This window comes from Aegilops tauschii, chromosome 7 (genome assembly GCF_002575655.3).
Source record: "Aegilops tauschii subsp. strangulata cultivar AL8/78 chromosome 7, Aet v6.0, whole genome shotgun sequence".
NCBI classification, from domain to species: Eukaryota; Viridiplantae; Streptophyta; class Magnoliopsida; order Poales; family Poaceae; genus Aegilops; species Aegilops tauschii.
This window is the reverse complement of record NC_053041.3, coordinates 566,075,943-566,148,031: the sequence shown is the minus strand read 5'-3', so window position 1 is coordinate 566,148,031 and position 72,089 is coordinate 566,075,943. Positions and strand designations below refer to the sequence as shown.

Below are 72,089 nucleotides of genomic sequence, written 5' to 3'. Positions count from 1 at the left end.
ATAATGATCTATCTTAACCCTACAATTTACGTTGTTTTGATTGCAAGAAATAGGGACAACCTGACACGACACCTAACGTTGATCTGGGTAAAAAGAAGCACAACGTGACACGACCAGAAAAGTCACAACCTCCGAATCTGAGCGTAATTACCATCAGGAAAAGAAAAGAGGGTCCACATTAATCCTCATGTCTTAACTATAACAAATCGTTGGATCCTCGCAAAAAAAATCGCCTAATGTCCAAGCTAAGTACGAACCCGTATAATTCTACAACGAGACCACGGCCGCTCTTCTTCCTATCATCCCTGTCGCTGCTATCCTCTCTACCCACGTAAAATTTTGCTCGAAGCCTCCACATGCTGCTCCTCCTGATCCAGCCAGCGCCGGCAAACGGCAAACCACACACGAAGTTCATCATGCTTTGCATCGACTATCTCCCACGCCCTAACAAGATTTAGGTGGGCACCGCAGGCAAAATCCATCCACTAATAACTCCTACTCCTCTCAAATCCATCAATCGATCTAAAGCCAGCCAGCCATAACCACGTTTAGTACGGGAGTTTCCGGCCAACTGTACATACGGAATCAATCAAGTTATTTCTCCCATCCCACCTCCTTCTGTTAGCGCTGCCGCCGAGCGCCGACTCCGATCTACTCCAGCATCTCCCATGGCAGAGAATCATCAGATCACACACCTCTACACAGATACTAGCTGCTACCGGGGATGACTCAAATATTTATAGGACTACAAAGACGGCTACATGCACACATGCCTGCCGACGAAAGGAACGACTTACCCATGACTGCTGCTTGCATGGACGCCTTCTTGCTGCACAAAAGGTAGCAACTGCACCACCGTTTGTCCGTCAGTGACATCGCTCACGTCCACTGATGTGGTCGACACTCATCTGAATAAGGTAATGGCTCCTCCCGATATAGATGCACAAATATTTTCCTCTAGACTGTAGTTGTCTATGAATGAAGTTTGGGATCAAAACTACATGCAGATTCTTCTGACTATTTACATTTTTTCTCTACTGATGGTGCGTTTGATTATTGTTTTTAAAGTTAAACACGGTATATCATTATCCATCAAAACCTTCTCTTTTTCTCCATGAAACTTCATATATGATTGATTGCGTGACTAAAGGATTTAAATGCATGTTTAGATTAAATCTTGGTCCATCTTGCGTTCTGATTTCTCAATCCTATTTTAGGTTAATATTGTGTAGATGGACACATTCTATCTCTGCACATACACATAGTAAACTATACAGCTTAGCATGTTTTGTTCCAGTGAAAGGGATAAAAAAGAAAATTAGAAGCAAGAATATAAATCTGCGTACTTCTGTTTCGACGTATAAAAATGATATATGGCTGTTTTGCACGTCTGCTATGTAAGTGAAATTTATATTGATTTGTGTCCCTTAATATTATAGATAGTTTGCTTTCTACTTTACATTAGCTTGATCGCTCCGCACTTCTGTTAGATAGTTTGTTTGCTACTTTACATTAGCTTGATCACTCCGTACGTCCTAGAAGTAATCCCTTTTTCCATCATGCACGTGGACACGTGTGATTGCCAATTTACCATAGATTAGTAGATGTTTGAGAACATTTAAAATTATTTGATTTTGCCTTAATTTCTTCATGTCCATGTTACCTACCTCCAAAATCACACCTTTTTTCAGGAACGTCCTAAATATTAATTGTTTAATAGTAAGTACCTTTCTACAATGTAGCAACACAATATCAAGTCTAATACTATGCCTCCCATGAATTTCGTAATTTTTCATGCATTCTAGCAAGTTTCAAAAACTCTGGATATATAATAACGTGTATATGTAAATATCCACTACATATATGCAACATTTCATTAAAAAAAAGAAATCATGTACACCCCATAGAGGCTATGGCCATATTAGCCTGCAGATCAAACATACTGAGTTGATTGATTTTGATACAAAATACTATATTATCATTTTAGTCTGCATCGGAATCCATAAACTTTTATAGGGGGTGTACCAAAGAAAAGTAATTCTTTAAAACTTCTAAATACAATTTCGTACCTTATAAAAAAAACCACTCAGCTAGCCATTTTGGTTTCCACACAACATCATGCTATATTATTGTAACATGATGAGTTTTGCAAGCACACGATTATTTTGAATTACCTAATCTATGGTATATTGGTGAAAATAGATGCCAGATGAATAAAATGTACAATTAGTTGATTCATGATAATAAGAAATAAAAATACAACAATACGGTAAAATATTAGTTTAGGATAATCGTAAAGCATACATATATTCCAATCATATTACCAGGAATTATTGTAAAATATATGTTTGATTTTTTTCATAGAGAAAACATATGCATGTTATTAGTTGTTATCTTTCAATCTGAATTATTCCATTTTCACTACTTCTAATTGTATTACTTTCTTTATACAAGAAAGTCAATAAAAGATCAACCAATACATGTCAAACTACATCTATTGGCTAGCCCGTGCCGATGCACGGGTTGATGACTAGTTATATTTAATCTGACTAGAAATTTCGGATAAAAATATTTGGGATCCCATAAAAATTTGGGAATTTTTTTTGAATTCTGTTTTGAGCGGTTGGTTGAAATAATTAATCGTTGTCCTAGCTAGAAAATGGGTCGTACTTTTAACAAACTGTAAATGGGCTGTAGTAAATTCCATTAGAATTAAAAAATGGGCTGTACATTCTTACAAATCGCAAATGGGCTATATGTTCTCTGCTACACACTTGTGGGCCTTCTAAGTTGACGTGTCCCCTAAAAAAAACTAAGTTGATGCGTATGCAAGGCTTTGTCAACAACACACCGTTCTGGCAGCTGTGCCCGTTGGATGTCCATCCAACGGATGTCGTGCTTCTTCTTCAATCTCGGATATTCTTGCTTCAGCCGCCCAAACAATGATTCCTCCCCCTGACATCTGGGGTGCACCGTTTCGGAGGCTGACCTGTGGGCCTACTAAGTTGACGCGTACCAAGGGCTTTGTCAACTTAGTCAATATAAACGATTCTAGCTGCAGTGACCGTACGATCTCCATCCAACGGCCGTAGTGCTTCTTCAACCTCTGGTCTTCTTGCTCCAGCCGCCCAAAGCAGCGCCGGTTGTGCCGCGTGCTCCTGCCTCCCGTGGCCGGCTGTGATGCCGCGGAGGCCTCACCGCCCCCTACTACTCCCACCGCTGGCAAGGCCATCCCTCTACTCACCCACACCCCCTGTTATTCCGCGGCGACGACAGCCTCACACCGCAGCCGAACTAGTGAACCCTCGTACTCCTCTCCGCGCGGGCTTCCACTGCCGCGTCTTCCCCGGCTCCGTGTCGTCCCCTTCCTAGGCCTCGCCGTCGTCCACCGCCCTGGTGCTCTCGGCACGGCGTGGTCAACATGGTCAAGGAACGGCTTCCATCGGACATGGACTGTACGTGGAGAGGCTGACAGCTGGGTCCACGACGGCAGCAAGGAAGTGCCTCCTTATTATGCAGAAAATAATAATTCCTCCACCTGACAGCAGGGACCCACCGGACGGGCTACCGTATTTCGCAAAAAAAAATGTTTCCCCCCTGACTGCTGGGACCCACCGGACGGGCAACTGTATTGCGCGAAAAAAACGTTCCCCCCGCTGTCAGCTCGGACCTACCGGAAGTGCCTCCTTATTACGCACAAAAAATGAATACTCCCCCTGCTGGTTGGGACCCACCTTAGTGGGAGGCTGACTTGTGGGCCTACTAAGTTGACGGGGATAGAGTGCTTTGTCAACTTAGTCAATATGAACGATTCTAGCTCCAGTAACCGGACGATGTCCATCCAATGGCCGTAGTGCTTCATCAACCTCTGGTCTTGTTGCTCCAGCCGCCGAAAGCAGCGTCGGTCGTGCCGCATGCTCCTACCTCCCGTGGCCGGTTGTGCTGCCGCGGAGGCCTCACCGCCCCCTACAATTCCCACCGCTGGCCAGGCCACACCCTGTTATTCTGCGGCGACGGCAGCCTCACACCGCAGCGAACCAGTGAACCCTCGTACTCCTCTACGCGTGGGCATCCACTGCCACGTCTTCCCCGGCTCCGCGCCGTCCCCTTCCTAGGCCTCGTCGTCGTCCACCGCCCTAGTGCTCTCGGCGCGGCGTGGTCAACGTGGTCAAGGAACGGCTTCCATCGGACGTGGACTGTACGTGGAGAGGCTGACAACTGGGTCCATAGCCGCAGCAAGGAAGTGCCTCCTTATTACGCGCAAAATAATTATTCCTCCACCTGACAGCGGGGACCCACCGGACGGGCCACCGTATTTCACGAAAAAAACGTTTCCCCCTGACTGCTGGGACCCACCAGCTACATCTTCGCACGCAAGGAAGTGCGTCCGGGCAAAAAAAAACGATTCACCCCCCTGACTGCTCGGACCCACCAGCTACATCTTCGCAGGCAAGGAAGTGCCTGACAGTCGGGACCCACCTGGTCGAGGCGTACGTAGTGTTGTCATTCTGGTCGCGAACGTGTACGTACATACTGGTTGATGCAGAGGCGCGCATGTGTCGTAGTAGAGGCGCGCACGTAGCACGTACACGTACGTACAACGGCCAGTGTGCAAGAAAGAAAATACGGCCATGTACGTACATACGGGCAGGGTCTTGAACGCCTACTCGCGCATAGGTACGGCCAGGGCTCGTGTACATGGCTGGGTCGGAACGGACAAACAGCATCGTCGCCGTGTTCATGGGGAGCCAACCGGCTGGGTTGGAACGGAATGCATCGTCGTGTTCATCGGGAGGGCTTGGACGGAACAGCCGATGGAAACGAGGCCTGGCGTACCGCAGAACGGAGAAAACGGACTTGTGTTCGACCGGCCACGTTCGAAACGGGATCCTGTTCATCGGGAGGGGATTGGCGTACCGCAAAACGGAGGAAACGGACCTCCTACGGTCGAAACGGGGGTCCTGTTCATCGGGAGGGGTGTGGTGTACCGCAAAACGGGACTCCACGGGATACTGTTCATCTCCACCGTCGACCCCCTCCAGCCTCCACGGGCTACTGTACATCCACCGTCGACCTCCTCCAGCCTCCACCTATGACTGTTCATCCACGGGCTCCTGTTCATCCGCTACTCCACCGGCTACTGTTCAACCAGCCCTCTCCACGGGCTCCTATTCAACCACCCCTCCACGGGGCTACTGTTCATCCTGCCCCTCCACCGTCTACTGTTCATCCTGCCCTCCACGGGGTGGTCCTGTTCATCCTGCCCTCCACGGGGTCCTGTTCATCCAGACCCAACCGGCTCGAACGATCGGGGTACTGTTCATCCAGAGGCAACACCACGGGGTCCTGTTCATTCACCCCCACCGGGAACTGTTCATCCAAACCCCCAGGAACGCTCACTGTTCATCCAGAGGCAACGCCACGGGGTCCTGTTCATCCACCCCCACCGGGAACTATTCATCCAACCCCCGCCCCCCGCAACGCTCACTGTTCATCCAGAGGCAGCATCGATCGGCTTCAGTTAGCAGCAGTAGCGAAGGAATCGCTCGATCGGGTTCAGTTAACAGCCATCGATCGATCGCTCGGGTTCAGTAACGCGCAGCCTGTAGTGCAATCGCTCGGGTTCAGTTAGAGCCCAACGCCTCGCACCCACGCGCATGCGTGTACGAGAGAAACGCGCATCGCTCGGCCCCGACCACCCACCGTAACTGGGAACACCCCGATATTTTCCTCGCCCTCGCTTCTACCATGGTTTTTTCCGTCATGGACGGCCCAAAGAATGTCATGCAGCTGCGTCTCCGGCCCGCCCAGGACGAAAAGCCCATTTTCTGTCAAGATTTTTTGTCATAGTAGTAGGACCCCACCACATCTATGATGATACCGTGTTTTGTCACAATTATAGTCATAGAAGTGTCATAAGTATGACAGAAATTTTTTCGTTCGGCCCAAAATGTCACGGATGTGTCTTTTTTTTGTAGTGGGTGATGCAGCAAAGTAGAGTAAGTATTTCCCTTAGTCCAAGGTATCAATCTAGTAGGAGACAACGTGCAAGCCACTGAATACCTGCACAAACAGAGAAGAAGCCATCTAGCTACTAGCTATGGACTCGTAGGTCTATGGTAAACTACTCATGCTTCGTCGAAAATGCAATGGTGTTCATGTAGAAGCCCTCCGTGATCGAATCCCCCTCCGGAAGGATGCCGGGAAAGGCCCCTAGATGGGATCTCACGGGTACAGAAGGTTGCGGCGGTGGAAAATTGGTTTTGTGGCTCCCCTGGAAGTTATCGGGGTATTTGAGACTATATAGGAGGAAGATCTAGGTCAGGGGGTCACCGAGGGGCCCACAAGGTCGGGGGGCGCGCCCTCCACCCTTGTGGCCGCCTCGTGGCTCTTCTGACTTGCACTCCAAGTCTCCTTGGGGTCTTCTGCTCCAAGAAAACTCATCACGGAAGTTTTATTCTGTTTGGACTCCGTTTGGTATTCCTTTTTTGCAAAACTCTAAAACAAGAAAAAAAGAACTGGCACTAGGCTCTAGGTTAATAGGTTAGTCCCAAAAATCATATAAAATAGCATATTAATGCATATAAAACATCCAAAACAGATAATATAATAGCATGGAACAATAAAAAATTATAGATACGTTGGAGACGTATCACTACCCGTCGTGGTGCCTGGCACGTTGTTACTTGCTCAGCCCGTATGTGATTTTTGTGAAGGTTGTGAGTGCGTTGCTCATGCAACTATGTGTGGGTCGTGTGTTGTTTACTTCGTTTTCTTTTCTTTTTTCCATAGGGAAGGAGAGTTTGTTGGAAACAGAAGGAAAGTAACGGGGAGGGCATTACTACTTCTGTCAGGTAGTCCTTGTTTTTCATTCCTCTCCATTCACCTCAGTCTGTGATAACCCACAAGTATAGGGGATCGCAATAGTTTTCGATAAGTAAGAGTGTCGAACCCAACGAGGAGCTAAAGCTAGAACAAATATTCCCTCAAGTTCTATCGACCACCGATACAACTTTACGCACGCTTGACGTTCGCTTTACCTAGAACAAGGAATAAAACTAGAAGTACTTTGTAGGTGTTTTTGGATAGGTTTGCAAGAAAGTAAAGAGCACGAAAATAAAAAGTAGGGGTTGTTTGGCTAAAGACACAACTAAATTAGTTTTAGTAAAGAGCTTGTTGTCACGAGAAAGTTATTTGTCCCTAGGCAATCGATAACTAGACCGGTAATTATTATTGCAATTTTATTTGAGGGAGAGGCATAAGCTAACATACTTTCTCTACTTGGATCATATGCACTGATGATTGGAACTCTAGCAAGCGTCCGCAACTACTAAAGATCATTAAGGTAAAACCCAACCATAGCATTAAAGCATCAAGTCCTCTTTATCCCATACGCAAACAACCTACTTACTCGGGTCTGTGCTTCTGTCACTCACGCCACCCACCATAAGCAAATCATGAACATATTCCAAACCCTACAGCGGGGATCCCTCATGCTTGCGCGATATGGAGAGCACCATAGGACAGCACCAATAATAAAACATGCAACTCAAACCAATCTTGATCATCAAATAACCCATAGGACAAAACGGATCTACTCAAACATCATAGGATAGCCATACATCATTGGGAAATAATATATAGCGTTGAGCACCATGTTTAAGTAGAGATTACAGCGGGTAAGAGAGAGGTTACACCACTGCATAGAAGGGGGAAGAGTTGGTGATGATGGCGGTGAAGTAGTTGGTGAAGATCGCGGTGATGATGATGGCCACGGCGGCGTTCCGGCGCCACCGGAAGAAAAGGGGAGAGGGGGCCCCTTCGTCTTCTTCTTCCTTGACCTCCTCCCTAGATGGGAGAAGGGTTTCCCCTCTGGTCCTTGGCCTCCATGGCCTGGGAGGGGCGAGAGCCCCTCTGAGATTGGATCTGTCTCTCTGTTTCTGCGTTCTCCCTCACTGCCCTTTCACCGTTTCGTATATATATATATGGAGATCCGTAACTCCGATTGGACTGAAACCTTTGCCGTGATTTTTTTTACCAAAAATTAGCTTTCTTGCGGCCGAAGAAGGGCATCAACCGCCTTACGGGTGGCCCACGAGGGTCAGGGGCGCGCCCCCCTGCCTCGTGGCCACCTCAGGCACCGTCTCGCGTGGATTTTTCTTCCGGAATTTTCCAAATATTCCAAAAATAAGCTCCGTCTGTTTTTATCCCGTTTGGATTCCGTTTGATATGGATATTCTGCGAAACATAAAACATGCAACAGACAGGAACTGGCACTGGGCACTGGATCAATATGTTAGTCCCAAAAATAGTATAAAAAGTTGCCAAAAAGTATATGAAAGTTGTATAATATTGGCATGGAACAATCAAAAATTATAGATACGACGGAGACGTATTAGCATCCCCAAGCTTAATTAATGCTCGTCCTCGAGTAGGTAAATGATAAAAAAGATAATTTTTGATGTGGAATGCTACCTAGCATAATCTTGATCATGTATCTAATCATGGCATGAATATTAAGACACGAGTGATTCAAAGAAATAGTCTATCCTTTGACATAAAAACAATAATACTTCAAGCACACCAACCAAGCAATTATGTCTTATTGAAATAACATAGCCAAAGAAAGCTCATCCCTACAAAATCATATAGTCTGGCTATGCTCCATCTTCACCACACAAAATATTCACATCATTCACAACCCCGATGACAAGCCAAGCAATTGTTTCATACTTTTGACGTTTCTCAAACCTTTTCAACTTTCACGCAATACATGAGCGTGAGCCATGGACATAGCACGATAGGTGGAATAGAATATGATGATGGGGGTTATGTGGAGAAGACAAAAAAGGAGAAAGTCTCACATCGACGCGGCTAATCAGCGGGCTATGGAGATGCCCATCAATTGATGTCAATGTGAGGAGTAGGGATTGCCATGCAACGGATGCACTAGAGCTATAAGTGTATGAAAGCTCAAACTGAAACTAAGTGGGTGTGCATCCAACTTGCTTGCTCATGCAGACATAGGGCATTTGAGGAAGCCCATCGTTGGAATATACAAGCCAAGTTCTATAATGAAAATTCCCACTAGTATAAGAAAGTGATAACTCAAGAGACTCTCTATATGAAGAACATGTTGCTACTTTGAAGCACAAGTGTGGTAAAAGGATAGTAACATTGCCCCTTCTCTCTTTTTCTCTCATTTTTTTGTTTTCTTTTTTTTCTCCTTTTTTTGGGCCTTCTCTTTTTTGGCCTTTCTCTCTTTTATTGTTTTTAATTTTTTTATCCAGAGTCTCGTCCCGACTTATGGGGGAATCATAGTCTCCATCATCCTTTTCTCACTGGGGCAATGCTCTAATAATGATGATCATCACACTTTTATTTACTTACAACTCAATATTACAACTCGATATCTAGAACAAAGATATGACTTTATATGAGTGCCTCCGGCAGTGTATCGGGATGTGCAATGATCTAGCGTAGCAATGACATCAAAAAACGGACAAGCCATGAAAACATCATGCTAGCTATCTTACGATCATGCAAAGCAATATGACAATAAATGCTCAAGTCATGTATATGATGATGATGGAAGTTGCATGGCAATATATCTCAGAATGGCTATGGAAATGCCATAATAGGTAGGTATGGTGGCTGTTTTGAGGAAGATATAAGGAGGTTTATGTGTGATAGAGCGTATCGTATCACGGGGTTTGGATGCACCAGCGAAGTCTGCACCAACTCTCGAGGTGAGAAAGGGCAATGCACGGTACCGAAGAGGCTAGCAATGATGGAAGGGTGAGAGTGCGTATAATCCATGGACTCAACATTAGTCATAAAGAACTCACACACTTATTGCAAAAGTCTATTAGCTATCGAAACAAAGTACTACGCGCCTGCTCCTAGGGGGATAGATTGGTAGGAAAAGACCATCGCTCATCCCCGACCGCCACTCATAAGGAAGATAATCAATAAACACCTCATGCTCCAACTTCATTACATAACGGTTCACCATACGTGCATGCTACGGGACTTGCAAACCTCAACACAAGTATTTCTCAATTTCACAATTACTCAACTAGCACGACTCTAATATCCACCACCTTTATATCGCAAAACTATTGCAAGGAATCAAACATATCATATTCAGTGATCTACAAGTTTTATGTAGGGTTTTATGACTAACCATGTGAATGACCAGTTCCTGTCATCTCTCTAAATAGATATAAGTGGAGCCCGAGAGTTTAATTCTTTCTACAAAAGATATGCCCATGCTCTAACAAATATAAGTGAAGCAAAAGAGCATTCTACAAATGGCGGTTGTCTACGTAAAGAGAAACAGGCAATCCAAGCTTCAAATGATATAAGTGAAGCACATGAAGCATTCTATAAAGCCATACTCAAAATATATAAGTGAAGTGCAATGAGAATTCTATAAATCAACCAAGGACTATCTCATACCAGCATGGTGCATAAAAGAAAAGTGAAAACTAAATGCAAAAGACGCTCCAAGATTTGCACATATCACGTGAATGAAACGAATCCGAAAACATACCGATATTTGTTGAAGAAAGAGGGGATGCCTTCCGGGACATCCCAAGCTTAGACGCTTGAGTCTCCTTCAATATTTACTTGGGGTTCCTCGGGCATCCCCAAGCTTGAGCTCTTGCCTCTCTTCCTTCTTCTCACATCGAAACCTTCGATCATCGAGCACTTCATCCACACAAAACTTCAACAGAAAACTCGGTAAGATCCGTTAGTATAATAAAGTAAATCACTACTCTAAGTACTGTTGCAAACCAATTCATATTATTTTTTTTGCATTGTGTCTACTGTAATATAACTTTTTCATGGCTTAATCCACTGACATAAATTGATGGTTCCATCAAAACAAGCAAACTATGCATCAAAAACAGAATCTGTCTAAAACAGAACAGTCTGTAATAATCTGAACATTCACCATACTTCTGATACTTGAAAAATTATGCCAAAAATAGAAACAATAAAAAAATTGTATAGAAAGACAGTGCAAAAAGAATCAGAACCATTTGACGTCCCAGTAAAATATTAAAAATCGCGCACTACAGCCAAAGTTTCTGTCCTGCACCGTACAAACCAACAAGTATTGTAAACATCCTAAAGGCAAACCTTGGCACATTATTTTTATTTCTAAACTTTATAAAAGCACACAACAGAAATAAATGACTCTCTAAAACTTCCGGGTTGTCTCCCTGGCAGCGCTTTCTTTAAAGCCATTAAGCTAGGCATATAGTGCTCAAGTAATGGATCCACCCGGATCCCAAGGTATATCAAAGCCAATTTTAATTAGAAATGATTTGTAATTTAGTAGTGAGCACAAAGCAACATATATCATATAATGACGAAGTCTAACTCTCTTCCTATGCATCGGCATGTCATAAAAGAATAATTCATGCACACATAGTAAAGGCCAATGCATAGTATAAACAGTTTCTTGCAATTTTATCGTGTTGGAAACATAGAGAGGTGGAGATATAGTTCCTCTCTCATAATAATTGCAAGTAGGAGAAGCAAGCACATGCATATTATATCTATCAAAATCATCATGTGCAACGGTAAAAGGCAACCCATCAATGTAATCCTTAATAAGTGTAAACTTCTCTGATATAGTGTAGTTTGGAGAATCAAAAAGATAATAGGACTATCATGTGTGGGTGCAATAGCAACAATTTCATGTTTAACATAAGGAACTATAGCAAGTTCATCTCCATAAGCATAATTCATATTGGCATCTTGGCCACAAGCATAGCAAGCATAATCAAAAAGGGATATTTCAAAAGAGTCAACGGGATCATAGCAATCATCCTTCGGTAAGCACGAAGGGAAATTAAACAATGTATGAGTTGAAGAGTTACTCTCATTAGAAGGTGGGCACGGGTAGCTAATCCGCTCTTCATCCTTTTGTTCTTCGCTCTCCTCCTCATCTTTTTCATCCAATGAGCTCACAGTTTCATCAATTTCTTCTTCCATAGATTCCTGCAAAATATTAGTCTCTTCTTGGACAGCGGAGACTTTCTCAATGAGTGCATTAATATCAGAATTGTATTCATAATTCTCATAGAAATATTTGAGGATAGCTAAATTTTCAGGGCTATAAGCAGCATCATCAAAATCTTCAAACTCTTTAAACATAGATTCAATTTCATAAGCACCCATAAAAGCAACAAATTCTTCTATTTGCTCCACATCATAGTAATCATATATACCATTAGCATAAGAAGCTAAGGTTTTATTATCATTAAATTTGCATGAAAAGGGAAGGTGTGGAGCCTTCATCCTAGAGCAACAAGTATAATCATAACTCAAGCATAGCTGCCTAGCATACCACTTCAATATATGAATTTGATCCCATAATAGTTTCCCTTTTTGTGTCAAGCGGTAATCCCTAAAGTATTCACGTTGATCCAACGTTACTCCCATTACATAATTGAATGGGGTTTTCTCAAGATTATTAAAGTAGTACGTAATATCTTTCACATAACCAGCATCGAGGGTTTTAGGAGGTTCCCCATCTCCATGAGCAGAAAGTACACCTAATTTTTTTGGTATTTCGTGTTCCATATCCATAACTAAAGATAAAGAACAACTAAGAACAGAAAATAAAAATTACTTAGTGATAAAGCAAACAATCACACACGAGAATATTCACCCCACGCTATTGCTCCCCGGCAACGGCGCCAGAAAAAGGTCTTGATAACCCACAAGTATAGGGGATCGCAACAGTTTTCGATAAGTAAGAGTGTCGAACCCAACGAGGAGCTAAAGCTAGAACAAATATTCCATCAAGTTCTATCGACCACCGATACAACTTTACGCACGCTTGACGTTCGCTTTACCTAGAACAAGGAATAAAACTAGAAGTACTTTGTAGGTGTTTTTGGATAGGTTTGCAAGAAAGTAAAGAGCATGGAAATAAAAAGTAGGGGCTGTTTAGCTAAAGACACAACTAAATTAGTTTTAGTAAAGAGCTTGTTGTCACGAGAAAGTTATTTGTCCCTAGGCAATAGATAACTAGACCGGTAATCATTATTGCAATTTTATTTGAGGGAGAGGCATAAGCTAACATACTTTCTCTACATGGATCATATGCACTTATGATTGGAACTCTAGCAAGCGTCCGCAACTACTAAAGATCATTAAGGTAAAACCCAACCATAGCATTAAAGCATCAAGTCCTCTTTATCCCATACGCAAACAACCTACTTACTCGGGTTTGTGCTTCTGTCACTCACGCCACCCACCATAAGCAAATCATGAACATATTGCAAACCCTACAGCGGGGATCCCTCACGCTTGCGCGACACGGAGAGCACCATAGGACAGCACCAGTAATAAAACATGCAACTCAAACCAATCTTGATCATCAAATAACCCATAGGACAAAACGGATCTACTCAAACATCATAGGATAGCCATACATCATTGGGAAATAATATATAGCGTTGAGCACCATGTTTAAGTAGAGATTACAGCGGGTAAGAGAGAGGTTACACCGCTGCATAGAAGGGGGAAGAGTTGGTGATGATGGCGGTGAAGTAGTTGGTGAAGATCGCGGTGATGATGATGGCCACGGCGGCGTTCCGGCGCCACCAGAAGAGAAGGGGAGAGGGGGCCCCTTCGTCTTCTTCTTCCTTGACCTCCTCCCTAGATGGGAGAAGGGTTTCCCCTCTAGTCCTTGGCCTCCATGGTGTGGGAGGGGCGAGAGCCCCTCCGAGATTGGATCTGTCTCTCTGTCTCTCTCTGTTTCTGCGTTCTCCCTCGCTGCCCTGTCACCGTTTCGTATATATATGGAGATCCGTAACTCCAATTGGACTGAAACCTTCGCCGTGATTTTTTTACCAAAAATTAGCTTTTTTGCGGCCGAAGAAGGGCATCAACCGCCTTATGGGTGGCCCACAAGGGTCAGGGGCGCGCCCCCTGCCTCGTGGCCACCTCGGGCACCGTCTCGCGTGGATTTTTCTTCCGGAATTTTCCAAATATTCCAAAAATAAGCTCCGTCCGTTTTTATCCCGTTTGGATTCCGTTTGATATGGATATTCTGTGAAACATAAAACATGCAACAGACAGGAACTGGCACTGGGCACTAGATCAATATGTTAGTCCCAAAAATAGTATAAAAAGTTGCCAAAAAGTATATGAAAGTTGTATAATATTGGCATGGAACAATCAAAAATTATAGATACGACGGAGACGTATCAGTCTGCACTTCCAAACTAATTAGTTTCTCGCTCACTTAATTTGTTTTTTTATCACACAAAAACAATATGCTAGGCGGTTTTGCTAATCATATTTATAGATGAGATTTAATTATTGCACGTCTAGTGTATCACCACACAATTAATCGCTTCAAGATTCATGCGAATGTTTTTTTGTGGTGCGTTGGGTTATGTGTTGTACGACGAGACTGCATGCAATTCCATTCTTCACTTGCAACTATGGGGCTTTTTGTAGTTCTAGATGCTCAACTTCAAGTCCACAATCGAATTGCAACTAGGCTTGTAGTTTGTAGTTGCTCCAATTGCAAGTCTGCACCTCGACTGGCAACTAGGGCTATTCATGTAGTTGTAATTGCCCCATTTGCATGTCCACCCTCTACTCACAATTTGGAGCTTCCATAAGTGTAGTTATAGTAGTTGCAAGTCCACCCTCGGCTCACAACTGTTTTTTTTAGTTGTAGTTGCCCTAGTTGCAAGTCAACCCTCACAACTTCAACTATGGCCTTGTGTAATTGTAATTGTGTCGTGGTTTTGTCACGGCAGATGTCCTAGTGAAAGGACTTAGTCGTGGAGCCATCGCGACGGGTTAGCTTAAGGGGTTAAAGCGGTCAAAGGATGCATAGAGTTTTATACTGGTTCGTCCCCTTGTGGTGAAGGTAAAGGCCTAATCCAGTTGTTTTGGAATTGCTAGGGTTTCGATGACGAGGGAGCGAATCCGCTATGCCTGGCTCTCGAGTTGTTGTTTGTTGTCCCTAAACCGCCGCCGAGTCGTCCCTTTATATACACAGGTTGACGCCCGATGGTTTACAGAATCCCGAGGCCGGCTCATAAACGTGTCCGGCTCGGTTTCTACCTTTCTTATCTTACAACACAAGTTACATATGATATGGCGGTTCATGTCTACAGGCCATAACCCGCCTCTGGGCCCTGGGCCTTCGTAAAGCACCATACTCCTTGTCTTCATGGGCTTCAAATATAAATAACTCATTTTGGGGGTAACCCGGCCAATCCTGGCCGGTTTATACCCAGTAGTAATATCCCCAACATTAGGCCCTAGATTGATTTGAACTGGTTCATGTCAATCTTCAACACTTGAGAAAAATTCTTCCTTCATCACCTTCACATAAATCATGTAAACCGCCATGACGTCATCTTCTAGGATCATGATAAACTGCCATGATGTCACCTGTTATTAAAGATTGCATATAGCTCACCTTCATTAATGAGCCTCCGACAATCGAGGCGACAGCTCTGTCACATATCCAACTTTTGGGCTCCTCGATTTTCGCGCCTGTCACTTATCCCTTTGCCTTTATAAATAGGACCAGGGGGTCCTTTCCATTTTCCCCCCGTGCCTCTTTGCTTCTTCTTCCTCCTTGAGCCGACCTAACCCTCACGCGCGGCCGCCGTCGTCAAGCTCCGCCCTCGACCTCAACTCTGGCCGCTGCATCAACCTGAACGCACCAGAGAAACGCGGCGCTCCTCCGCTGCTCCGTCAGCATCAGTAAGTTTTCCTTTCCCTTCCTCTAGATCTATCATTAGAGTTTCGGTGTTGCTCGAGGCTTGAAACTGTTCTTCCCTGTTCTTCTTCATAGCGTAAACGATGACCTCAGATCTGCCACTTTCTTACACAGTTGTAGTTATAATCCCCTTTTTCATCCTTAGATCATCTGCTTTGTGTAGAAAAAACTCATCTGGATCTGTTAAACTGCTTAAGCACCTCCGCTTTAGGTCGAAATATATTTTGATTTACCAACACGCTGCAGATCTGAAATTACCATGTCAATCTGTGAAACTTGTTTTTCCCTCACTTAGGCATCTTAGACCTGTACCTTCTATACCAAAGTAAGTGGTTTAATTTTTTAGAAAAATGATGATCCGGTAGGTACCATTAGTCCCCTGTTAAACCGCCAAGCCTATTTTATCTTTGTACCTTCTCCAATGTCTGACTCCGGTTTAACAATGTGTATATACCTCTGTCTTCTTCTCATCTTGCGTCGCTTTATACTTGTCCATTATAAATCTTAAACCGGCAATAACCATGTTTCAGCTTTCCATTGAAATGGCCAAACAAGTTTACGAGTGCAACTGGGTTCCTTCCCGGGTTACTGAAGAACAACTAGACAGATGTGTCACGACCGGCGCTTTAGCAAAGAAAGAAGTCATCCACTGGAGGGCCCCTGGTCCGGAAAATCCTCCTGAACCCAAGGACGGAGAAGTAGTCGTGTTCGCTGACCATCTAGGTCGAGGCTTTAGCCCTCCTGGTTCAAAAAATTTCTGAGGTGTGCTTGCCAGCTTCCAACTCCACCCTCAAGATATTGGACCAAACTCTGTGTCCAATATTTGCAATTTCCAAGTATTTTGTGAGGTCTATCTTCAAGAAGAGCCCATAGTTGAGCTGTTCAGAGACTTTTTCTACTTGAACCGCCGTATTGAGTTTACAGATGGGCCCAATACTGAACTTGGTGGAATGGCAATTCAGAAGAGGAAAGATGTCAGCTTCCCTCACGCCAAGCTTCATAGTCACCCCAAGGACTGGAATCAAACTTGGTTTTATTGCCGAGACACGTCTCCAACTGATGAGAATCCTCTGCCGGGTTACCGTCCTCACCGGCTTAGCAACACTCATCCATTTCCTCAGAGGCTGACTTCCAAGGAACGGTCCAACTATGCACCACAACTGTCAAAGCTCAGAGCCTTTATGGCAAACGGTTTAACAGGTGTTGACTTTGTTCGCTGCTGGATATCTTGGAGCGTTCTGCCTTTAAGCCGGCGCCCCGGTTTAATGTGTGAGTACACAGGGGATTTAAAAGACCCTCAACGACATATCGACATTGAGCTAACAGAAGCTGACGTTACTAAGGCTGTCTAGAAAATATTAAATGAACCGGAAGCTGTCTGTAGCCAGACCGGGTTAAGTCCTTTCTGCGTTTCCAATAAACCACCAACTGTAAGAATCACAACTTTTTTGTTTTAGCTTGCTCCTTTTTAAATACTCTCTCAAAATTCTGTCCATCTTTGACAGGGCAATGATCCGTTCTGGAAGAAGAAACCACAGGATAAACCGGCCAAGACACCTCGCCCCAAGACCAAGGTTATTAAAAAACCTGCCAAGAAGAGGATCACTGAGTCTTCCGAACCAAATGCTGATGCTGACTTGGCTAATCCGGACTCTGAGGTAGAACTTGACTCTCTTGGTTCATTTTTCATACACCTCATTGACAATGACTATTATTAGGACGACGCTGAAGGCAGCCAACCTGATGATGTAGAGGTAATTATTCTTTCCTCCGGTTTAGATCCTCTGCCAACACCGAAAATCCGTCGAGCAAACCGGAAAGTAAAATTTTCTCACCCCCTTGCTCACTTGGACCCAAACTTTCTTTTGAAGACGCAGCAACACGAAGCTCGCCGCACAACCCGGCACAGCGGCCAGGTAGTTACTTCCGCCAGTTTACCGAACACTCCAGTTCAGAAACGCCGATCCGAGGTCTCTTACATTCCTGATACTTCTTTCCCCAAGGCGGGTTGTTTCCGACAACCTCTTAATCCGTCTGATTCAAATTATCAGGGCACACCTCACTCATCCTCTGGCGAGTCAACGGCCACACAACTTCCACCCCTCAAGACAGTTCCTGGGTGAGTTATGTTTTTAATTTTATCCTTGATATCTTATATTCACCTGATGTATTGACCTTTATATTTGTTCTTCTCAGTGCCAAGCCTAGACCGAGCAAGAAGGCTTGGCTAAATAAACCGTCTGATGATAATATCAGTATTGAACCGGAAAAAACTCCAGATCCGGTAGAAACAAATGCTGACGCTCTGCTTGATGATAGGCCAACCACAAGATTATGACTTCGTTGTTGAACAAGTAGAAGTTGCCCCATCAGGCCAGTCCGATAATGCGACAAGCCCGGTCCGAGACACTTATAAACCGGCAAGTCCAGCTAAGGCTACTGATAAACCATCAACTTCAGTGAAGGCTGCTGGTGACAAGGAAGATGACATCATGATTACTGGCTTTGGCCACACTGCTCCTGGCAATCCTGTCGCTTTATCCAAGCATAGTGCCAAGGATGAACTTTCTGCTATGGACAAAGGCAAGTGGAACACAGACTTGTCAAGATATGCCCATCTCAACGCCCAAGACATTCACTCTGGCTTCTTGAACCGTCTGTACACAAGCCGCGACTATAAAGCTGGCTTAGTAAACTTGATGAAAAAGTGATATGAGGTAACTAGTGCTTAACTCTGCATAACTGTTTCTCTCTTATATCCAATTCCAAATATCAACTCCAGTAGCCCCCAAGTGACGGTTTATGATATCAATCTAAACCAGGACTTTGTAATATCGCAACTTTGCATGCTTAGCCTCCAAGGGTCGGGTTATCTTTTAAAGATGAACCGGTACTTTATAATTATAATACTGTAACTTTCGCTGGTGTAGTCCCCAAGGGCCGGTTTAACTTATGAAGATGAACTAGGACTTTTAGAAGAATACCCCTAATCTTACTTTGAGAAAAAACACATTAGCCCCCAAGTGCCAAGAGTAATACTTGTATTGTGCTTGGGACTTGTAGAAACTTCTGATAATGAGCAAATAGGCATTAGCCCCCAAGTATCAGGTGCATAACTTGTTATGTGCTTGGTACTTCAAATATGTACTGTCCACTCATGATATGTCTGTCTCTTATAGGCTGAGCTGAGCAAAAAGGAAACTCAAGCCGCTGATCTGCAAGAAAACATCAAGTCCCACCAAGCAGAAACCTCTAAATCCAAATATGAACTGACCAGTGCCTTAGCCGCCATGGAAAAGCTGAAGGAGGGTTTCAACAAGGAGCAATGATGCAGGAACTCGCATTAGTCATCTGGGCTCTGACATACAAAAAAACTGAAGGCTCCCTATACCCTTATAGAGCAGTTATATACCGGCGCGCAACGGGTCATATGCACTGCTTCTCATAACAAGCCGCCCCCAACCTTGATCAAAGAAACTTTAGAAAGGTTGTCAATGCTGCCTGCCCGGGTTGAAGAACTCAAAAGATCGGCTGCAAGGGCAGGTGCTCTGACTGCACTAACTCGGGCGAAAGCATGGGTGCCTGATCTTGATCCGGTGGATGTGGGTAAGGGCTTTCCGAGCTTAAAGGAGGAGGGATCAGAGTTTGACAATGATGCTCTCCGAGTCATAACCAGGGAGATGCGTCCACTGGCCTGCCAATTGGCTGAAGAAGCTGACCTTTCATACTATCAGGCGAGTTATGATGTCAACAACAAATGGGTTGCTGCACCAACTCCTGAGGCTCAAAATCTCATCCCACCAATCTGTAAGCACACCTATGCCCCTGACGTTGAACCGTCCACACTTATAAGCGATAAAGCTGTATTCCAAGCCCTAACTGGGATTGATTGGGCAACTGTTGACTTCCAGCCACTGGGTAGAGAGGAAGAGGATGAACCGGTGCAAGATGATCCACAGCCGTCAGGTCAGCCTGGTGACGAGTCATGATCCGGAGGCCGGTTTAACCATCTGCGTTCTGCTATGCTTGCTGAAAACAATTATTCTTTTGGGCATTAAAAGCGCCTTGTAATAGGCTAGTTCAAACTTTTGGTCCGCTATGCCATCGCGCATATTTATGTTGCCTGACACTATTAATCCGCCATGCTGAAGATATATTATGTTCATAATCCATAGCAATTTATCCCAGCTTTTCCTGCGTACATGAAGTTTGAAAGTGAGCTGGCGGTTTACCGTCGGACGGGTCATGATGCCCAGATATATAGCCAGGGTTTATAACCAAGGCTGTAAGAAGATAATCAAATATGAAAATAAATGATACCTGTGATACTGAATCACCTCGTTGGTTTACCGAATTTTTGTAATAAGGGCGATAACCCCAATCATGAGTACTGATAACTCCTTCCATATTGTGCCGGTTTATGATAAAACCGTACCGGGTTGTGGTAAACACTGGATTAACCATATATAATACTGGCGACTTATAGTCGAAACCAGGCCGGGTTAATAAACTTTCGGATTATAATTGATTATATACTGACAACTTTTGTAGCTTAAAGTCAAGCCGGGTCAATAAACGCCGGTCTATCGAAAATATTATAAATCCCATCAAAAGAGAAAAAACTTGGCAAATAAAAGCATATAAAAACTTGTAGTCAAGGCTTTTCACGGGCTGCCAGGCCCCAAATCGAGGCTTTTCATGGGCTGCCAAGCCGCTGAGTTAAACCATTTTACAAAGCCTTTTAAGATGGACCTCAATCTTTAACCAATCGTCGTTTTAACTTTGACAAGTTCAGGGTCTATGAGATTGAATTGTCAAAAGTTCGGCAGGTCATACCAGGTTTACCTGGACGGAGTGGCTTACTTAAAAAGGCAGGATAACCCGAGGTTTTAGGTGAATACACCAGGCTTCCAAGCCGTGGCTTGATAGCCTATTACAAGTGTAGATTCTTTGTTCATTGCGAAGCAAAGAATCCCCAAGCAATATTTTGAGCTGTGCTCAGTGGGTGCCTATGTTTGAGTTGTGCTTTTGCAACACTCTCTTTGGCCCCTAAGTAATTTTCTTTTGGCCTTGAGCCGATCAAGAGGTGTAGCTATGGTTCGAATACGACCAAGCCCCCAAGTGATTTTCCTGGTGGCCTTGCGCCGATCAAGAGGTGTAGCTATGGTTCGAATACAACCAAGCCCCCAAGTGATTTTTATATAAAGCTTTATAAGCTGAATCAAGGGGTAAACCGGACTCCTCTTTATGAACAGAAGCCCCCATGTAACCACACATGATGTAAGAAAAACAACAGATACCCCACTTTAGCTAAGGCTCCGGTTTATTATATTGACCATAATATATACATTGTCATAACTATGTATATAAGCATAGCCTGTGGGTCAAGTATAATAAGGCCTAAGATGAGCGATATTCCATGGCCGGTGGGTCTCCTCCTCTGATTTACGTGAGTCTTTGTGCTCTCGAACATCTATAAGGTAGTATGACCCGTTATGCAGATTCTTGCTGACCACAAAGGGCCCTTCCCAAGGCGGGGATAACTTGTGCATATCAGTCTGATCCTGGATGAGTCGGAGCACCAGATCGCCTTCTTGAAAAGTTCTGGTTCTAACCCGACGGCTGCTGCAATGTCACGCTCCTCATCTAACAGGTCAAGTGCTTCCTGTCGCGCCTTCTCATTATCAGCTTCGACATAAGCCGCCACATGAGGCAAGTCATGACGGATGTCACTAGGGAGAACCGCCTCTGCTCCGTAAACCATGAAAAAAGGCGTGTAACCCGTAGATCTGTTGGGTTTGGTATTGATGCTACATAACACAGAAGGTAACTCCTCCACCCAACAACCCGGCGTCCGTTGCAAAGGAACCATAAGTCGGGGCTTGATACCTCTCAAGATCTTTTGATTGGCTCTCTCCGCTTGACCATTAGATTGGGGGTGAGCCACTGATGATACGTCAAGCCGGATATGCTCACGTTGACAGAACTCTTTCATAGCACCTTTGGACAGATTGGTACCATTATCAGTTATAATGTTGTGTGGAAAGCCAAACCGGAAAATCACCTTCTTGATGGATTGAACCGCTGTAGCTGCATCACACTTACTGACTGGCTCTGCCTCCACCCACTTAGTGAACTTATCAACCGCCACCAAAAGGTGGGTCTTCTTGTCCTTGGATCTCTTAAAGGGCCCAACCATATCCAGCCCCCAAGTTGCAAACAGCCAAGTGATTGGAATCATCCTCAATTCTTGGGCCGGAACATGAGCTCGGCGTGAAAATTTCTAACAACCGTCGCACTTTTTCACCAAGTCCTCCGCATCCACATGAGCCGTCAGCCAATAGAAGCCATGACGAAAGGCTTTAGCCACCAGGGACTTTGAATCGGCGTGATGACCACAATCCCCTTCGTGGATCTCACGCAGAATCTCGCGGCCTTCTTCAGGAGACACGCAACGCTGAAACGCCCCTATCACACTGCAATGATGTAATTCTCCATTGATAATAGTCATGGACTTGGACCGTCGGATTATCTGCCTGGCCAAGGTTTCATCCTCCGGTAACTCGCCCCGGTTCATATATGCCAAATATGGGATAGTCCAATCTGGGATGATATGAAGTGTTGCCACCAATTGAGCCTCTGGATCAGGAACAGCCAGATCCTCCTCTGTGGGGAGTTTAACCGACGGATTATGTAGTACATCCAGAAAGACGTTGGGTGGAACCGGTTTATGCTGGGAACCCAAACGGCTTAAAGCGTCCGCCGCTTCATTCTTCCACCAGTCCACATGATCAACCTGATAGCCTTTGAAGTGACCTGCAACAATATCTACCTCTCGACGATATGCTGCCATGAGCGGATCCTTGGAATCCCAAGTACCAGACACTTGTTGAGCCACTAGGTCCGAGTCACCGAAGCACTTAACCCGGCTCAAATTCATCTCCTTAGCCATCCGAAGACCGTGGAGTAAAGCCTCGTATTCAGCTGCATTGTTAGTGCAAGGGAACATTAAACGGAGAACATAACAAAACTTATCACCTCGTGGGGAAGTTAACACGACTCCAGCCCCCGAGCCCTCACAACTGGGCTTTCGTAGTTTTAGTTTGTTCCCCTCCCAGTTGCAAGACACCCTCCACTTTTCCATATGGGGGTCCAATAGTTTGCCTTGGTTGCAAGTTCAACCTCGACTCGCAACTAGGTTTTTATTGCAGTTATAGTTTTCTCAATTGCATGTCCACCCTTGAATCACAACCGGGGTGTTTTTTGTGTAGTTGTAGTTGCCATAGTTGAAGCCCAATCTCGACTCGCAACTGGGGGATTTTTTGCAGATTGTAATTACCCCAGTTGCATGTCTACCCTTGACTCGCAACTAGGGCTTTTTTGTAGTTTGTAACTGCCCAGTTGCAGGTCCACCCTCAACTCACAACTCGACTTTTGTAGATTATAGTTTCCCTAGTTGTAAGTCCACCCTGGACTTGCAATTTGGGTTTTCTTAGGTGTAGTTGCGCAAGTTGCAAGTCCACCCTCGACTCGCAACTGGGTTTCGTAGTTGTAGTTGCCCCAATCGGAAGTTAACCCTTGCCCCGCAACTAGCGCTTTATGTATTTGTAGTTGCCCAGTTGCAAGTTAACCATCGACTTGCAGCTAGGGCTTTCGTAGTTGCAGTTTGTTCCCCTCCCATTTGTGAGTCCACTTCTTTCATCCTTTTGCATTGAAATAACAAATTGAAATCGGAATAATATGATTCAACCTCCGACCCTTTTAAATGTAGCAGATAATAGTGGAGCTCGAAAATTGATATGTATTCGAGTCATAGGAGCTGCTGGTAATCATCAATATGCTCGTATTGGTGATGTTATTGTTGCTGTAATCAAAGATGCATTGCCCCAAATTCCTCTAGAAAGATCCAATAATTCGAGCTGTAACTGTACATACATGTAAAGAGTTCAAATGCGAAGACGGTATAATAATCTACTATGATGAAAATGATGTGGTTATAATTGACCAAAAAGACAATCACTCTTGATATGATCTATTGGGGCCTACAACTTTGCCAAAGCCGACTAGTATCCCTTTCCACTACGCATTTTTCGAACAAAGAAGACTACTAAACTAAAGGATGGAATTTGCTTTCCATGGTGAACTGGCCGCCCCATACCTTCATTTTGTCTCATGTGTGTACTTTGCAAATGGGGGTACTATAGTGTTGTTTCAGTTGCAAGTCCAACATCGACTCGCAACTCGGGCTTTTTTGTACTTGTAGTTTCCCCGGTTGCAAGTCCACCCTTAACTCGTAAATGGGGACTTTTTTATGTTCTAGTTGTCACAGTTGCAAGTCCTACCTCAACTTGCAACTGGGCACCTTTTCATAATTTGTAATTGCCACAATTGCAAGTCTAGCCTCGACTCGCAACTGGTGGCTTTTTTACAATTTGTAACCGCCCCAATTGTAAGTCCACCCTCAACTTGCAACTGGGGCTTTTGTGTAGTTTGTAATTGCCCAGTTATAAAGTCTACCCTCGACTCGCTACTGGGCTTCTGTGGTTTATAGTTTCCCTAGTTGCAAGTCAACCCTCAACTCGTAATTTGGGGCTTTCGTAGGTGAACTTGCACTAGTTGCAAGTCTATCCTCGACTCACAACTAGGGCTTTTGTAGTTGTAGTTGTCCCGGTCGCAAGTCAACCCTCGCCTCACAACTAAGGCTTCTTGTAGTTGTCATTGCCCCAGTTGCAGGTCAACCATCGACTCGCAACAAGGTTTCATAGTTATAGTTGCCCTAGTCGCAAGTCAACCCTCACCCCGCAATTAGGCCTTTTTTTGTACTTGCCGTTTACTTGCAACTAGGGCTTTCATGGTTGTAGTTTGTTCCCCTCCCAGTTGCGAGTCCACCCTCCACTCTACAAATGGGGTCCAATAGTTTTCTCTTAGTTGCAAGTCCAACATCGAGTCGCGACTGGGCCTTTTTTGTTGTAGTTCCCCAGTTGCAAGTCCATCTTGGACTCGCAACTGGGGGCTTTTTTTGATGTTCTATCTGTCGCAGTTGTATGTCCAACCTCTACTCACAACTGGAAAGCTTTTTGTAGTTTGTAATCGCCCTAGTTGCAGGTCCACCTTGGACTCGCAACTGGTTCTTTTTTGTAGTTTGTAATTTCCCTAGTTGTAAGTCCACCCTTGACTCACAACTGGACTTTTGTTGTTTATAGTTGCCCCAGTTGCAAGTCAACCCTCAACTCCCAATTTGTGTTTTTGTAGGTGTAGTTGCTCCAGTTGCAAGTCTAATGCGGCTTGAAGCTACGTCAGAATTTCCCCAAAGAGGAAGGGATGATGCAGTACAACAGCGGTAGGTATTTCCCTCATATGTGAAACCAAGGTTATCGAACCAGTAGGAGAATCAAGCAACACAACGTAAACATCACCTGCACACAAATAACAACTTCTCGCAACCCGACGTGTAAAAGGGGTTGTCAATCCCTTTCGGGTAGCGGCACCCCAGATGGGCAAACAGACGTGAATAAAATTGTAGTAGATTGATAGATCGAACGACAAATAAAATAAATAGGGATAAATTGCAGCAAGGTATTTTGTATTTTTGGTTTAATAGATCTGAAACTAAAATCAAAGGAAAATAGATCGCAAGGGCAAATAATATGAGAAAGAGATCTGGGGGTCGTAGGTTTCACTAGTGGCTTCTCTCGAGAAAAATAGCAAACGTTGGGTGAACAAATTACTGTTGGGCAATTAATAGAACTTCAAATAATCACGACGATATCCAGGCAATGATCATTATATAGGCACTACTATTACTCCACACATAGACCGCTATCCAGCATGTATCTAGTGTATTCATGGAGAAACGGAGTAATGCAATAAGAACGATGACATGATGTAGAAAAGATCTATCTATGTAGAGATAGACCCCATCGTTTTATCCTTAGTAGCAACGATACATACGTGTCGGTTCCCTTTCTGTCACTGGGATCAAGCACCGTAAGATCGAACCCACTACAAAGCACCTCTTCCCATTGCAAGATAAATAGATCAAGTTGGCCAAACAAAACCCAAATATCGGAAAAGAAATACGAGGCTATAAGAAATCATGCATAAAAGAGATCAAAGAAAATCAAATACTTTCATGGATATAAAAAGATAGATCTGATCATAAACTCAAAGTTCATCGATACCAACAAACACATCGCAAAAAGAGTTACATCATATGGATCTCTAAGAGAGCATTGTGTTGAGAATTCAGCGAGAGAGAGGAAGCCATCTAGCTACTAACTACGGACCCGAAGGCCTACAAAGAACTACTCATGCATCATCGGAGAGGCACCAATGGAGTTGGTGAACCCCATCCGAGATGATGCCTAGATTGGATCTGGTGGTTCTGGACTCTGCGGCGGCTGGAATTGATTTTCGTCGACTCCCCTAGGGTTTCTGGAATACTGGGGTATTTATATAGCAAAGAGGCGGTCCGGGGGGCACTCGAGGTAGGCACAACCCACCAGGGTGCGCCTGGGCCTCCTGGCACACCCTGGTGGGTTGTGCTCTCCTCGGAGCACCCCCCAGGCGCAGCCAGGGCCCATTAGGTGTCTTCTGGTCCAAAAAAATCTCCGTAAAGTTTAGTTGCGTTTGGACTCCGTTTGATATTGATTTCCTGCAATGTAAAAAACATGCAGAAAACAGCAACTGGCACTTGGCACTATGTCAATAGGTTAGTACCAAAAAATGTATAAAATGATTATAAAACATCCAAGATTGATAATATAACACCATGGAACAATCAAAATTATAGATACGTTGGAGACGTATCAGCATCCCCAAGCTTAACTCCTACTCGTCCTCGAGTAGGTAAGTGATAAAAACAGAATTTTTGCTGTGGAGTGCTGCCTATCATGTCATATCATATTTCTTTTCTTTGTAGCATGAACTTCAAAGCAATAGTCTAGTTTTGACATGATAATTTAAACACTCAAGCATATCAACAAGCAACCATGTCTTTGAAAATATCAACGCTAAAATAAGTTATCCCTAGCCCATTATGCTCAATCATTGATCCATTCATGAAACACACTCGCATATTAGCTACACCCAATACTCAAGTATGATCATATTGCCTCCTAGTTGGTGCTTTCATAAGAGAAGATGGAGACTCAAATTCAAAATAAAAATTGCATAAAGTAAAAGAAAGGCCCTTCGCAGAGGGAAGTAGGGATTTGTAGAGGTGCCATAGCTCAAAGCGAAAAACTTAGAGATAAAAACATTTTGGGAGGTGTATCCTTCCCACCAATGAAAACGACTTAGAGTTCCCAACACTTTCCATGCTAGATATATCATAGGCGGTTCCCAAACAAAAAATAAAGTTTATTGCTTTTTCAACCATACATTCACTTTCCATGGCTAGCCGTATCCACGGTTGCCCTCCGTACCAACACTTTCCAAGGAATTTATTATTTGACAACATAAAGTAAATTCATTTTTCATTTCGGGACTGGGCATCCCTAATACCTTTGCCTTACTCTCGTGCAATGACAAGTGAATAAACACTCATCATGAGAATAACACCTCTAGCATGGAAAATATTAGCCACCCCTCACCGCTCCGCGAGCGAAACGAACACACCAAAGAGAAGTTTATTTTGAAAATTAGAGATGGCACATACAAATTTGCTTAGAACGGGAAAAGAATACCGCATATAGGTAGATACAGTAGACTCATGTGGCAAAACTGGTTTAAAGGTTTTTGGATGCACAAGTAGAGATCATACCTAGTGCAAAATGAAGGCTAGCAAAAGATTGAGAAATGAACAAACAAGAAACGGATAATCTCATAAGCGAGCATTAAGCATAATTAACACCGAATAATGCACCACAAGTAGGATATAATTTCATTGCATAACTATTGACTTTCGTGCTTCTATAGGGAATCACAAACCTTAACACCAATATTCTTACTAAAGCATAATTACTCATCAACATGACTCACATATCACATCATCATATCACAAAACTATTACTAAGAATCAAGTTTATTTTGTCCAATGATCTTCATGAAAGTTTTTATTATATCCTTCTTGGATATCTATCACTTTGGGACTAGTTTTTATGTGTTGCTTTTGACAAGCTCAAACAAATATAAGTGAAGATCATGAGCATAATTTTTTTCTCTTTCTCTCAAATTAATTTAAGTGCAGCAAGAGAGAATTTCCTGAAAATTTTACTAAATCTCAAATAAATCTAAGTGAAGCAAGAGAGCATTTCTTCAAAAAATACTAAAGCACACTGTCGTGGTTTTGTCACGGCAGATGTCCTAGAGAAAGGACTTAGTCGTGGAGCCATCGCTACAGGTTAGCTTAAAGGGGTTAAAGCGGACAAGGGACGCAAGAGAGTTTTTATACTAGTTCGGCCCCTTATGATGAAGGTAAAAGCCTACGTCTAGTTGTGATGGAATTGATGGGGTTTCGATGACCAGGGAGCGAATACGCTTTGCCTGAGTCTCGAGTTGTTGTTTTTTTGTTCCTGAACCGCCGCCGGGCCATCCCCTTATATACATGGGTTGACGCCCGTCGGTTTACAGACTCCGAGGCCGGCTCATAATCGTGTCCGGCTCGGTCTCTGCTACGCATATCTTACAATACAAGTTTACATCTCAATGCCGGTTTGTGTCGACATGCCTTAAACCGGCTTTGGGCCCTGGGCCTTCATGAAGCGTCACCGTTTGTCTTCATGGGCTTCAGATATAGATGAACTACTTATGAAGTTAACCCGGCCTCTCCTGGCCGGTTTACGCCCAGTGGTACTATCCCCAACACACACCGTGCTCAAAAAGATATAAGTGGAGCACTAGAGCAAGTCCATAGCTCAAAAAAAATTAAGTGAAGCATAGAGAGCTATTCTAACAAGTCATGACATAATTTTGGCTCTCTCAACAAGGAATCAAGACTTTAAAACACAAAATAAAACAAGCAAAGACTCATATCATACAAGACGCTCCAAGTAAACTCATAGTATGTGACGAATAAAAATATAGCTTCGAGTAAAATACCGATGGTCGTTAGAAGAAAGAGGGGATGCCACTCGGGGCATCCCCAAGCTTAGTTGCTTGCTCTCTTTTGGATAATATCTTGGGATGTCGGGGCATCCCCAAGCTTAGGCTCTTCTTACTCCTTATTCCTTCATCCATCGTAAGATAACCCAAAACTTGAAAACTTCAATCACACAAAACTCAACAAAACCTTCGTGAGATCCATTAGTAAAAGAAAGCAAATCACTACTATAATTACTGTACCAAACCAATTCATATTTTGTTTTTGCATTATATCTACTGTATTCCAACTTTTCTATGGCAAAACCTCATCAAAGAAAACCATAGAGCCATCAAAATAAGCACACAATGCAAAGAAAACAGAATCTGTCAAAACAGAACAGTCTATAGCAATCTGACTATTTTGAAAACTTCTGCAACTCCAAAAATTCTGAAAATTTTAGACGACCTGAGAAATTTTTATATTAATCTACTGCAAAAAGAATTGGCATTTTATCATGCTCTGGTAAAAAATGAGAACTGTTTTCGTGAGAGCAAACGTTTCTGTTTTTCAGCAAGATCAAACAACTATCACCCAAGAAGATCCTAAGGGCTTTACTTGGAACAAACACTAATTAAAACACAAAAAACACAATCATAACAGTAGCATAATTGTGCTAACACTCAAGAATAGAAAGCAAAAAGCAAAAATAAAATTTATTCATTGGGTTGTCTCCCAACAAGCGCTATAGTTTTACGCCCTTAGCTAGGCATAAAGCAAGGATCTAAGTTTTGTCATCCTTCTTCTTAATTTCCTTAGAGGTGTTTTCATCATGGGATTTTGTAAACACAACATAAAACATATTATCCATAGAAACCTTAGCATTTCTAAGTTGGTTTTCATCATAACCCCTTTGATTTCCCGCAACAATCCACGAGTGATGTTGATTAACATTATTGAAAACTTGTTGGATTATATCTAAAACGGGGACTTCCTTTTTAAGATTCTCATCAAAGATTTTATTATCCCCAAGCAAATGCCTTAGTGTATAATCACTATTGTAAAGAATTTCATCTATCACAGGTTTTTCATGATTCATACCATAAAAATCATTCCCTAGCTTCCCGTATTATGTAGTCAAACTCATTCATAAGAACGAGAGTGGCCAACTTTTTAGCCTTAGGATTCTTTATAACTGGGAGCTCAAAAAATAATCTTTGGAAAGTAGGATGAGTACGGATAAATTTGCTTTCAAGTTTCAGAACTAGTGCTGAAATAGCATCTGCATAAGATCTAGTAGTCTTAAGTATAGGAGCATCATCAAGACTCAAATTTCCAACACAATTGAAAAATTCTTGAATACGTTCTTTCCCATAACATTCCCTTGCCCCAAGTTAAAAGTTTTAGCATCCAGATTGCCCATATGTCCAATCTTAGGAGTAAGGCCATCATCTGTTGGTGCCATACCGAAATCACCCATGGTTGCAAGCAAAGGGTAGATCCGACAAGAAAACGGCGAACGAAAAAGAGAGGCGAATAAAACTGAAAATTTTTGTGAAGTGGGGGAGAGGAAAATGAGAGGCAAATGGAAAATAATGTAAATTGCGAGGAGATGAGATTTGTGATTAGCAACCTGGTATATGTTGAAGATCCTCCCCGGCAACGGCGCCAGAAATTCCTTTTGATGCGGCTTGAAGCTACGTCGGTATTTCCCTAAAGAGGAAGGGATGATGCAGCACATCAGCGGTAGGTATTTCCCTCAGTTGTGAAACCAAGGTTATCGAACCATTAGGAGAACCAAGCAACACAACGTAAACAGGACCTGCACACAAATAACAACTTCTCGCAACCCGACTGTAAAAGGGGTTGTCAATCCCTTTCGGGTAGCGGTGCCCCAGATGGGCAAACAGACGTGAATAAAATTGTAGTAGATTGATAGATCGAACGCCAAATAAAATAAATAGGAATAAATTGCAGTAAGGTATTTTTGTATTTTTGGTTTAATAGATCTGAAAATAAAAGCAAAGGAAAATAGATCACAAGGGAAAATAATATGATAAACAGACCCGGGGGCCATAGGTTTCACTAGTGGCTTCTCTCGAGAAAAATAGCAAATGGTGGGTGAACTAATTACTGTTGGGCAACTGATAGAACTTCAAATAATCATGACGATATCCAGGCAATGATCATTATATAGGCATCACGTCCAAGATTGGTAGATCGACTCCTGCCTGCATCTACTACTATTACTCCACACATCGACCGCTATCCAGCATGCATCTAGTGTATTAAGTTCATGGGGAAACGGAGTAATGCAATAAGAACGATGACATGATGTAGACAAGATCTATCTATGTAGAGATAGACCCCATCGTTTTATCCTTATTAGCAATGATACATACGTGTCGGTTCCCTTTCTGTCACTGGGATCAAGCACCGTAAGATCGAACCCACTACAAAGCACCTCTTTGTTGGGGAACGAAGTATTTCAAAAAAGTTCCTACGATCACGCAAGATCTATCTAGGAGATGCATAGCAACGAGAGGGAAGAGTGTGTCTACGTACCCTCGTAGACCGAAAGCGGAAGCGTTTAAGTAATGCGGTTGATTTAGTCGAACGTCTTCGCGATCCAACCTATCAAGTACCGAACGCACGACACCTCCGCGATCTGCACACATTCATCTCGGTGACGTCCATCGAACTCTAGATCCATCTGAGGCTGAGGGAGAGTTTTGTCAGCACGACGGCGTGATGACGGTGATGATGAAGTTACCGACGCAGGGCTTCGCCTAAGCACTACGACAATATGACCGAGGTGGAATTCTGTGGAGGGGGGCACCGCACACGGCTAAGATATCAACTTCTGTGTCTATGGGGTGCCCCCCTCCCCCGTATATAAAGGAGGGGAGGAGGGGGCCGGCCGGCCTCATGGTGCGGCCCCAAGGGGGTGATTCCTACTCCTACTAGGAGTAGGTTTCCCCCCTTTCCTAGTCCAACTAGGAGGGGGGAGGAAGGGGAAGAGGAGAAGAAGGAAAGGGGGGCCGGCCCCCCTCCCAATTCGGATTGGGCTTGGGGGGCGCACCACCTCTTGGCCACCTCCTCTCTCTTCCACTAAAGCCCATGTAGGCCCATTAAGCCCCCGGGGGTTCCGGTAACCCCCCGGTACTCCGGTAAATGCCCGAACTCATCCGAAACCATTCCGGTGTCCAAACATAACCTTCCAATATATCAATCTTCATGTCTCGACCATTTCGAGACTCCTCGTCATGTCTGTGATAACATCTGGGACTCCGAACTAACTTCGGTACATCAAAATACATAAACTCATAATACCGATCGTCATCGAACGTTAAGCGCGCGGACCCTACGGGTTCGAGAACTATGTAGACATGACCGAGACTCACTTCCGGTCAATAACCAATAGCGGAACCTGGATGCTCAAATTGGTTCCTACATATTCTACGAATATCTTTATCGGTCAAACCGCATAACAGCATACGTTGTTCCCTTTGTCATCAGTATGTTACATGCCCGAGATTTGATTGTGGGTATCATCATACTTAGTTCAATCTCGTTACCGGCAAGTCTCTTTACTCGTTCCATAATGCATCATCCTGTAACTAACACATTACTCACATTGCTTACAAGGCTTATAGTGATGTGCATTACCGAGAGGGCCCAGAGATACCTCTCCGACAATCGGAGTGACAAATCCTAATCTCGATCTATGCCAACTCAACAAACACCATCAGAGACACTTGTAGAGCATCTTTATAATCACCCAGTTACGTTGTGACGTTTGATAGCACACTAAGTGTTCCTGCGGTATTCGGGAGTTGCATAATCTCATAGTCATAGGAACATGTATAAGTTATGAAGAAAGCAATAGCAATAAACTAAACAATCACAGTGCTAAGCTAACGGATGGGTCAAGTCAGTCACATCATTCTCTAATGATGTGATCCCGTTCATCAAATGACAACTCATGCCTATTGCTAGTAAACTTAACCATCTTTGATCAACGAGCTAGCCAAGTAGAGGCATACTAGTGACACTCTGTTTGTCTATTTATTCACACATGTACTAAGTTTCCGGTTAATACAATTCTAGCATGAATAATAAACATTTATCATGATATAAGGAAATATAAATAACAACTTTATTATTGCCTCTAGGGCATATTTCCTTCAGTCTCCCACTTGCACTAGACACAATAATCCAGATTACATAGTAATGATTCTAACACCCATGGAGTCTTGGTGCTGATCATGTTTTGCTCGTGAGAGAGGCTTAGTCAACGGGTCTGCAACATTCAGATCCGTATGTATCTTGCAAATCTCTATGTCGCCCTCCTTGACTTGATCGCGGATGGAATTGAAGCGTCTCTTGATGTGCTTGGTTCTCTTGTGAAATCTGGATTCCTTTGTCAGGGCAATTGCACCAGTATTGTCACAAAAGATTTTCATTGGACCCGATCCACTAGGTATAACACCTAGATCGGATATGAACTCCTTCATCCAGACTTCTTCGTTTGCTGCTTCCGAAGCAGCTATGTACTCCGCTTCACACGTCGATCCCGCCATGACGCTCTGCTTGGAACTGCACCAACTGACAGCTCCACCATTCAATAAAAATACATATCCGGTTTGTGACTTAGAGTCATCCGGATCAGTGTCAAAGCTTGCATCGACGTAACCGTTTACGACGAGCTCTTTGTCACCTCCATAAACAAGAAACATATCCTTAGTCCTTTTCAGGTATTTCAAGATGTTCTTGACCATTGTCCAGTGATCCACTCCTGGATTACTTTGGTACCTCCCTGCTAAACTAATAGCAAGGCACACATCAGGTCTGGTACACAGCATTGCATACATGATAGAACCTATGGCTGAAGCATAGGGAATGACCTTCATTTTCTCTCTATCTTCTGAAGTGGTCGAGCATTGAGTCTGACTCAACTTCACACCCTGTAACACAAGCAAGAACCCTTTCTTTGCTTGATCCATTTTGAACTTCTTCAAAACTTTATCAAGGTATGTGCTTTGTGGAAGTCCAATTAAGCGTCTTGATCTATCTCTATAGATGTTGATGCCCAATATATAAGCAGCTTCGAGGTCTTTCATTGAAAAATTCTTATTCAAGTATCCTTTTATGCTATTCAGAAATTCAGTATCATTTCCGATCAACAATATGTCATCCACATATAATATCAGAAATGCTACAGAGCTCCCACTCACTTTCTTGTAAATATAGGCTTCTCCAAAAGTCTGTATAAAACCATATGCTTTGCTAACACTATCAAAGCGTATATTCCAACTCCAAGAGGCTTGCACCAGTCCATAAATGGATCGCTGGAGCTTGCACACTTTGTTAGCACCTTTTGGATCGACAAAACCTTCTGGTTGCATCATATACAACTCTTCTTTAAGATATCCATTAAGGAATGCAGTTTTGACATCCATTTGCCAAATTTCATAATCATAAAATGCGACCATTTCTAACATGATTCGGACGGACTTAAGCATCGCTACGGGTGAGAAGGTCTCATCATAGTCAACTCCTTGAATTTGTCGAAAACCTTTTGCAACAAGTCAAGCTTTGTAGGCAGTAATACTACCGTCAGCGTCAGTCTTCTTCTTGAAGATCCATTTATTCTCTATGGCTTGCCGATCATCGGGCAAGTCAACCAAAGTCCATACTTTGTTCTCATACATGGATCTTATCTCAGATTTCATGGACTCAAGCCATTTCAGGGAATCTGGGCTCATCATCGCTTCCTCATAGTTCGTAGGTTCATCATGGTCAAGTAACATGACCTCCAGAACAGGATTACCGTACCACTCTGGTGCGGATCTTACTCTGGTTGACCTACGAGGTTTGGTAGTAACTTGATCAGAAGTTTCATGATCATCATCATTAGCTTCCTCACTTACTGGTGTAGGAATCACTGGAACTGATTTTTGTGATGAACTACTTTCCAATAAGGGAGCAGGTACAGTTACCTCATCAAGTTCTACTTTCCTCCCACTCACTTCTTTCGAGAGAAACTCCTTCTATAGAAAGGATCCATTCTTAGCAACGAATATCTTGCCTTCGGATCTGTGATAGAAGGTGTACCCAGCAGTCTCCTTTGGGTATCCTATGAAGACACATTTCTCCGATTTGGGTTCGAGCTTATCATATTGAAGCTTTTTCACATAAGCATCACAGCCCCAAACGTTAAGAAATGACAACTTGGGTTTCTTGCCAAACCACAATTTATATGGTGTCGTCTCAACGGATTTAGATGGTGCCCTATTTAACGTGAATGCAGTCGTCTCTAAAGCATAACCCCAAAACGATAGCGGTAAATTAGTAAGAGACATCATAGATCGCACCATATCTAATAAAGTACGATTACGACATTCGGACACACCATTACGCTGTGGTGTTCCGGGTGGCGTGAGTTGCGAAACTATTCCGCATTGTTTCAAATGAAGACCAAACTCGTAACTCAAATATTCTCCTCCACAATCAGATCGTAGAAACTTTATTTTCTTATTACGATGATTTTCCACTTCACTCTGAAATTTTTTGAACTTTTCAAATGTTTCAGACTTATGTTTCATCAAGTAGATATAACCATATCTGCTCAAATCATCTGTGAAAGTCAGAAAATAACGATACCCGTCGCGAGCATCAACACTCATCGGACCGCATACATCAGTATGTATTATTTCCAACAAGTCTGTTGCTCACTCCATTGTTCCGGAGAACGGAGTTTTAGTCATCTTGCCCATGAGGCATGGTTCACAAGCATCAAGTGATTCATAATCAAATGATTCCAAAAGCTCATCAACATGGAATTTCTTCATGCGATTTACACCAATATGACCTAAATGGCAGTGCCACAAATAAGTTGCACTATCATTATTAAACTTATATCTTTTGGCTTCAATACTATTTATATGTGTACCACTACCATCAAGATTTAGTAAAAATAGACCACTCATCAAGGGTGCATGACCATAAAAGATATTACTCATATAAATAGAGCAACTATTATTCTCTGATTTAAATGAATAACCATCTCGCATTAAACAAGATCCAGATATAATGTCCATGCTTAACGCTGGCACCAAATAACAATTATTCGGGTCTAAAAACTAATCCCGAAGGTAGATGTAGAGGTAGCGTGCGACGGCGATCACATCGACTTTGGAACCATTTCCCACGCGCATCGTCACCTCGTCCTTAGCCAATCTTCGCTTAATCCGTAGCCCCTGTTTCGAGTTGCAAATATTAGCAACAGAACCAGTATCAAATACCCAGGCGCTACTGTGAGCATTAGTAAGGTACACATCAATAACATGTATATCAAATATACCTTTCACTTTGCCATCCTTCTTTTCCGCCAAATACTTGGGGCAGTTCCGCTTCCAGTGACCAGTCCCTTTGCAGTAGAAGCACTCAGTCTCAGGCTTAGGTCCAGACTTGGGCTTCTTCACTTGAGCAGTAACTTGCTTGCCGTTATTCTTGAAGTTCCCCTTCTTCCCTTTGCCCTTCTTCTTGAAACTGGTGGTCTTGTTGACCATCAACACTTGATGCTCCTTCTTGATTTCTACCTCCGCAGCCTTTAGCATTGCGAAGAGCTCGGGAATCGTCTTATCCATCCTTGCATATTATAGTTCATCATGAAGTTTTTGTAGCTTGGTGGCAGTGATTAAAGAACTCTGTCAATGACACTATCAACTCGAAGATTAGCTCCCAGATGAGTCAAGTGATTGTGGTACCCAGACATTCTGAGTATATGCTCACTGACAGAACTATTCTCCTCCATTTTGCAGCTGTAGAACTGATTGGAGACTTCATATCTCGCAATCCGGGCATTTGCTTGAAATATTAACTTCAACTCCTGGAACATCTCATATGCTCCATGACGTTCAAAACATCGTTGAAGTCCCGGTTCTAAGCCGTAAAGCATGGCACACTAAACTGTCGAGTAGTCATCAGCTTTGCTCTGTCAGACGTTCATAACATCTGGCATTGCTCCTGCAGCGGGTTTGGCACCCAGCGGTGCTTCCAGGACGTAATTCTTCTATGCAGCAATGAGGGTAATCCTCAAGTTACGGACCCAGTCCGTGTAATTGCTACCATCATCTTTCAACTTAGCTTTCTCTAGGAACGCATTAAAATTCAACGGAACAACAGCAAGGGCCATTTATCTACAACAACATAGACATGCAAAATACTATCAGGTACTAAGTTCATGATAAATTAAAGTTTAACTAATCATATTACTTAAGAACTCCCACTTAGATAGACATCCCTCTAATCATCTAAGTGATCACGTGATCCATATCAACTAAACCATGTCCGATCATCACATGAGATGGAGTAGTTTTCAATGCTGAACATCACTATGTTGATCATATCTACTATATGATTCAAGCTCGACCTTTCGATCTCAGTGTTCTGAGGCCATATCTGCATATGCTAGGCTCGTCAAGTTTAACCTGAGTATTCTGCGTGTGCAAAACTGGCTTGCACCCGTTGTATGTGAACGTAGAGCTTATCACACCCGATCATCACGTGGTGTCTCGGCACGACGAACTGTAGCAACGGTGCATACTTAGGGAGAATACTTATACCTTGAAATTTAGTGAGAGATCATCTTATAATGCTACCACCGTACTAAGCAAAATAAGATGCATAAAGGATAAACATCACATGCAATCAATATAAGTGATATGATATGGTCATCATCATCTTGTGCCTTTGATCTCCATCTCCAAAGCACCTATTATGATCACCATCGTCACCTGCTTGACACCTTGATCTCCATCGCAGCATCATTGTCGTCTCGCCAACTATTGCCTCCATGACTATCGCTACCGCTTAGTGATAAAGTAAAGCAATTACATGGCGATTGCTTTCATGCAATAAAGCGACAACCATATGGCTCCTGCCAGTTGCCGATAACTGTGTTACAAAACATGATCATCTCATACAAAAATTTATATAATCACGTCTTGACCATATCACATCACAACATGCCCTGCAAAAAACAAGTTAGACGTCCTCTACTTTGTTGTTGCAAGTTTTACGTGGCTGCTACGGGCTTAGCAAGAACAGTTCTTACCTACACATCAAAACCACAACGATTTTTCGTCAACTATGTTGTTTTAACCTTCAACAAGGACCGGGCGTAGTCACACTCGATTCAACTAAAGTTGGAGAAACAGTCACCCACTAGCCACCTGTGTGTGAAGCACGACGGTAGAACCAGTCTCATGAACGCGGTCATGTAATGTCGGTCTGGGCCGCTTCATCCAACAATACCGCCGAATCAAAGTATGACATGCTGGTAAGCAGTATGACTATTATCGCGCACAACTCGTTGTGCTCTACTCGTGCATATAACATCTACGTATATACCTGGCTCAGATGCCACTGTTGGGGAACGCAGTATTTCAAAAAAATTCCTCAGATCACGCAAGATCTATCTAGGACATGCATAGCAACGAGAGGGGAGAGTGTGTCTACGTACCCTCGTAGACCGAAAGCGGAATTGTTTAAGTAACGCGGTTGATGTAGTAGAAGGTCTTCGCGATCCAACCGATCAAGTACCAAACGCACGACACCTCCGCGATCTGCACATGTTTAGCTCAGTGACGTCCCTCGAACTCTAGATCCAGCCGAGGGAGAGTTTCGTCAGCATGACGGCGTGATGACGGTGATGATGAAGTTACGGACGCAGGGCTTCGCCTAAGCACTACGACAATATGAACGAGGTGGAAATCTGTGGAGGGGGCACCGCACACGGCTTAGAAATCAACTTGTGTGTCTATGGGGTGCCCCCCTCCCCCGTATATAAAGGAGGGGAGGAGGGGGCCGGCCGGCCTCATGGTGCGCCCCCAAGGGGGGATTCCTACTCCTACTAGGAGTAGGTTTCCCCCCTTTCCTAGTCCAACTAGGAGGGGGAAGGAAGGGGAAGAGGAGAAGAAGGAAAGGGGGCTGGCCCCTGATACGTCTCCAACGTATCTATAATTTATGAAGTATTCATGCTATTATATTATCTGTTTTGGAAGTTTATGGGCTTTATTAAACACTTTTATATTATTTTTGGGGACTAACCTACTAACCGGAGGCCCAGCCCAAATTGTTGCTTGCCTATTTCAGTGTTTCGAAGAAAAGGAATATCAAACGGAGTCCAAACGGAATGAAACCTTCGGGAGAGTTATTTTTGGAACGGAAGCAATCCAGGAGACTTGGAGTAGACGTCAGGGAAGCTTCGAGGAAGCCACGAGGCAGGGAGGCGCGCCCTACCCCCCTGGGCGCCCCCCCTCCCACCCTCGTGGGCCCCTCGTGGCTCCCGTGACCGACTTCTTTCGCCTATATATATCCATATACCCTAAAAACATCGGGGAGCACAATAGTGTTGGGAATCGTAGCATAATTTTAAAAATTTCCTACGCTCACCAAGATGCATCTATGGAGTCTACTAGCAACGAGGGGAAAGGAGTGCATCTACATACCCTTGTAGATCGCGAGCGGAAGCGTTCCAATGAACGTGGATGACGGAGTCGTACTCGCCGTGATCCAAATCACCGATGACCGAGTGCCGAACGGACGGCACCTCCGCGTTCAACACACGTACGGTGCAGCGACGTCTCCTCCTTCTTGATCCAGCAAGGGGGAAGGAGAGGTTGATGGAGATCCAGCAGCACGACGGCGTGGTGGTGGATGTAGCGGTTCTCCGGCAGGGCTTCGCCGAGCTTCTGCGAGAGAGAGAGAGGTGTTGCAGGGGAGGAGGGAGGCGCCCAAGGCTGTAGGTTGCTGCCCTCCCTCCCCCCCCCCCCCCCCTTTATATAGGTCCCCTGGGGGGGCGCCGGCCCAGGGAGATGGGATCTCCAAGGGAGGGCGGCGGCCAAAGGGGGGGAAGGGTTGCCTTGCCCCCCAAGGCAAGGGGGAAGCTCCCCCCCCCTAGGGTTCCCAACCCTAGGCGCATGGGGGGAGGCCCAAGGGAGGCGCCCCAGCCCACTAAGGGCTGGTTCCCTTCCACTTTCAGCCCACGGGGCCCTCCGGGATAGGTGGCCCCACCCGGTGGACCCCCGGGACCCTTCCGGTGGTCCCGGTACAATACCGGTAACCCCCGAAACTTTCCCGGTGGCCGAAACTTGACTTCCTATATATAATTCTTCACCTCCGGACCATTCCGGAACCTCTCATGACGTCCGGGATCTCATCCGGGACTCCGAACAACTTTCGGGTTTCCGCATACATATATCTCTACAACCCTAGCGTCACCGAACCTTAAGTGTGTAGACCCTACGGGTTCGGGAGACATGCAGACATGACCGAGACGCCTCTCCGGTCAATAACCAACAGCGGGATCTGGATACCCATGTTGGCTCCCACATGTTCTAGGATGATCTCATCGGATGAACCACAGTGTCGAGGATTCAATCAATCCCGTATGCAATTCCCTTTGTCAATCGGTATGTTACTTGCCCGAGATTCGATCGTCGGTATCCCAATACCTTGTTCAATCTCGTTACCGGCAAGTCTCTTTACTCGTACCGCAATGCATGATCCCGTGACTAACGCCTTAGTCACATTGAGCTCATTATGATGATGCATTACCGAGTGGGCCCAGAGATACCTCTCCGTCACACGGAGTGACAAATCCCAGTCTCGATCCGTGCCAACCCAACAGACACTTTCGGAGATACCCGTAGTGCACCTTTATAGTCACCCAGTTACGTTGTGACATTTGGCACACCCAAAGCACTCCTACGGTATCCGGGAGTTGCACGATCTCATGGTCTAATGAAAAGATACTTGACATTGGAAAAGCTCTAGCAAACGAAACTACACGATCTTTTATGCTATGCTTAGGATTGGGTCTTGTCCATCACATCATTCTCCTAATGATGTGATCCCGTTATCAATGACATCCAATGTCCATAGTCAGGAAACCATGACTATCTGTTGATCAACGAGCTAGTCAACTAGAGGCTTACTAGGGACATGTTGTGGTCTATGCATTCACACATCTATTACGATTTCCGGACAATACAATTATAGCATGAATAATAGACGATTATCATGAACAAAGAAATATAATAATAACCATTTATTATTGCCTCTAGGGCATATTTCCAACAGTCTCCCACTTGCACTAGAGTTAATAATCTAGTTACATTGTGATGAATCGAACACCCATTGCGTCCTGGTGTTGATCATGTTTTGCCCTAGGGAGAGGTTTAGTCAACGGATCTGCTACATTCAGGTCCGTATGTACTTTACAAATATCTATGTCTCCATTTTGAACACTTTCACGAATGGAGTTGAAGCGACGCTTGATATGCCTGGTCTTCCTGTGAAACCTGGGCTCCTTCGCAAGGGCAATAGCTCCAGTGTTGTCACAGAAGAGAGTCATCGGGCCCAACGCATTGGGAATCACCCCTAGGTCGGTAATGAACTCCTTCATCCAGACTGCTTCCTGTGCTGCCTCCGAGGCTGCCATGTACTCCGCTTCACATGTAGATCCCGCCACGACGCTTTTCTTGCAACTGCACCAGCTTACTGCTCCTCCATTCAAAATATACACGTATCCGGTTTGTGACTTCGAGTCATCCAGATCTGTGTCGAAGCTAGCGTCGACGTAACCCTTTACGACGAGCTCTTCGTCACCTCCATAAACGAGAAACATATCCTTAGTCCTTTTCAGGTACTTCAGGATATTCTTGACCGATGTCCAGTGTTCCATGCCGGGATTACTTTGGTACCTTCCTACCAAACTTACGGCAAGGTTTACATCAGGTCTGGTACACAGCATGGCATACATAATAGACCCTATGGCCGAGGCATAGGGGATGACACTCATCTTTTCTCTATCTTCTGTCGTGGTCGGGCATTGAGCCGTGCTCAATTGCACACCTTGCAATACAGGCAAGAACCCCTTCTTGGACTGATCCATATTGAAGTTCTTCAATATCTTGTCAAGGTATGTACTCTGTGAAAGACCAATGAGGCGTCTTGATCTATCTCTATAGATCTTGATGCCTAATATATAAGCAGCTTCTCCAAGGTCCTTCATTGAAAAACACTTATTCAAATAGGCCTTTATACTTTCCAAGAATTCTATATCATTTCCCATCAATAGTATGTCATCCACATATAATATGAGAAATGCTACAGAGCTCCCACTCACTTTCTTGTAAACACAGGCTTCTCCATAAGTCTGTGTAAACCCAAACGCTTTGATCATCTCATCAAAGCGAATGTTCCAACTCCGAGATGCTTGCACCAGCCCATAGATTGAGCGCTGGAGCTTGCATACTTTGTTAGAATTCTTAGGATCGACAAAACCTTCCGGCTGCATCATATACAACTCTTCCTTAAGGAAGCCGTTAAGGAATGTCGTTTTGACGTCCATCTGCCATATCTCATAATCATAGTATGCGGCAATTGCTAACATGATTCGGACGGACTTCAGCTTTGCTACGGGTGAGAAAGTCTCATCGTAGTCAACCCCTTGAACTTGTCGATAACCCTTAGCGACAAGTCGAGCTTTGTAGATGGTCATATTACCATCTGCGTCCGTCTTCTTCTTAAAGATCCATTTGTTTTCTATGGCTCGCCGCTCATCGGGTAAGTCAGTCAAAGTCCATACTTTGTTTTCATACATGGATTCTATCTCGGATTTCATGGCTTCTAGCCATTTGTCGGAATCCGGGCCCGCCGTCGCTTCTTCATAGTTCGAAGGTCACCGTTGTCTAACAACATGATTTCCAGGACAGGGTTGCCGTACCACTCTGGTGCGGAACGTGTCCTTGTGGACCTACGAAGTTCAGTAACTTGATCCGAAGCTTCATGATCATCATCATTAACTTCCTCCCCAGTCGGTGTAGGCACCATAGGAACATTTTCCCGCGCTGCGCTACTTTCCGGTTCGGAAGGGGTGACTATCACCTCATCAAGTTCCACTTTCCTCCCACTCAATTCTTTCGAGAGAAACTCCTTCTCTAGAAAGGACCCGTTCTTGGCAACGAAGATCTTGCCCTCGGATCTGAGGTAGAAGGTATACCCAATAGTTTCCTTAGGGTATCCTATGAAGACGCATTTTTCCGACTTGGGTTCGAGCTTTTCAGGTTGAAGTTTCTTGACATAAGCATCGCATCCCCAAACTTTTAGAAACGACAGCTTAGGTTTCTTCCCAAACCATAATTCATACGGTGTCGTCTCAACGGATTTAGACGGAGCCCTATTTAAAGTGAATGCGGCAGTCTCTAAAGCATAACCCCAAAATGAGAGCGGTAAATCGGTAAGAGACATCATAGATCGCACCATATCCAATAAAGTGTGATTACGACGTTCGGGCACACCATTTCTCTGAGGTGTTCCAGGCGGCGTGAGTTGTGAAACTATTCCACATTTCCTTAAGTGTGCACCAAACTCGTGACTTAAATATTCTCCACCACGATCTGATCGTAAGAATTTTATTTTCCTGTCACGTTGATTCTCAACTTCACTATGAAATTCCTTGAACTTTTCAAAGGTTTCAGACTTGTGCATTAGGTAGACATACCCATATCTACTTAAATCATTAGTGAGAGTGAGAACATAACGATATCCTCCGCGAGCCTCAACACTCATTGGACCGCACACATCGGTATGTATGATTTCCAATAAGTTGGTTGCTCGCTCCATTGTTCCGGAGAACGGAGTCTTGGTCATCTTACCCATGAGGCATGGTTCGCACGTGTCAAATGATTCGTAATCAAGAGACTCCAAAAGTCCATCTGCATGGAGCTTCTTCATGCGCTTGACACCAATGTGACCAAGGCGGCAGTGCCACAAGTATGTGGGACTATCGTTATCAACTTTACATCTTTTGGTATTCACACTATGAACATGTGTAACATCACGTTCGAGATTCATCAAAAATAAACCATTGACCAGCGGGGCATGACCATAAAACATATCTCTCAAATAAATAGAACAACCATTATTCTCGGATTTAAATGAGTAGCCATCTCGAATTAAACGAGATCCAGATACAATGTTCATGCTCAAAGCTGGCACTAAATAACAATTATTGAGGTTTAAAACTAATCCCGTAGGTAGATGCAGAGGTAGCGTGCCGACGGCGATCACATCGACCTTGGAACCATTCCCGACGCGCATCGTCACCTCGTCCTTCGCCAGTCTCCGTTTATTCCGTAGTTCCTGTTTTGAGTTACAAATATGAGCAACCGCACCGGTATCAAATACCCAGGAGCTACTACGAGTACTGGTAAGGTACACATCAATTACATGTATATCACATATACCTTTGGTGTTGCCGGCCTTCTTGTCCGCTAAGTATTTGGGGCAGTTCCGCTTCCAGTGACCACTTCCCTTGCAATAAAAGCACTCAGTTTCAGGCTTGGTCCATTATTGACTTCTTCCCAGTAACTGGTTTACCGGGCGCGGCAACTCCCTTGCCGTCCTTTTTGAAGTTCTTCTTACCCTTGCCCTTCTTGAACTTAGTGGTTTTATTCACCATCAACACTTGATGTTCTTTTCTGATCTCCCCTTCCGCTGATTTCAGCATTGAATATACCTCGGGAATGGTCTTTTCCATCCCCTGCATATTGTAGTTCATCACAAAGCTCTTGTAGCTTGGTGGAAGCGACTGGAGGATTCTGTCAATGACCGCGTCATCCGGGAGATTAACTCCCAGCTGAGTCAAGCGGTTGTGCAACCCAGACATTCTGAGTATGTGCTCACTAACAGAACTATTCTCCTCCATTTTACAGCTGAAGAACTTGTCGGAGACTTCATATCTCTCGACCCGGGCATGAGCTTGGAAAACCAATTTCAGCTCCTCGAACATCTCATATGCTCCATGTTTCTCAAAACGCTTTTGGAGACCCGGTTCTAAGCTGTAAAGCATGCCGCACTGAACGAGGGAGTAATCATCAGCACGCTGCTGCCAAGCGTTCATAACGTCTTGGTTCTCTGGGATTGGTGCTTCACCTAGCGGTGCTTCTAAGACATAATCTTTCTTGGCTACTATGAGGATGAGCCTCAGGTTCCGAACCCAGTCCGTATAGTTGCTGCCATCATCTTTCAGCTTGGTTTTCTCTAGGAACGCGTTGAAATTGAGGACAACGTTGGCCATTTGATCTACAATACATAGTGTAAAGATTTTAGACCAAGTTCATGATAATTAAGTTCATCTAATCAAATTATTTAATGAACTCCCACTCAGATAGACATCCCTCTAGTCATCTAAGTGAAACATGATCCGAGTTTAACTAGGCCGTGTCCGATCATCACGTGAGACGGACTAGTCAAGATCGGTGAACATCTCCATGTTGATCGTATCTTCTATACGACTCATGCTCGACCTTTCGGTCCTCCGTGTTCCGAGGCCATGTCTGTACATGCTAGGCTCGTCAAGTCAACCTAAGTGTATTGCGTGTGTTCCGAGGCCATGTCTGTACATGCTAGGCTCGTCAACACCCGTTGTATTCGAACGTTAGAATCTATCACACCCGATCATCACGTGGTGCTTCGAAACAACGAACCTTCGCAACGGTGCACAGTTAGGGTGAACACTTTCTTGAAATTATTATAAGGGATCATCCTACTTGCTACCGTCGTTCTAAGCAAATAAGATGCAAAAACATGATAAACATCACATGCAATCAAATAGTGACATGATATGGCCAATATCATTATGCTCCTTTGATCTCCATCTTCGGGGCACCATGATCATCTTCGTCACCGGCATGACACCATGATCTCCATCATCATGATCTCCATCATTGTGTCTTCATGAAGTCGTCACGCCAACGATTACTTCTACTTCTATGGCTAACGCGTTTAGCAACAAAGTAAAGTAATTTACATGGCGTTATTCAATGACACGCAGGTCATGCAAAATAATAAAGACAACTCCTATGGCTCCTGCCGGTTGTCATACTCATCGACATGCAAGTCGTGATTCCTATTACAAGAATATGATCAATCTCATACATCACATATATCATTCATCACATCTTCTGGCCATATCACATCACATAGCACTTGCTGCAAAAACAAGTTAGACGTCCTCTAATTGTTGTTGCAAGTTTTTACGTGGTTTGTAGGTTTCTAGCAAGAACGTTTTCTTACCTACGTATGACCACAACGTTATTTGCCAATTTCTATTTACCCTTCATAAGGACCCTTTTCATCGAATCCGTGCCGACTAAAGTAGGAGAGACAGACACCCGCTAGCCACCTTATGCAACTAGTACATGTCAATCGGTGGTACCTGTCTCACGTAAGCGTACGTGTAAGGTCGGTCCGGGCCGCTTCATCCTACAATGCCGCCGAAACAAGAAAAGACTAGTAGCGGCAAGAAGAATTGGCAAACTCAACGCCCACAACTGCTTTGTGTTCTACTCGTGCATAGTAACTACGCATAGGCCTGGCTCTGATACCACTGTTGGGAATCGTAGCATAATTTTAAAAATTTCCTACGCTCACCAAGATGCATCTATGGAGTCTACTAGCAACGAGGGGAAAGGAGTGCATCTACATACCCTTGTAGATCGCGAGCAGAAGCGTTCCAATGAACGTGGATGACGGAGTCGTACTCGTCGTGATCCAAATCACCAATGACCGAGTGCCGAACGGACGGCACCTCCGCATTCAACACACGTACGGTGCAGCGACGTCTCCTCCTTCTTGATCCAGCAAGGGGGGAGGAGAGGTTGATGGAGATCCAGCAGCACGACGGCGTGGTGGTGGATGTAGCGATTCTCCGGCAGGGCTTCGCCGAGCTTCTGCGAGAGAGAGAGAGAGGTGTTGCAGGGGAGGAGGGAGGCGCCCAAGGCTGTAGGTTGCTGCCCTCCCTCCCCCCCCCCCTTTATATAGGTCCCCTGGGGGGGCGCCGGCCCAGGGAGATGGGATCTCCAAGGGGGGCGGCGGCCAAAGGGGGGGAAGGGTTGCCTTGCCCCCCAAGGCAAGGGGGAAGCTCCCCCCTAGGGTTCCCAACCCTAGGCGCATGGGGGGAGGCCCAAGGGGGGCGCCCCAGCCCACTAAGGGATGGTTCCCTTCCACTTTCAGCCCACGGGGCCCTCCGGGATAGGTGGCCCCACCCGGTGGACCCCCGGGACCCTTCCGGTGGTCCCGGTACAATACCGGTAACCCCCGAAACTTTCCCGATGGCCGAAACTTGACTTCCTATATATAATTCTTCACCTCCGGACCATTCCGGAACCTCTCGTGACGTCCGGGATCTCATCCGGGACTCCGAACAACTTTCGGGTTTCCGCATACATATATCTCTACAACCCTAGCGTCACCGAACCTTAAGTGTGTAGACCCTACGGGTTCGGGAGACATGCAGACATGACCGAGACGCCTCTCTGGTCAATAACCAACAGCGGGATCTGGATACCCATGTTGGCTCCCACATGTTCCACGATGATCTCATCAGATGAACCACGGTGTCGAGGATTCAATCAATCCCGTATGCAATTCCCTTTGTCAATCGGTATGTTACTTGCCCGAGATTCGATCGTCGGTATCCCAATACCTTGTTCAATCTTGTTACCGGCAAGTCTCTTTACTCGTACCGCAATGCATGATCCCGTGACTAACGCCTTAGTCACATTGAGCTCATTATGATGATGCATTACCGAGTGGGCCCAGAGATACCTCTCCGTCACACGGAGTGACAAATCCCAGTCTCGATCCGTGCCAACCCAACAGACACTTTTGGAGATACCCGTAGTGCACCTTTATAGTCACCCAGTTACGTTGTGACGTTTGGCACACCCAAAGCACTCCTACGGTATCCGGGAGTTGCACGATCTCATGGTCTAAGGAAAAGATACTTGACATTGGAAAAGCTCTAGCAAACGAAACTACACGATCTTTTATGCTATGCTTAGGATTGGGTCTTGTCCATCACATCATTCTCCTAATGATGTGATCCCGTTATCAATGACATCCAATGTCCATAGTCAGGAAACCATGACTATCTGTTGATCAACGAGCTAGTCAACTAGAGGCTTACTAGGGACACGTTGTGGTCTATGCATTCACACATGTATTACGATTTCCGGACAATACAATTATAGCATGAATAATAGACGATTATCATGAACAAAGAAATATAATAATAACCATTTATTATTGCCTCTAGGGCATATTTCCAACAAATAGATCGGGAGTTCCATCGCCGCAAGCCTCTGTAGCCACCAAAAACAAATCGGGACCCTGTTCCGGCACCCTGCCGGAGGGGGATCCCTCACCGGTGGCCATCTTCATCATCCCGGCGCTCTCCATGACAAGGAGGGAGTAGTTTACCCTCAGGGCTGAGGGTATGTACCAGTAGCTATGTGTTTGATCTCTCTCTCTCTCGTGTTCTTGATTTGGCACGATCTTGATGTATCGCGAGCTTTGCTATTATAGTTGGATCTTATGATGTTTCTCCCCCTCTACTCTCTTGTAATGGATTGAGTTTTCCCTTTGAAGTTATCTTATCTGATTGAGTCTTTAAGGATTTGAGAACACTTGACGTATGTCTTGCATGTGCTTATCTGTGGTGACAATGGGATATCACGTGATCTACTTGATGTATGTTTTGGTGATCAACTTGTGAGTTCCGTAACATTGTGAACTTATGCATAGGGTTTGGCACACATTTTCGTCTTGACTCTCCGGTGGAAACTTTGGGGCACTCTTTGAAGTTCTTTGTGTTGGTTGAATAGATGAATCTGAGATTGTGTGATGCATATCGTATAATCATACCCACGGATACTTGAGGTGACATTGGAGTATCTAGGTGACATTAGGGTTTTGGTTGATTTGTATCTTAAGGTGTTATTCTAGTACGAACTCTATGATAGATCGAACGGAAAGAATAGCTTCGTGTTATTTTACTACGGACTCTTGAATAGATCGATCAGAAAGGATAACTTTGAGGTGGTTTCGTACCCTACAATAATCTCTTCGTTTGTTCTCCGCTATTAGTGACTTTGGAGTGACTCTTTGTTGCATGTTGAGGGATAGTTATATGATCCAATTATGTTATTATTGTTGAGAGAACTTGCACTAGTGAAAGTATGAACCCTAGGCCTTGTTTCCTAGCATTGCAATACCGTTTACGCTCACTTTTATCGCTTGTTACCTTGCTATTTTAATATTTTCAAATTACAAAAACCTATATCTACCATCCATATTGCACTTGTATCACCATCTCTTCGCCGAACTAGTGCACCTATACAATTTACCATTGTATTGGGTGTGTTGGGGACACAAGAGACTCTTTGTTATTTGGTTGCAGGGTTGCTTGAGAGAGACCATCTTCATCCTACGCCTCCAACGGATTGATAAACCTTAGGTCATCCACTTGAGGTAAATTTGCTACTGTCCTACAAACCTCTGCACTTGGAGGCCCAACAACGTCTACAAGAAGAAGGTTGTGTAGTAGACATCAGCCCCCCTCCCAATTCGGATTGGGCTTGGGGGGGTGCCCCACCTCTTGGCCGCCTCCTCTCTCTTCCACTAAAGCCCATGTAGGCCCATTAGGCCCCCGGGGGGTTCCGGTAACCCCCCGGTACTCCGGTAAATGCCCGAACTCATCCGAAACCATTCCGGTGTCCAAACATAACCTTCCAATATATCAATCTTCATGTCTCGACCATTTCGAGACTCCTCGTAATGTCCGTGATCACATACGGGACTCCGAACTACCTTTGGTACATCAAAACACATAAACTCATAATACCGATCGTCATCGAACGTTAAGCGTGCGGACCCTACGGGTTCGAGAACTATGTAGACATGACCGAGACTCACTTCCGGTCAATAACCAATAGAGGAACCTGGATGCTCAAATTGGTTCCTACATATTCTACGAAGATCTTTATCGGTCACATAACAACATACGTTGTTCCCTTTGTCATCGGTATGTTACTTGCCCGAGATTCGATCGTCGATATCATCATACCTAGTTCAATCTCGTTACCGGCAAGTCTCTACTCGTTCCGTAATGCATCATCCCGTAACTAACACATTAGTCACATTGCTTGCAAGGCTTATAGTGATGTGCATTACCGAGAGGGCCCAGAGATACCTCTCCGACAATCGGAGTGACAAATCCTAATCTTGATCTATGCCAACTCAACAAACACCATCGGAGACACTTGTAGAGCATCTTTATAATCACCCACTTATGTTGTGACGTTTGATAGCACACTAAGTGTTCCTCCGGTATTCGGGGGTTGCATAATCTCATAGTCATAGGAACATGTATAAGTTATGAAGAAAGCGATAGCAATAAACTAAACGATCACAGTGCTAAGCTAACGGATGGTTCAAGTCAATCACATCATTCTCTAATGATGTGATCCCGTTCATCAAATGACAACTCATGTCTATGGCTAGGAAACTTAACCATCTTTGATCAACGAGCTAGTCAAGTAGAGGCATACTAGTGCACTTTGTTTGTCTATGTATTCACACATGTACTAAGTTTCCAGTTAATACAATTCTAGCATGAATAATAAACATTTATCATGATATAAGGAAATATAAATAACAACTTTATTATTGCCTCTAGGGCATATTTCCTTCACCCTTCCCATTGCAAGATAAATAGATCAAGTTGGCCAAACAAAACCCACATATCGGAGAAGAAATACGAGGCTATAAGCAATCATGCATAAAAGAGATCAAAGAAACTCAAATACTTTCATGGATATAAAAAGATAGATATGATCATAAACTCAAAGTTCATCGATCCCAACAAACACACCGCAAAAAGAGTTACATCATATGGATCTTCAAGAGACCATTGTATTGAGAATTCAATGAGAGAGAGGAAGCCATCTAGCTACTAACTACGGACCCAAAGGTCTACAAAGAACTACTCACGCATCATCGGAGAGGCACCCAATGGAGGTGGTGAACCCCATCCGAGATGGTGTCTAGATTGGATCTGGTGGTTCTGGACTCTGCGGTGGCTGGAATTGATTTTCGTTGACTCCCCTAGGGTTTCTGGAATATTGGGGTATTTATAGAGCAAAGAGGCGGTCCGGGGGGGCACCCGAGGTGGGCACAACCCACCAAGCCGCGCCTGGGCCTCCTGGCGTGCCCTGGTGGGTTATGCTCTCCTCGGAGCACCCCCTCCCCCCAGGCGCAGCCAGGGCCCATTAGGTGTCTTCTGGTCCAAAAAAATCTCCGTAAAGTTTCGTTGCGTTTGGACTCCGTTTGATATTGATTTTCTGTGATGTAAAAAACATGCAAAATACAGCAACTGACACTTGGCACTATGTCAATAGGTTAGTACCAAAAAATGATATAAAATTATTGTAAAATGATTATAAAACATTCAAGATTGATAATATAACAGCATGGAACAAACAAAAATTATAGATACGTTGGAGACGTATCAAAGTCCACCTCGACTCACAACTTGGGCTTTCATAGTTGCAGTCATCTCAGCTGCAAGTCAACCCTCACCCGAGAACTAAGGTTTTTGTAGTTGTCGTTGCCCAGTTGCAAGTCAACCATCGATTCACAACTAGGGCTTTTGTAGTTGTAGTTTGTTCCCTCCCAGTTGTGAGTCCACCCTCCACTTTGCAAATGGGGGTCTAATAGTTTTGTCTCAGATGCAAGTCCATTTTTGACTCACAACTGGGGATTTTTTTTTTGTAGTTGTAATTGCCCTAGTTGCATGTCCATCGTTGACTCTCAAGTGGTGGCTTTTTTGGCTCGCAAGGGAGGTGGGGCATTTTTTGTTCGTGTAGTTGCCACAAATGCAAGTCCAACCTTGACTCGCAACTGGGCTCTTTTTATAGTTTGTAACTAGTGGCGTGTCCCGCGCATTTGCGCGGCTAGATTTACATTTTCTATGTGTTCATATTATTCGTTATTTGCTATCACTTTCAGGCATGGTTGACTATTGTTTCAGTTGGCTTGCGGCTATATTATTTTGAATGTGAATAAATATTGTAGTTAAATGTCTATCCAATGGAATAATAAGTGGATTTTGATAGAAACCACCAATCAAGTATATCAGGTTCTTAGTAAGAGCTACGTCACAGCAGGCCATCAATTGCACCGAGGATGAATGAGATTCGCCATGTAAAAGCGTACAATTTCCTACATAAACATTTTTTTTCTGTCACATATCTTGGCATATATGTTAATTTTGACGAAGAATGCTCTCTAAGAAGTTTTGCGTGAAAAGACAGTTCTGCATAGTGATGCTTTTATAATGTTACTAATAATTCAAAGATCTTCACCTATTATTTTTGATTGCACAACCTTGTTTTTCTTATCTCTCCTCCCAATACATGTTCCTAACGCTAAATTACGTGCCAAATAAACCTCTATGCACGTAGCTAATGAGGGGAAAATGATACTTGTTGCCTTTTTTGTGTGGAGCTTAAAACACATATGAGTTTTGTAGTGGAGCTTAAAAAAACATATATGAGTTTTGCGTCCAGCCTTCAACTTTTGCTTGGTCCACAATATGGTCCGGCCCATATAGAAGAAAAAGCATGTAAAATTCCGTCTGAGGCAATACTATCTTTGATTAGTGCTTATGATGAGTTCACGTCATGTTAAATTCCACTCGAAGCAGTGACTTTGATTAGCGCTTATGATAGTTTTCACGTAAAAATTTGTTATAGGTTTAATCATATTTACATGTTTTAGAAAATTTTAAAATAACTGAAAGAGAGAAAGTTGGAGACCATCTGTATACTTGTATAGCCGGGCCAAGAATTTTCAAAAGTAAAAACAATAATGATTTATAAATTTTAGAATTTTGCAAGAAATTTCATGTGTGCATGTAGCTGTGGACCACATATATGTGTAATTTATTATTAAATATTTTATTTTTTGAAAAAATATGTATAGAAATACGTGGATCTATAATAGCATGTATTATATATGTTGTAGATTTAAAATTATATTCGTAACCCATAAATATATGTTGGTGACGAATAGCGTACCCTATGTATTTTGTAGTATATACATTTCATATATTTCCGGTCTTATAGATAGTCAAAATAAAGATCAAAATACATATTACACACTATATATCCAGATGGAAAGAGCGTATATATTTCTCCATTCAATTCTACAGATGTGCACTGATCAGCTTTATGTGCCAATCCACCCGCAAAAAAAAAGTTTTATGTGCCAATAAATATAATTCGGATTTTCGTCTCCAAGCTTCAAAATGAAATGAAACTGCTAATATATCAATTGGTTTCCATTGATTTTTTAAACGCATGCATGTGTTGAGTTAAAAAATTTAGTGTCACGTTAAGTTAATTTCTATTTAGTAGTAGACGTCAGCATACTTGCTTTTCCATTTGAATCCGCATGGTGTATATCATGGGCTGCATGGTGTCTTTTATATCTGTACCAGTCCAGCGTAATTATGCCCAAGACTGCTACACGATTTCGGATTATTTTTTTGTCTTCCGAGTCTTCAGCGTGGACATCTCTATCAATTAGTGTCCGGCTAGAATACTATTAATTTATTGTGCCTTTATTGGATTGGGTCTGTACCAACGCTGGTCCAACATCTACGTATTTTCTAAGTGTCCAGCTTTTTTTATACTAGTTTAAAGCCCGTGCGTTGCCACGGGATGAATAAACATAGCGATTAAATAATTATCCCAGTTATATAATTTTTTTAACATGATGGCATGTGGTTTCCATCAATAAACTGATTTTCTCTCCAGCTTCTTCCCCCCTCGGCAATCGCCATTGCCGTTTCTTCGCAACAATAGCCTCCTTGCAAGAAGATAAAGTAATATCCAATCTTCTCTCTGTCCCTCCTTACCTTCATTTTCGATGTTGTACTTTTATGAATATATAATATTTATCAATTCAAAAGTTTGATTTGTATTTCTGATTTGCAAATAAAAAGGATGTACTCGGTTCAAAAAAGTTTGTCCTTCCTTATTATCAGACCACAACAAAGATAAGACTGGAACTAATACAGAGAGTTGATTAACTGAAATGTCCCATTGTCCCTATTTTCTAAGCTTCTCCCTAAGCAAATTGACCTGTTGCACACTGTTGGGACAAACCCACCATGTCCCATTGTTGCACCCCCTCGTACATTCTCCCCATGGCCTCTCAACCAAGTCCACGTCTGACCATGAAAAGAAACTATTGCCATCATAATCTAAATAGGTGTTGAAAAGCAAGCAACACTTAAAACTCGTAATTTTATTGTACATTTTACATGATAAATAGAATTCATGTCAGGTAAATCATAATATATGTGGCTCATGTCGAAACAAACATGTATAAGGGAGGGAGGCAACAGCATCAACCCAATCGATATTGTACGTGAGGCATCTCTTCTTCTCTCCATCAACAGTGTCATGTTCAAACTCCAATGACCATGGTCTGGATCCTTCATGCGGAGACACATATTTGGAGCTCCTGGATGGGGAAGATATTGCTTTAGCCGCCTTGGGCTCATCATCGCCTCCTTGCCCTAGAGCAAACACATATAGTGCACTGTCAAAAGAAAAAAGAGATGTATGTTGGTAATATCAAATATATAATTCAATCTTTCAATTCCTCTCATAGAATAAAGAGCCAAACAAGATAGAGTATCACTTGATTATATATCTTAGCAACAAATGCACCAATTGCACTTTGCTAAAAAACATTGTGCTGGTAAAAAGTACTTTCCTCGTAGCCTTGAGTATTCAGGCAGAGCAGATAAGCAGTAGATTGGAAACATGAACGAAAAATTGAGGATAGTCTTCTTTCATCCTAATTCAATTACACTTTGTGCAAAGTCAACCTAAGTTTATTTAGAGGAATTGATTAGTAAACCTATTTTGTCAATAATTTGAGCCTCAAGGTACTATTTTGAATATAGAGGGTGCAGTAACAGCACTTCAATATTTATACATGTGGCTTCCTGATTACTATTTTCACATCCCTATAAAATGAATCTAAAGAGAAGTGCTAAAAATAATAATTTAACCAACTAAACTTTTCTTCGAGGGAATAACCAACTAAACTTTAATATCATGTTAGCACTGTAAATATCAATTACTGATATGCAAGAAATTGATAATAACCAACCAATATTGTTCTCTGTAATCACCCCTCGCATAAAAATTGTACCAAGTCAATGATTCAACATAATATTCCTAGATCCATTTTGTCCTTTAGGTAAAACTGAAATAATACTGAGACTTAAGACAACAATATTGGTTAATTAATCTTTCATGTAGGATTTCACAAATGACGTGCTAGAATCACTACCGAGAAATAGTAAATATGACAATAAGAGAACTGAAATTTTGTTGGTGAACACATGCATTATGTAGGATGTAGCAGACCAAAGAGTTGTAAACCTGAAGCAAAAAGAACATGGAATATAAACGTATTCCTTAAGAGAAACAACACCACACACTCTCTTTTATTTCCATCCATGAGACTACATTTCCTCGTTACTGACATCCAAATACAATAGTCAAAAATCCATCTCCTCTGCTATACCTGTAAGAACTGAAAAAATCATGAGCAATTAAACAATTAGCTTGCAAACCAAAAGTTGAAAGAAAAATGACATCAATGTTTAGGAAACTATTAAGAAGTCAGGCATTCAAAAAATTCAAATAAGGCATCAAGGCAGTAATCAAAATCAGTACAAGGCTTACTTTTTCTTTTGAGACATCACCTACTGTACGAGCTACTTGGTCTCCAACGCGTGTTGTAATAAACTTCCATTGCAAACGAGCTACATACAAAGTCAGCGGAACTTCAATTAGAATACTCAGGCATCCATGCCTAGAAAAAAAGTAATAGAAGAATCTGTCCAAAGACACAGATTGTTACAGCAGAGAAATCATGGATTTCTACATTTGATTTGCCCAAGAAAATGACACTACTTTAAATTTGCTCACAAAAAATTTCCAGAGCTTCTAGTGCAGAGTAGAGATTGACTGAGTGTGTAGACGTTATTGCATGCATATTACTCTAAATATTCAATCATGTACACTGAAACATATAAATCTACTAATTCAATGGAAATGGAATTAGCCAATAGTATTTCGACAATTATCAATGTACGCAACTCATTGCTATTTTGCTACAAAAATGAAAATCACAAAAAGGACACTCTGATATCACAGTTGAAAAACACCTTGCCACATTTTATATAACCATAAGCACTAAAATCAAAATATTGAAACAGTGAAGGAACAATGATGCATATTATTAGAAACAAACAAACAAACTATGGATTTGTGGTTGCAATTGTAGGAAAAATATTGTTTTCTGTACATAAAACCTTGAAACCTTTTTTCTGCTAATATATGCAGTAGCGATAGTACCGCTTCAACAAAAAATGCAGGAAATTTCTATGTGGACGTCTTACAATGGACAATCGTCGATTATTCAGAACAAATCACATGAAGTCGTGAATTAGAAGAACAATTTATCCCATCTCAATAAAAAGTAGATGGAATAATCTGTATCAACAGTAATAGAGCAGGTAAAATCAAGATAGAGGCGGAGGAGTGATGACCACCTCCACCTACCACCGCCACCACCGCTGCCGGCGCGCCCCGTCGCGGTCGCCCCCACCCCCGCCGCAGCCACCAGACTCCACGCCTGTCGCCTCCACCACCTCGCCCACACCTCTCGCCCCGTCCCCACCCCGAGCAGATGGGGAGGAGCAGCAGAGTCACAGATCTGAGGCGCCATGGCGGAGAGGAGGGGATCTCGCCGGAGGAGAGGGCGATGGAGGAGGAGCACCGCGAGAGGATGACGAGGCGGATGCGACGACCAGGGAGCAGAGACTCGCTGGTAAAGTTAGTTACAAGGATTTGCGTGGACGCGTCGGAAGGGGAGATGGCCCGCATCCTGCGCACGCTGGATCCCTCGCCGGAGGAGGTGGTCGCCTGGGCGCGGGCAGAGGTAACTTCGCACCTGCCGGAGCAACGAGCGAAGTGGAGAGCGTTCTGGTCGTTGCAGAACCCGCTCCCATGACGCATTTGCTTCGGAGCTGCGACACAACTCTGCCCCGGTCCCCAAGTTCGTCTGGAGATAGTTCAAGCTTCGATTTCGCGACACCGCTTCGATGGGCGGGGGAGCACTCTGCTCGCCGACGTATTGATTTCTCCGAGGTGCGACAAGCTATTCGGCCGCCGGAGTCGAGATTTGGTCGCCGTGTTTTTGAACCTGTGGTCACGGTGGGGGATTTCCACTGTTTCGCTGTCAAGATGGTCCCACATGGCAGCGAACGTGGTAACAGGGCCACAGGCCTGGCTGACCTGGAAGTGGGGACGAAGGAGGAAGACGACCCCGCAGCGAGAGAGCACTTTGGGCAGCTGTGGGGCGTGGAAAAGGAAATCCTCACCAAACCCCGTCCTCTCCTGGTCTGGATCAAGAAGAGTCGCCTCCGTGAGCGCAACCACTCCTCCCGTCCCCTTGCCATCGACGACTGCCACCCCGCCGCTGCATCTGACCTGGTTGATCTGCCGGATCTTGCTGCTGAAGCCGCCCGTGTTGAGATCGACCCTGGGCTTCGTTCAGAGATCAGGGCCATGGCTGATAACCAAGGGAGGGGCAGAGGAAGAGGGGGGGAGGAAACCCTAGAGGCAAGCAGGCGGACCCTCCACCCGCAGGTAACTGGCCCCAATTCGATCCCCAATTCGCTTCACCGCCTCCTCAGTTCCAGTACGGCTTTGGTTTCCCTGGGGGGCGCAGATCCCACCTCCATGGTACCCAGGTGCCTACTTCCCTCCCCCTCCACAGCAGATGAATCAATGGCGGGGAGGGCCAGGGCCCTGGGGAGGAAATCAACTCCAAGATCAAGGAGCGCCTGAAAATTTTGGGGAGCAGTACCAGAAAGGAGGGCAAAGGAACCAGAATCTAGGGAAACAGAACGCCCCAAACTCTGGTCCGAAGGTGCTGAATCAGGGCTAGGAGCAAGGAGGCAACATAGGGTTTAATAGCAATCAGATGAAGAAGGGGAAGAATGCTGGGAAGAACAAGCAGGCTTACACCAAACTAGAGGAGATAGCGGCCACAGAGTATGCAGATGTGATCTGCTACAGCTGTGGGGAACCTGGACATCACAAGATTAATTGTCCCAGCCCTCCTGTGTGTTTCATTTGCAAGGTAGTGACACATAAGGTGGAAGATTGCCCAGTGAGAAGGAAACCAAGGAATCCAGCTAAATTTGTGGGTAGTGGAGCCCCTGGTCTGGGATATCACCAAATTGATGTGCCAGATGTGAATGACCAACACATAGGAGCAAGGAGGAATGTGGGACTGGTCTATGTGGAGTCAGGACAAGTGGACAAACAAGAGCTAGGGCATAATTTCTCTCTGATTTACAAGACAAACTGGCCTTGGCAGATCAGGAAGCTGGATGAGTGGACTTTCTTGGTAAAGTTTCCACCTCACATACCAGTTGAAAGTGTTGCTAGATACCCACTGTTTGGGCTGCCTGAAATGGATGGGGTCACAGTAAATGTAGAGGTCTGGAAAGGAACCTTGGAGCACTACAGTGAACTCCAAAAAGTGTGGCTTAAATTGGAGGGGATTGCTCCAGCTTGGGCTGAGTGGTCTGTGCTAGAACAATTTGCATCAGTTTTTGGAACTCTGATTGATGTAGACTGGCTGGGTAACTTCAAGTCTTTCTTTGAAACTGTCAGAATCAAGATCAGGTGCAAAGATCACACAAAAATCCCCCCTGATAGGCTATTTGGAATTGGAGATCATCTATTCAAGGTCAAAATTACTGTAGAGCCTCCTGTGGAAGAAGCAGACATGGAGGAACCTGCTTATGAGGACATTGAAGACAGCAGCAATGAAGCTGGCCAGGACAAGGAAAAAAGAGATGCAGGAAGGAGCACCAAAGAAAAGGACTCTTCTAGAACAGGGTCCACACACTCCCTTCAAGGCAGCAAATCAGCTAGTGGCAATTCAAATCAAAATACCAAGCAAAAAGTGATCAGTTACCTACAGCAGCTACAGGAACCCATCACCATGGGGCAGAGCTACAGTCTCCTCCAAGAAATGGAATTGATGGATGATGAGGATGACCTGGAAAAGAATATCTCTTTGGAGGACAGCATAACTAAAGAAGTGGAAATGAATTTCAGCCCACAGCTTGATACAATCTTGGGGAGGAAGGATCAAAACAACCCAAAACCACACAACAAATGGGGGCCAGTTCAAGCTCAAAGGAAAAGCAGTAGAGTTAATATAGGGGATAGATCAATGATGGAAATTGCTATGAACAACAAAAAAGTGCAGAATTTAGAGATGGGGAAGAAAAACAACAAAGGTACGATTGTTAGAAACTCTTTTGCATATTTCTCTGATCCTAAATTCATAGCAGTAGCTAATAGAGTAGGGATTGAAATAGATTCTAGTCAAGTAGACGTAAATTCTGATAAGCTTGATAGTGTTTTTCAAATGTCTGAAGGACAGAAAAAGGAAAACACCAAGCAGAATAGTGATAGGATCTTAGCAGATGATGTAGAGACTAGAACTGATAGAAGGCCTGAAGGGCCACCTAACATAAACAGTCTAGTTGAGTATCCTAGATTAGGGGATAAACAATATGATAATGGGGATCCTACTAAGATGCCTGAAGGGCTACCTAGACAGGAAGACCTAACAACATTTAGTTACTCCCCTATCACTCCTAAAGGAATTGGTTGTGTGATCCCCCACACACACATAAACCAAAGTGTGTTGTGGGAGAAAATTTCCACATATGGACAGGGCAAGCACCCTGGGAAAAACCTTTTCCAATGAATGCCTTATTTTGGAATATCAGAGGGTTAACAAACCCTGGGAAGAAAACGTGCATCATTGATACCTTAGCCAAGCATAAACCCAGTATTGTAGCTTTCCAAGAAACTAAGAAAGAAGTTCTATCTACTTCCTTTCTAAAATCCATTAGTGGTAATATTAATTATGTCTGGCACCACCTAGCTGTTGTAGGCACCTCAGGTGGTATTCTAGTAGGGGTGGATTCTGATATCTTTGATATCAATAACTGGAATTCACTCATGTTCTCTGTTTCTTGCAATTTATCCCATAGGAGCAAAGGGATTTCTTTTAGATTCATTGCTGTTTATGGATCCCCTTATGAGGAGGGTAAAGATGATTTTATATCTGAGCTACACATCTTATTTATTGATGAGCATCAACCCACAATTATTGGGGGAGATTATAACTTAGTCAGATACCAACAAGACAAGAACACTGGCAAGATTAACCACAAGTGGTGTGATAAATTTAATGCCTGGATAGAAATATGGAGCCTTCTAGAGATCAAGATGTCAGGCAGGCAATACACCTGGGCTAACAACCAGGAAGCCTTGGTCATGACCACCATAGATAGGATATTTTGTACTACTGAATTAGATGCTCTATTTCCTTTGTGTAGCTCTCAAGCCCTCCCTAGGACTGGCAGTGATCACACTCCAATACTATGCGATTCTGGTGTTGGGAGCAACCCAAGAGGTAGCAGCTATAAGTTTGAAAAATGGTGGATGCTGAGAGCTGAGTTCAAAGAGCTTGCATCCAAAAATTGGTCTGCCCCCACCTTAAGCTGCTCCCCTATAGAGGTGTGGCAAGAGAAAGTTAGGAGGTTTAGGAAATTTAGTAAAGGTTGGAGTAGAAATGTTGATTCTGAGATTAGAAATCTCAAGATCAAGCTGACAGAGGAATATAATGATCTGGATATTAAGTCAGAGACTGTCCCCCTGTCTGATTTAGAAAAGTTGAGGATGAAAAACCTACTCTCTGAGTTGCACAACCTCTGGATTGTAGAAGAAGTGAAAGCTAGACAGAGAGCCAGGGATAGAGACATCCTGGAGGGAGATAGAAACACAAAATATTTTCAAACTGTAGCTAATCAGAGGAGAAGAAAGACCTTGATTAATGCATTGGAAGGCAGAAATGGTACCACCAATGATATCAAGGAAATGCTAGAAATTGCAACCAACTATTACAAGGAACTATTTAGAGGAGAGAGTAGAGGTGGTTTTAGAATTAGCAATGATTTCTTCACCCCAGAGAAAAAGGTGAAAGATTTAGATAATCAATCTCTTCAGAAGCCTTTTTCTGAGGAAGAGGTCAAAGATGCCATCTTTGGATCATACTCTGATGGAGCTCCTGGCCCAGATGGACTCTCTTTCTTATTCCTTCAGAACTTTTGGGAAATCATTAAACATGACATAATGGCAATGTTTGATGATTTCCACAAAGGGAATCTAGATATATATAGATTGAACTTTGTTATGCTGACCCTCATCCCTAAAGAGAAAGATGCAACTAGTATGAAGAAGTTCAGACCTATCAGTCTCATAAATTGTATCTTCAAAGTCTTTACTGAAGTCCTTACCAATAGATTAGCTCAACTGATGGGTACTCTCACTTCTAGTAACCAAACTGCATTCATCAAAGGCAGGTATATCCTAGAAAGTGGTGACTGCTCATGAGGTGCTGCACTCTACATACAAGTCAGGCAATCCAGGTCTAGTTTTAAAACTAGACTATGAGAAAGTTTTTGACAATGTAAACCTAGATTTCCTTTTAGAAATTTTGGAGAAAAGAAATTTTGGTCCTTTATGGATCTCCTGGATTAAGCAGATTACTCACATGGGTTCAGTTGGGGTAAAAATTAATGGTGTAGAGGGACACTCATTCATCACAGAAAAAGGGCTGAGGCAGGGGGGCCCTATATCCCCCCTCCTTTTCAATTTAGTGGTAGATGTGCTTAGTAAAATGCTTTATAAAGCAGCCTCTCAGGATATGATTAGGGGTTTGTGTTCTGACCTTATACCTAATGGTGTCATCTGCCTGCAATATGCAGATGACACCATACTCTTTGTGGATAGTGATGAGCATAAAGCCTCTAACCTAAAAATGATCTTAACCTGCTTTGAAAAAGTCTCAGGCATGAAAATCAACTATGCTAAAAGTGAGATAATTCCCATAGATATATCTCCTGAGGAAACTAGGATCATTGCTGATATCATGGGTTGCAAAGTTCGGGATTTTCCCATAAAGTACCTTGGGATCCCCTTGCACTATGATAAGCTGAGAAGGGAGGACTTACAACCTCTAATAGATAAGATCCTCAAGAGAATTGTTGGATGGAGAGGCAAACTCCTATCCTATGCTGCTAGGCTGATACTCATTAAAACTTGCCTTGCTAGTATTCCTGTTTATCTCCTTTCTTTCTTTAAATTCCCCAAATGGGCACTAGATATGATAAATAGCCAAATGGCAAATTTCCTATGGAATGATTTTGAGGGAAACAGGAAGATTCACCTAGCTAACTGGCACTTGGTTTGCATGAGTAAGCAACATGGAGGTCTGGGAGTCCCTAACATCAGAGATGTGAACCTCTGCCTACTAGGGGCTGGGTAAAGAGATACATCAAAGATGAGGGGAAACTATGGAAAGATATTATAGATAGAAAATACTTAAATGATGCTCCAAATATCTTTGCTTGCAACCCACAAAACCCCTCTAGGTTCTGGCAGGGGGTCATGTGGGCAGCCAAGGCATTGAAATTTGAATACAGATGGGTCGTGGGAGATGGCAAGAAGATACGATTTTGGGAAGATATCTGGTTTGGAACCTCCCCACTATCAGTTCAATTCTGGCCACTATACTCCATCTGTCATCAACATTGTGTCTCACTAGCTGAGGTGTGGGACAACAATGAAATCAAGCTGACTTTTAGGAGGATCTTCACTACACACATGATGGAGCAATGGTACTGCCTAGAGCAGATTATTGAAAACACTCAATACCAGGGGTGTGATGATTCCCTAGTGTGGCAATATGAGGCTAAAGGTGAATACACCACAGGATCCTTGTATAGTATAATTAATTTTAGAGGGGTGCAACCAGTTTATATTCCTGCAGTTTGGTCCATCAAAGTTCCCCCTAGAGTGCAGGTCTTTCTCCGGTTGCTTTCTCATAATAAACTGATGACTAAGGATAATTTAGCCAAAAGAGGTATTGAGAAACCCCCTGAATGTGTCTACTATACTGAAAAAGAAACCATTGACCATCTTTTTTCGGATGTGTAGTAGCCAAGGGTATTTGGAAACAGGTCTCAGACATTTTTGCTCTAGACCTGGGTTCAGACTACCTCTCTGTGGCCAGGTTTTGGCCTGCCAACAAAAACACATAGTGTTAAATTCAGTAGGTGCATGCATTCTTTGGTCTGTGTGGAAAAATAGAAATGCTCATGTGTTTAATAACGCTGTGTGGATGGACTTGAAACAGATCTGGAGGAAAGTGTTGGGATCGTTGAGGAGATGGTCGATCTTGCTCAAAGAGGAAATGGAGCCTCTTTGGGACAAGATATCACACCAAATTTCCTTGATCTTGGAATCACCGTTCCAAATTCTGGTGGGGTGATTCCACTGGGAACATCGTCTGCTGGAGAAGTTGATCAATCCCTTCTCAAGCTGAAGCTGGACGATTACAAGATGTCTGGCGAAAAGAACCCATACTCATCACCTCCAAGGAGTCCTCCTGGTGGCATCAAGCACTGCCTGCTTAGCCCAGTCACCCCTCTGGACCTGCTGGGCTCTCCGACCCAGCCATGGAAGAAGCTCAGAGGAGTGGCGGCAGAGCTGGGGATCGACAAGACTGGTGGCCATGGGGGGGACATGTCGAGCATCATGCTTGCATCTTAGTCTTATTTTCAAGAGTCTGGTAGGCCTCACTATATGATGTATGCTGTAAGAAGTTCTTATTTCCTTTTGTAATCTGACCTCTGAACATGCTTAGCATGCTCACGGGTCCTGAGATCTGTGCACTGGATCTTTTCTGGTTTCATTTATAAAAATGGGGCCGGGGGGTTTAACCCCCTTTCATCTAAAAAAATCAAGATAGAGCTGAAGCTCTCTAGTCTATTGAGAATCACACCAAGAACCCTAGAAAAATTTAAGTGGGGAGGACGAAGAGGGAAAGAACTTACTGGATGGTTGTGCCCCGATCCAGCCTTAGAGGAAGCAATCAGCGACGTAGACCAAAGCCTCGACGGCAAGCGCTTCAGGACGAACTCCTCAGACTGTCGTACAGCTCCACCGCTGGTTAGCAATGGGTCAGCCGCCTCGGCACATGGCTGAGCGAAGGAAAAAAGAGGCGGAGCGTACCGGCCTGGAGTAGGCCTTGCAGAGGGAGGCACATAAGCCAGCCAGACGGAGGACTGGCTTTCCACCACCGCTCGCCGCCGCCCTTCGACCCGTCACAGTCACCAACGCTAGGAGGATCGTTGCACCGGAGCGTGGCTATGGACAACCTCGGCCTCCCGAACAGTTGTGTGACCTTCAGTGACACCGCCACATCCGAGAGAGAGATTTGGCGATGGAAACTGGCAGGTCGGGGGAGGAGGCGGAGAACTTGTAGGTTCTTTCGGTTTTTCGCTGGCGTGCAACGTGGGCTTTTCCTCCTACGATTTTTTTCTTCGGAGTCATACGAAGGGAGGTGGGGAGGTGATCGAGAACGTGGGCTTTTTTTTTCTTTCGTGCGAGTAGGTCTTTTTTCACGTACGAGAGGGGGGTCGAAGGAGGTCGAACCATCACGACGTTCGATCCCCCTTTAATAGTAGAGATACATCAGCGTGGTTACCGGCCGCTTGGTCGGTTTGCCCGTCGCCGTGTCCGATTGAAACAGTGCGTGTCCCTTTGTGGAGGTGCATGCAAAGTCGTATACTTCTTGTATTTAGGCACGTGATAGACATATTTGCAACTAATTTTTTTTATTTGTTAATTCTAACCGCTGCACGGTTCCGTTTATGATTCCATATATAGCCGTGTTATATATGCACATATATACACGTGACGGTTCAATGCGACGGTATATACGTGTTTAACATGTTACGTAACAATTTTAAATCTTAGCCATTATTGTTTTGATCAAACGGTGCAAATAATATTAGCATATGTGGATAAACGTGATGGCTTGTTTGACTTCTATTTTAATTATATAATAGATAGATTGCCCCAAATGCAAGTTCACTCTCCACTCGCAACTGAGCTTTCGTAGTTTATAATTGCCCAAATTGCAAATCTGTAATAGACTCGTAACTGGGCTTTTGGTTGTAGTTGTTCTAGTTGCATGTGTGCCATCAACTCGCAAATGGTCTCTCATTGTGAATTGATGGCAGACACAGGCGTTTTGGTTGTCGAGAGTTTGAATATGTGAACATTTATTGAATTCAATGCTAACATGTTTCGAATTCGCAAACTATTTTCGGATAAACGAATATTTATAAATCCACAGACATTTTTTAATACTGGTTTTCTGACCTTTTTTCTCTTCAATCTATTTTATTTATTTTTAAGAAATGTCTATCGTGCATTTTAGAATTGTCAGTGTGTATTGGTAAAAAGTTTACCGTATTTAAGAAAAATTAATAGTGCATGAAAAAAAGATAAATGTATATTATAAAAATTGCTCATATATTTTTTTTGTTCAGTGTGTATTTAAAAAAATGTTCACCTAATATAAAAAATACCAATGTGTATTTAGAAAAAAAATCACCGTATAGAAAAATATACTCAGTATGTAATGAAAAGAATTATTCGACATATATTAAAACAATTTTTACAATAGAGGAAACTATAAAAAATAAAGAAAAACTGGAAGAAAAACTAAACCTAAAAGAGAAAATTAAAAAATCATACAGGAAAAAGTCAAAAGAGAAAAAAACATAAATTATACTACTGAATCTATATCTGGCTATCGCTTCTTACCACCATAATTTCGTCTGTCTTTCGTCCGTCCACCTTACCATATTATATTTTTTATTTTTCTTACGTCCATCGTTTGCTTTGTCAACCTTGGAACACCAAAAGAAAAAAAATTGCATAACCCCGGATTTGAACCAGGGTCGGTCAAAGATAGGCCTAGCACCGCTAGCCAATTCGGCCAACTTGACTTGCATGTTATTTGGAAGAAACTTAATCTATTTGAACATTTATTTTCTCCAACATATGGGCCGAGCTGGGCCACTCCAAGGACACAACCAACCAAATAGGCTTATTTGTTGCCAGCTAATTAGTCCCACCTCGCCCTTTTCAATTTAATTCCACTGATAGGTCTATGAGTTGTATGATAATCAACAAGGAGCCTTGAGGATTAACTAAGGAAGGATGAGACGTGGGTCGGCCAAATAGAGGGGCATGAGAAACATAAAATAAGGAAGGAGTCGCTGCCTTGAGAAATAAGGAATGAATGAGAAAGGAAAGAACGAGAAAGGAAACACTAATTGCATGAGAATTAAGAAGGAATGAGAAAGGAAAGAAAGAGAAAGGAAATATATGCTAATTGCATATAAAAGAAGGATATCACAGGGTGCATCTTTTGCATCTCATTAACGTGAGTAAATAGCATAAAACTACTACTCTACATGCTATGGTTCCAAAAAACTACCGGTTTTTAATTTTTCTCAGATAACTATCAAACGAGGGGTCGGCTGTTTCAAAAAACCCAAATCGTCGAGTGCTTATCTATTGATCATGATTATGACAGGTCGGACCCGCACCTAAACTCACCGTCAGTTTGACCATTTAGTTTGACCGTTACCTGACGTGTGGGCCCCACACGTCAGTGTCTCTTCCTCCTGCTCTTCTCCTTCCTTCTTCTCCTCCCTCCCCGCAGCCCCGCCTGCGCCAACTCAAGTCATGGCCGCCGGCCACCCTGCTGCCCACTCCGCCGCTCCTTGACCTCCACAGCGACCAGAAAAAAACAAAGGTCGGCTCCTGGTGCAGCTCATCTCATCCACCAGTGAAAAAATAAAGGCCAACTCCACCTCCTTCGCGCGGCCATGGCCACCTCCTTCACGCGGCCATGGCTGCCGGCCCTCGCTGCTGCCCACGCTGCCCCTTCCGCGCGGCCATGGCGACCGTCTCTGCGCGGAGGCCGGCCACGCCACACGCCAAGCCAGGGAAGGAGCGCCGCGCGAGGAGCAGCCGGCACCCAGGAGCACGGGCCGCCGCCAACCACGCGCCATGGCCAGGGGCTGGGACTCCGGCCGCCGTACCCAGGGGCTGGGACTCCGCCCGCCGCCTTCGGACTCCATGGCCGCCGTGCCCTGGAAAGAGGGAGAGGGAGAGGACACACGGCGGGGAGCTCACGAGAGGGAGAGGATGCACGACAGCTGCGGCGGCGCTGGAAGGGAGCTCCGCCACGACGGGAGGGAGCTCCCCGTCGAGCACAGCGGCGGGTGCGCTCCTGTGGATCTTGAGCACGGGAGGGACCCGATGGCTTTTTTCAATTTGTTTGGAGGACCTGATTGCTTTTTTAAGTTTGCAGGGACACTGACATATGGGCCCTAGATGTCATTTAACAGTCAAACAAACGGTCAGACAATCAGTTTTCTTACTTGCGGGCCCTAACTGTCATAATCACGATCAATAATAAAGCACTGGACAATTAGAGTTTTTTGAAACAGCCGTCCCCTGACTTGGTAGTTATCAGCGAAAAAAAAAAAATCGGTAGTTTTTTGGAACCATAGCCTGTAAAGTAGTAGTTTTATGATATTTACTCCATTAACGTAAAAAAGGTAACAATTTTGATCGGTGTATTTTTTGTTACCTTTGCACCAGTCATCCATATATTTACAATGCGTATATGACTAAAGTTCGATAGTGCCCCAATGACATCCATGACCGGTCGACAAGGTGATCTAAAAGACTTAAATGACGGTAGATTGACTACCGCTACAGTATGATCGTGGCAAGCTCAATATGGCCTCCTTTTTGCTATATACTCCAGATCAACGAGGAGGACCTCACGATTCCCGTCACATGCCGCCTTACGCAAGCCCGCTGCACTAAACCCGCTGGCACCAGTCACCAACACACGAGGAAGAGGGCTCATTCTTCACCGTTTACTCTGTAGCGACGCACCCGCATTATGCAAAAGTATGATGAAACGCACATCGTCTTGGGATTGATCACGTTCATCATGAATAAATGGAGAATATGAGGCCCATTAGCGATGGCGATGAAAAGGAGAAATGGCAACAAAATTGAATTGGTAGCTAAGAGCGTGCAAGAATTTTGGTTCTCCCGTTGCAACGCACGGGCACATTTCCTAGTATATTCTTAAATACGGTAAACCTTTTACCAATACACACTGACAATTCTAAAATGCAGTCGATGAAATACGTAGTCGCGTAGTTATGCAGGAATACGGGAAGAAATGATGCTTTCTTGTACTTAGTTACCAATACACACTAACTACGTGAGGTAGCGATGGCATTCGTACCAGCTAGCACCTAGAATGGGAGGCGCGCTAGACCCGGCACATGCGTGCGCGCTGTAGGTTACCTCCTTTTAGTGTTTGGCTGGACAACAATAAAAAAGGAAACAAACAAACAAAAAATTCCTAAAAAAAGAGTCATAAAGACAACAACTTAGATGTGACATAGTTATGTTACATCTAATGATGCCGAGACACACCCTGAGAAAATACTCCGTGGACGGATGGTTTTTATAGGAGCTGAGTTGCTTTTATGTTGTCATCTAGAACAAGGGTGTGGCTAGGCCTCAGTCGACTAAAACTTAACGATGTCTCACTCAAGTGATATAGTATATAAAAAAAAGAAAAAACTAAAAAGAAGATTTTTTTTTGTACGAATCTCTATGCAAGATTAAAGGTATATAGTATCGACTGAGACATAATGAAGATGTGCCAAGTATGGGATCTCCCTGATCCGGAACTACTGCAAGATTCGGGCAATGAATGGCTACTAAATATTCTGCTTAACTGTCATGATCACATGCGGGACTGCACCATTATGCTAATCTGGAGGATTTGGTCTCTATGGTCAGACTTGGCGCACGGCAAGTCTGTTCCATCTACCGATGTGACGGCGGAGTATCTACAGAGCTATATGTCTTCTTTGCAGTTGTTAAGAAAGTTTACCACTGAAGAAATTATGAAAGGAAAGATGCAGTTGAGGGAGGAAGCCCAGGTGATACAGCGAGCTGTAGTTGTTCCTCACCCATGGTCGAGACCACCAGTGGGTTCGGTCGCCTTATCAGTTGACGGAGCTTATTCTGACTCGGACGGTTCGGCTGCTGCGGGTATGATCCTACGATGAACTGATGGTAGCGTTATTTTTGCAGCCTACAGATCCGGCAATCTCACCCATGGGCGGCCGCGCCCATGGGCACCCGACCCTAATGGGTAGGGTATGGGTCATTATATTAACCCATGGGTAAGCCCGATGGGTAACCCGATTAGTCAGGGTATGGGCACAAGGTTCTACCCGTGGGTCGCCCGATGGGTCATCCGATTAATACTATTGATTAAAAAATATTTTTTATTTTATATGATGTGTAGACGTTTTGCTGAAGATGTGCTAATTAATTTAGGGACCTGGCTAGTGGGCGCACGGGCGCTCGTTGACGCCCTCGAGCGCATCGTCGTATATGGCATGTACTTATACGTGCCGCTGGAAAAGGAAATTATTAGCATTCACATGCAGGGACATGCGTCTGACACACGACATGGAAATCAATAATTAATGCGTTCACACTAGGCAACGGCCGTAGGTACATGCTAATCCATTTTTGCATTAAATGTCGTTTCACAAAATTGAAAAAGTTATAACTTTTGAATGGATCCTCGGAATTGCAATCCGTTTTCACGGTTAGGTTTTTTACGACGAGATCTTGAAAACTAGATCGCATATGGATATGTTTCCATGAATATATTTTTAGAGCAACTTTGAAACTAGATGAGGCAACTTGAGTGTTAAATAGAAGCAAGTTGTCTTGCACAATGTGTACTAGTGAATTTACCTAGCAAGTACTTCGTAGATAATTTAGAAACTTTGGTAGACAACTTTTCATCATATATAAGCAACTGAGCATCGTCGGTGGAAGATTTGGCAGAGGAAAAAAACAAGCAACTACCCTAGCAAAACCAAGCAATTGTGGTAGCAAAAACCAAGCAATTGTGGTAGCAAAACCAAGCAACTCCCGTAGCATCTATTTTAGGCAGAGGAAAAATGTATGAGCAACTTGAATAGCCTTTTATGGACAAATATTCGATCTACTCTTCCCTCTCATCCACCTTCTTGTATGTTGTAGCAGAAGACCAAAGCAACTCAATTACAAAGAACGCAAAAAGTGAGAAATTGTTCTAGCAGAAACAAGCAGAGGTCCCTAGCATTACTACTTAGATTGTCTATTTTACGCAGAAAAACATATGACACAAAATGCAAAACTGTTCTAACAAAAAAAAAAACAAGCAACTTCCCTAGCAAAAAGAAGCAATTGTCCTAGCAAAATGAAGCAACTCCCCTAGCATCTACTTTAGGAAAAATGTATGAGCAACTTGAATAGCCAAATATTCGATCTACTCCCCCCCCTCTCGTCCACCTTCCCGTATGTTGTAGCAGAAGACCAAAGCAACTCAATTACAAAGAAAAGCAAAAAGTGAGAAATTGTTCTATCCGAAACAAGCAGATGTCCCTAGCATTACTGCTTAGATTGTCTATTTTACGCAGAAAAAACAAATGAGCAAGTTGAGTTGTTTTGTTCATCTAGCATCAGAGTTGCTCATGTTTAACACTAAAATTGCTTCATCTAGCATCAAAGTTTCTTTAAAAAAAATCATCAAAACATATTCATATGGGATCTAGTTTTGAAGAGCTCGTCACGAGAAACCCAGCGGTGAAAACGGTTCTGCGTTCTGACACTCGGTTCAAAAGTTGTAACTTTTTTTAAAAATGAAACAGAATAAATATATGACGTCGGCACATGCATTCGCATGGGTATTCTTTACACTACCCACTGGATAACGCGTTTGTTCCGGACAGCGACCTACTTTTTTATCGTCTAGCGCGTGCGCTCGCAGCGTCCAAATAGCGCAGCTGCGCGTTTAAGTATTTAGGTTAATTTAGTTAGAACAACCCAACGCTGGCAGTAGCATTTTTTAGTGAACGCTGCACTAACGATGGAGTATGCATGCATGTTTGTGATAAGGCCCATCTCAGAGTTAGTTCAGCCTAATAAAAGGAGTACTAGTTCGGCCTATTGGGCCTCCAGTGGCTGAAGGTCATGCACGACTGATGTGTTGTGCGTGCGTGGCAACGAATGGGAGGTGCTCTTTTAGTACCACCTCGCTTGCCGGAGCGCAGGGTAGGCCGAGCTTAGCTATAAAAGGAGGCGGAAGGGCATCGGTACAGAGGAAAGGCAACGACAGCCAAACTCCAGGCATGCAAGCGGTCTGTTAAAATTAAAAAATGAATTAAAATGATAGACCCGATGGGTGCCTTATTGGGTCGGGTCACCCGTCGGGTTCGGGCATGGGTCTCCTCCTCTACCCATGGGTAGGGTCGTGCCTCTCGATTATAACACTATAAACTTGGAATAAAATCCTTTCATCCTCGAAAAAAAAGAGACTTAGCAAAACTGGTAGATCAAAACGAGGACGTACAGTACATAAATGGTTCTAAGCATCATATGGAAATTGGTCAAGGAAAGTCCTCAGATTACGACCGGATGAGCCGCCGTCCGCGATGGCTTGCTGCAACTTCGCCTTCCACGCCGCCGAACTCTCCCGTATGGCGGCACCCTCCTCCCTGTCACCTATGATCAGTTCCAGGCACCTCGCGAGCTCCTCCGCGTCCAGAACCCTATCAACGTCGGTTGCGGCGCGCACGCCGATGCCCCACTGGACCACCAGGCGCGCGTTCGTGTCCTGGTCGGACCACTGTGGCACGGCGACCACCGGCGCGCCGCACGCCACGGTCTCCAGAGTGGAGTTCCAGCCGCAGTGCGTCACGAAGCACCCGACGGCCGGATGCGACAGCACCCGCACCTGGTCGCACCACCCAACCACCATGCCCCGCTCGTCGCCGGCGTCGTCAAAGCCATCGTCTCTGTTGTTGCTCCGCACCACCCACAGGTACGGCCGGCCGCTCGCTGCGAGGCCGCGCTTCAACTCGTCCTTCTGTCGCTTGCTCACCGCCGCCATGCTCCCGAACGACACGTACACCACCGACCGTGCTGGCTTCGTGTCCAGCCACTCCATGTAACCATTTTCGTCGTGCTCAAAGAGATCTCCTACTGCGCCGGCGGGGCCACTCGTGCCACCCTCGCCCTCGGTGAAGAGCGACACCACGGCTGGCCCGACGGGGAACACGTCCAGTTCAGGAACGGACGCGAGAGCACCGGCCTCTAATTCTTCGACGGTGTTCACGAGCACCATGGCTCGCCTGCGTCCTCCAGCGCTGCTGCTACCGTC

At 44.0% G+C, this 72,089-nt stretch overlaps 2 protein-coding genes and 1 long non-coding RNA gene across 3 annotated transcripts in view; 1 reads left to right on the top strand and 2 right to left on the bottom strand.

Moving 5' to 3' along the window:
* Positions 1-53,672: 53,672 nt before the first annotated feature.
* On the bottom strand, positions 53,673-56,314 carry LOC141027784 (uncharacterized). The gene is made up of 2 exons (XR_012189697.1): positions 55,484-56,314; positions 53,673-55,331 (listed from the first exon to the last, which is right to left on the bottom strand). It is a non-coding gene; the product is annotated as an uncharacterized lncRNA (long non-coding RNA).
* A 120-nt stretch (positions 56,315-56,434) lies between these two features.
* LOC120969576 (uncharacterized) lies at positions 56,435-63,752 on the top strand. The gene is made up of 2 exons (XM_040396817.3): positions 56,435-59,124; positions 63,099-63,752. Exons 1-2 carry the CDS (start codon positions 57,792-57,794, stop codon positions 63,512-63,514), a joined length of 1,749 nt encoding a protein of 582 aa, XP_040252751.1. The 5' UTR covers positions 56,435-57,791; the 3' UTR covers positions 63,515-63,752.
* A 7,435-nt stretch (positions 63,753-71,187) lies between these two features.
* LOC109742749 (cyanidin 3-O-rutinoside 5-O-glucosyltransferase) overlaps positions 71,188-72,089 on the bottom strand; it is a 1,688-nt gene continuing 786 nt past the window's right edge. Inside the window, exon 1 of the mRNA XM_020301847.4 lies at positions 71,188-72,089. This exon is cut by the window's right edge and continues 786 nt beyond it. Coding sequence (XP_020157436.1) covers positions 71,295-72,089 — 795 coding nt within the window. The 3' untranslated portion in view covers positions 71,188-71,294.

Coding starts and splice junctions, on each gene's coding strand:
- LOC120969576 (XM_040396817.3), top strand. CDS start 57,792: ATGAAGAAGGGGAAGAATGCTGGGAAGAACAAGCAGGCTTACACCAAA. Junction 59,125..63,098: donor GGGGAAGAAAAACAACAAAG/GTACGATTGTTA, acceptor GACTTGAAACAG/ATCTGGAGGAAAGTGTTGGG.